The sequence below is a fragment of the Gadus chalcogrammus genome, chromosome 13 (genome assembly GCF_026213295.1).
Source record: "Gadus chalcogrammus isolate NIFS_2021 chromosome 13, NIFS_Gcha_1.0, whole genome shotgun sequence".
NCBI classification, from domain to species: domain Eukaryota; kingdom Metazoa; phylum Chordata; class Actinopteri; order Gadiformes; family Gadidae; genus Gadus; species Gadus chalcogrammus.
Window position 1 is genome coordinate 42356 of NC_079424.1, and position 70877 is coordinate 113232.

The window sequence follows — 70877 nt, forward strand, 5'->3', positions numbered from 1 at the left end:
GTGCCACCTATTGCTACTATAGATATACAAAGGAAAACGCGTCATTTTGTGTGTGTATTTGTTCATACTGTTATTAAACGGATAAACCTACTCAGCTTCCATGATTGCTTCATAATCGTTATTACTCTTAATCAGTGGGTTGTAGACCCCTGCTTTAGTTGAGTGTGGTGCGACACCCCATAAGCGCCACACGCGTACACGTACCGGTGGGACAGATTGTACGAGCTGGAGGGAATCATCACAGTATACCCACTACAATAAAATAGACTACACCACTGGTCACTCCATACCACTGACGGCGCGACTGCATGGAATAAAGCATCAGTCCAACATGTGTCAATAACATAATAGTTTTATGTGACACTGTAAACACATAATCAAAGGTCAATTAAATCCCAAGTGTGGAAAACCTTTTCATGACAAATAATTACGTGGGTGATTTAACTGATTATCCAAGGTGTTCTCGGTCAGTCTTATTACCGTAACCCTATAAATACAGCGGTGAGCCCGTGCGTAATAGACAATTCTCAAGGCTGCATTTCTTGCTTTACTTCTTCAATTACTTTTGTATATACAAACAGAATACTAACTCCAGCATTATTTTATTACAGATTTTATATTCTCTTTGTTTTTCAACATTCGAATAATAACACATACATCATTATAAAAATCTCGCCAACGGCGGTGGCCGGCCAAGCAGGGCCGACGCGCGCGTGGAGCGTTCGGGGTTAGGTGTCTTGCTCAAGGACCCTCGACGATCAGCTAGGTTCTGAGCGGAGTGCGAACTGGCTACCTTGCGATTACCAGTCGACCGCGCTACCACCTGAGCTAATTGCCGCCCCGAAATGGCACGCAAACTTTTCGTAATTTTATCATCGTACTCAACTTATTTTTGAGAATTTTTCCCGTGCTTGTCCTGTACCGACTTGGACAGCGTTAACAGACTGTTCCACTGTGCTGACAACAGTTTGTTAAGGCAGAAGAGCACTTCACCATCACGAAAGGAGGAGTCGTAAATTGTGCCAGTGTGGTTTACCAGATCGGCTGATTACGTCACACTATATCATTGGCTGTACGCTTGAATGGTAGTACATTGTCATTGGCTGTAGGCTACGTCGGAGAGTTGTGATTGGCTGTTTTTACGCTATAGCTCTGGCTGTATCGGAGAGTTTTTTTCCGGTGTTTCGGTGGTCGGCAGCAGCTATGGAGAGCTTTTACGAAGAATTATGTATTTCCTACAAAATAGTGTTTACCACACCTTGACCAACACCTAGCCCCAAACCAGAGAGCAGAAAGGCAGTGATTCGGAAGGCATCAATAAAATACACAATAAAAGGTAAGTCACACAGTTTGAATTAACTTCACTTAACTTTAACTTTCAACAGTACTTCAAAATAAATGTCGTTAGATGTAAGATAGAATAAAAGTGTTATCATACTACTGGGTATTAAAAGCCATCCTAAATAAGTCGCTTTTAGCCTAGATTTCCAGGTCACAAATAATAAATTAAAGTCCTGGCTGTGGCAGGTAGGCTATTTAACTTTCAACAGTACTTCAAAATAAACTGTAATGTAAATGGTATTTGTAAGCACATTTAACAAACAACAACAGTTGACCAAAGCGCTAAAAAAAAAAAAATACCAATAAAAACAATAAATAATAAAACATTCATACCATTTGAAAAGACGATAATAACAGTAACAAGAGTAATAATAATGACAGTAATAACTGGGTAATATTGGACAGACGTTGCCACAATGCAATAAATCAATGTACAATCAGGATCAAAAGATTAAAAGATGTATAAAGATGAGGTAAAGAAGGTTATAGCCTACTGAATTAAAGGCAATAGAGAAGAGATGAGTTTTAAGATTGATTTTAAAATAGCTACAGAGGGGGACAATTTAATATGCAGTGGCACGCTGTTCCATAGTTAAGGGGCAACAGAATACCTTGTATGTCTGTTACAAACGTAACTTCTTGACACTATATCTGCACATCTTGCTTGTTGCAGATGTCCCTCTTGCCTGTGCCTCCAGCCACCTGCACGTATGAGAGGAGCAGACACCCGTTTGTGCCCAGAGGACATTAATCCGTGACAACTGTCACATGTTGGACTTTCAAATGTACTTTTGAGAATAATTTGGAAAATCTCAAGAAACTGTTATTGCTGTAAATATATACATATTTATATGTCCTTAAGATGTTTGCGCTAATGTTTCTGTTCATGTTTCTGCATCCAAGGGTGACCTGTGCTTTGTTAGTTTCGAGTAAATTTGCATATTAAGTATTACCATTAGTTTGTTTCACTAGTCACTTTTGTTGTACATAGGTCACTTAAATTGTAATCTTTTTCCATCTTTGTATATAGTCCACTGTTAGTACCTGGAAGCAGTATGAGTCAGCTGCATTTTCTTTTGACTCGCTTTCTCATGTATTTAGTTAGTTTAGGAAGTTAGTTTTTGTAATTGTCTTCTTTGACATAGGGTTTAGGTAGCTTCCCTTTCAAATCGAGTTTTTTTTGTTTAATTATTTTCGGCCTTATTCACTCCGAAGAGAAGCTTCATTTTCAGTTATGTGTATCGTTTGTGTGCTAAGCAGCAATAAAACTGCTTGTTATTTTGACTATGCGTGTGGGGACTCCTATTTATGCTAGGCAAAAAATGAACATAAAACATGAGAAGAATTGTGATTTTGCTTTCGGGTATGTATGCACAAATACACACACATAAGTGAAAAATATCTTAAAAGTATGTATGTATGTATATATATATATAGTCTAACAGTCTAAGTAAATAAGAGAAAAATACAAACACACAGCTGAAAGAAATGGCATCTGTCTGTCTGTCTCTCTGTCTCTCTGTCTGTCGGTTGGTAGTGATTCATGTACTTTTTAAATAACCATAACTTGCTCAATTTCCAACCGATTTTCAACAGTTTGGGTTTGTCCTAAACGTCAGATGTAGGTATGACAGTACATACTGAGGAATAATTGTTAGGTTAGAAGAAAAATAGAATAATGTTCTAAATAGGTACAAGATTTCCCTTTACAAATATACATCAAGAAAGGCTGCATGTTGAAATCCCCACCTGTACAGAGATGTATTTATGTAATTATAACCATGTGTTTTCATATGAAATGAACATTAAACAGAACAGATAGGTGCAATAAATACACACATGCACAAGGTATTCATATTATTTATGTTAAATCATATAGGGCCTACTAAAACTCAGCAATCTATTGTGTTGGTAACTTCACCTCAAATCTATCTACAGTCAAGTATGCATTTAGGCAAATACGATAAAATATGAATATCATTTGTGCAACCTTTGTGGCTGTTCAAGAGACACTGAAGGCATGATGCCACCATAGGTTTGCAGAGAACTATACACATATGCACACTGAAGGCATGATGCCACCATAGGAGAGAACTAGATACAATATGCACACTGAAGGCCGCTGAACCCCAGTGTCTGTCTTCACGGGAAGGGGGTATGAGGGCCGCTGAAACCCTAGTGTCCATCTGCGTGTTGCCCATGTGCTCCCTGAGCACAAACACATCCTCTGACCCGATCCTCCTCCGTACAATGTACAAGACTTCTAGCAGTTTGATGGGCTGTGATGGTCTGAAGCTAGCTGATGCCTGGTGAATGAGCCACTTTGCTGCCCTGACGACCCTCACTGTGCCCTCTGATGGAATCACCAGGCCTACATTGTTTCTTAGACAGAGCAGGTGGGAGCTCTGGTCCTTGATGGCAGATGCAGCGTCTGTCCCAGGCGGCACGGCAGACATCTCAGGACAGCTTCTTCAGAGCCCGTCTCACCTCAAATCCTGAAATTTGGGTTAGTATAATATCATAACTTATAATAAATATGCGTGGGGAAATTAAGGAGACATTTCTTTTTCTGGACCGTCAAGAATTGTTCTCTCACAGAGTTGACTATTGGCATTAATCGTTATAGGCAAAATCGACTTATAGTCAGCCTTTACCTGAAATGTTACACAAGAGAGTTGTCCACAAGACCATCGTAGCGGACGGGAAGGTAGCTGTGGTCATGTACTAGGGCAGGAATGTCAGCAAAACGGGGATGGAAGATCTTCTCCTCCTGCTAGAGAGGACATATCTCCAGCTGACAGGCTTGTGAGGTGTCGATGACTGCTGATAGGGACTCTGTCTCATCCGTGCAGTCACATTGCCGGGTTAGGGTTAGGGATGGGAGAAATTCCATGTGTTTCTCTACGGGAAAGAGTTTGTGATGGTGACGGATCACAAGCCACTCAAAACCATCTACTCGCCAAAGTCCAAACCGCCAGCGAGAACTGAAAGTTGAGCTCTGTGGCTGCAACCCTATCGTTTCAAAGTGGTGTATAAGCCAGGCCCACAGAATGCAGCTGATTCGCTGTCAAGCCTCACAGTCAACCCGCCCGTAGAGAATGGCACCATGGAGGAGCATGTCTACGACGTGGCTCAACATGCAGTGCCCCATGCTTTCACACCACGACAAACGGAGAACTTGTCGGCAGAGGACCACACTCTTGCTACTGTACGGAGCAGCATCGAGACAGGTGACTGGAGTAAATGCAAGGCGGCTTACAAAACCGTCAAGACTGAGCTCTCCACTGTTGGGAAAATAGTGCTGAGAGGTACCCGGATGGTCGTTCCTCAGGCAGCACGACAACAGACGCTGATGTTAGCGCATGAAGGACATCAAGGAATAGTCAAAACAAAATCTGAGAACACAAGTGTGGCGGCCCGGAATTGATCGTGAAGCAGAGGAGTTGGTGAGGTCATGTCACGCATGTCAACTCAATAGCTTCACTTCACAGGATGTTCCTACAACAAGGTCCGAGCTCCCTGCTAAACCATGGCAGACGCTCGCAATGGCCATGTGTGGACCATTCCCATCAGGAGACCATCTACTGGTGGTGACTGATTACTACTCTAGATGGGTGAATGTCGATATCCTCAGAAGTCAGAATCAGTTAACATAATAAAATGTCTGAAACACCTATTTGCGACTCATGTAATCCCAGAATCTGTAGTGACTGACAACGGCACGCTGTTCGTGTAAAATAATTCAATACATATCTGCAGGAGAGTGGTATTGAACATCGCCGTGTCACGCCATATTGGCCTCAGGCGAACGGGGAAGTTGAGAGACAGAACAGGACACTATGTAAAGCCATACGTGCAGCTCATGCTGAAGGCAAGGACTGGCGCAGTGAGCTTGACGTTTTTCTTATGGCTTACCGCAGCACTCCACACTGTGTCACCGGCCGCAGTCCGGCCGAGCTACTTTTCAACCAGCGAACAACCAGTTGCAACCGACTTGACAGGATGCTGCTGTTCGCAGGACTGATGCTGTGAGGAAGGAGAAGGGACGTGTGGATGCAGACAGAATCAGAACAGCGAAGGACAGCACTGTGAAGCAGGGTGACAAAGTCCTGCTCCGTCAGCAGAACAAAACAAAACAAACTGTTTACAACCGTTCGAACAAGACCCCTACACTGTGGTGGACCGAAAAGGATGTTCAGTCATTCTTGAAAGGACGGCAAGCAGATAATGCGTCATGTGTCATTTGTGAAGCGGTGGGTTCAGCCTGAACCAGACACGGTCGTGCCAATCGGTGTGGCTGGAGAGAGGTTGGTCTCTCACAGCACAGCACCAGTTGAAACCCATGAACAGGACACTAGACCTCAGAGAACCAGGAGAATGCCAACTCAATTTGTTGACTATCGTTTAGGACAGACAGTGCCATAAAGGGGCAGAATAATCCCCAGCATTTGTCTTAATGGCAGGGTAGTCCACCCCTCGCCATTCAGGTCATGTTTTTTTACATAAAATGTTAAGGTTTTCTCTGAATTTAAGATTATATATATCTAGACATATTTCTGTGACAATCTAAATGTTTGATTACATTTCTAGCTGTGCCTGAATGTCTGTAACTATAGAGTTATGTTGAATATGGTTATTCCCAGGGATGGTGAATAAGTAGTTGGAAACGTTATTACAGTATTAATGCTGAAGGTGTTTGGTTAAATTAATTTTGATAAGAGTAATACATGTGGGTCTAAGTTACTTGATATACTACTTGATAGTGAATGTTATCATCAACAGGAATAGTTAACTGAGTTTCTGTATAAACAGTTTGTATTATTACAATTCATATTGATGTAAGTTATCATCTAAGAAGGGGAGGGATGTAGTGTATGGCATCCCACGTCAGATGCGTGTTGACTCCGTGCGAGTCATGCGCAGTTGTAGGTTACCGGAGGTGGAGTAATAAAGCGAGCATGTGAAACTGTCCCGGTGTTAATGTCGTTAATATTAATACGGTTTAAAAAAATACAGTAAGAAACACAACCGATTTCAGCGAGATAAGAGTATTAGCGTTTATGCAGATCACTGACTTACGTCCGCTACAACAATTCCACCAGAAATCTTTACTGTGGTAAGATGGCGGCCTATGGTGACGTTCTAGACGCCGCCGTAGAGCATCTAGTTAATATATACATGGTCTCGCCGCCCTCGTTTATCAATCTCCCTCTCGCGTTCAACCAGGTGTGTCGCATTATTCACTAACTTTCTCCACCCCATAGGAGACTCCGTTCATCACAACACTCGCCCACCCCATCTTAATAGACTATTCAATAGATACATCAACGTTAACATCAGCACAATACCCTGGACGCAACTGTTTAACACATTAGCATATAATATGTTAACATTATGATATATATTAACAATATACTGTTAGAAAGAGCTTAAGGTTAGGGATAGTGTTAGAAAGAGCTTAAGGTTAGGGTTAGGGTTAGGGTTAGGGTTAGGGAGAGATTAAGATTAGGGCTAGGGTTAGGGAGAGATTAAGGTTAGGGAGAGTTTTAGGGTTAGGGAGAGATTAAGGTCAGGGTTAGGGAGAGGGTAAGGGAGAGATTAAGGCTAGGGTTAGGGAGAGATTAAGGTTAGGGTTAGGGAGAGGGTTAGGGAGAGAGTAAGGTTAGGGTTAGGGTTAGGGAGAGATTAAGGGTTAGGGTTAGGGAGAGGGTTAGTGCTAGGGTTAGGGAGAGATTAAGGGTTAGGGAGAGGGAGAGGGTTAGGGTTAGGGTTAGGGCTAGGGTGAGGGCTAGGGCTAGGGTTAGGGTTAGGGAGAGGGTTAGGGTTAGGGTTAGGGTTAGGGCTAGGGTGAGGGCTAGGGCTAGGGTTAGGGAGAGATTAAGGTTAGGGTTAGGGAGAGGGTTAGGGCTAGGGTGAGGGAGAGATTAAGGTTAGGGTTAGAGAGAGGGCTAGGGGAAGGCAGAGGTAAAGGCTAGGGGGAGGGATAGGGTTAGGGTTAGTTAATATTAGCCTTGATTCAGTATGTGTGTGTGTGCGCGTGCGTGTGTGTGTGTCGTGTGGGGGGGAGGGGGGGGGGGTATGGGTAGTTATGGGTGGGTGGGTGTGGGTTGGGAAATGTGTTTATTAATATGCATCTTAGTAAGTGTGTCCCACAGACACATTCTGGCAAAGAGAAAGTTAGGGTTAGGGTTATTGGGGACAAATGGGAGGGAAGGGAGAGAGGGGAGAGTCGAGCTTCCTGACAGCCTGGTGAAGTAATCTGTTTCACAGTCTGGTGGAGCCGGCCCGGAGGCTGCTAACCGTCTCCCATACGGCAGGAGGCTGGAGGGGCTGGAGGGGTGGCTGGAGGGGTGGCTGGAGGGGCTGGAGAGGCTGGAGGGGCTGGAAGGGCTGGAGGGGCTGGAGGGGCTTGAGGGGGTGGAGGGGGGGCTGGGGTCACGCACAAGGCTGGTTGCTTTGTGGGTGGTGGGTAGGTAAGGCAGGTTCTGAGATGTAAGGCTTCTGTTGATAGTGTTATTGACCCCCCAAAGAAGCCTAGTCTCAAGTCTAGCTCTGGATGGAGCTAGACTTGAGAACGACAGAACAAGTGTAACGGGAGAACCATGAAGGCTGGTAAAATAAAGACACCTACTTAGAAATATCCAAAAGTTCTCATCTCATCGTCGTCCGCTTATCCGGGGTCGGGTCGCGGGGGGAGCAGCTCAAGCAGGGGGCTCCAGACTTCCCTTTCCCGGGCCACATTGACCAGCTCTGACGGGGGGATCCCGAGGCATTCCCAGGCCAGTGTTGAGATATAATCTCTCCACCTAGTCCTGGGTCTTCCCCGAGGTCTCCTCCCCACTGGACGTGCCTGAAACACCTCCCAAGGAAGGCGCCCAGTGGGCATCCTTACCAGATGCCCGAACCACCTCAGCTGACTCCTTTCTAAGTAAAGGAGCAGCGGCTCTAATCCGAGTTCCTCACGGATGGCTGAGCTTCTCACCCTATCCCTAAGGGAGACGCCAGCCACCCTTCTGAGAAAACTCATCTCGGCCGCTTGTACCCGCGATCTCGTCCTTTCGGTCATCACCCAGCCCTCATGACCATAGGTGAGGATAGGAACGAAGATCGACCGGTAGATCGAGAGCTTTGCCTTGCGGCTCAGCTCTCTTTTTGTTACAACGGTGTGGTAAAGCGAACGCAATACCGCCCCCGCTGCTCCGATTCTCCGGCCAATCTCACGATCCATAGTACCCTCACTCGCGAACAAGACCCCGAGGTACTTGAACTCCGACTGGCTAAGGACTCATTTCCTACCCGGAGTAAGCAATCCATCGGTTTCCTGCTAAGAGTCATGGCCTCAGATTTAGCGGTGCTGATCCTCATCCCAGCCGCTTCACACTCGGCTGCCAGCCGATCCAGTGAGTGCTGAAGGTCACAGGCCGATGACCCAATGAGGACCGCATCATCTGCAAAAAGCAGTGACGAGATCCTCAGACCACCGAACTGCAACCCCTCCCCACCACGACTACGCCTCGATATCCTGTCCATGTATATCACAAACAGGATTGGTGACAAGGCGCAGCCCTGGCGGAGACCAGCACCCACTGAGAACGAAACTGACTGGCTGCCGAGGACGCGAACACAGCTCTCGCTTTGGGAGTACAGAGATTGGATGGCCCTGAGGATAGACCCCCTTACCCCATACTCCCGCAGCACCTCCCACAGTTTCTCCCTGGGGACCCGGTCATACGCCTTCTCCAGATCCACAAAACACATGTAGACCGGATGGGCATACTCCCAGGCCCCCTCCAGGATCCTTGCGAGAGTGAAGAGCTGGTACGTAGTTCCACGTCCGGGGCGAAAACCGCATTGTTCCTCTTCAATCTGAGGTTCGACGATCGGCCGAACCCTCCTTTCCAGCACCTTGGAGTAGACTTTACCAGGGAGGCTGAGAAGTGTGATACCCCCGGTAATTGGCACACACTCTCTGGTCCCCCTTTTTGAACAGGGGAACCACCACCCCGGTTTGCCACTCCTGTGGCACTGTACCCGACTCCCACGCGATGTTGAATAGGCGTGTCAACCATGACAGCCCCTCAACACCCAGAGCCTTTAGCATTTCTGGCTGGATCTCATCAATCCCTGGGGCTTTGCCACTGCGGAGATGTTTGACTACCTCAGTGACCTCCACCAGGGAAATTGACGACGAAACGCCATCAACCTCGAGCTCTGCCTCCAACATAGAGGGCGTGTTATTCGATTCAGGAGTTCCTCAAAGTGTTCCTTCCAACGCCCGACGACCTCCTCAGTTGAGGTCAACAGAGTCCCATCCTTACTGTACACAGCTTGGATGGTTCCCCCGTTTCCCCCTCCTGAGGTGCCGGATAGTCTTCCAGAAACACTTTGGTGCCGACCGAAAGTCCTTCTCCATGGCCTCTCCGAACTTCTCCCACACCTGCTGCTTAGCCTCCGACACGGCAGCAGCTGCAGCCCTTCGGGCCTGTCGGTACTCTGCAACCGAGTCAGGAGTCCTCCAGGATATCATATCCCGGAAGGCCTCCTTCTTCAATCGGATGGCTTCCCTGACCACCGGTGTCCACCACAGTGTCCGAGGTTTACCGACCCTTGAGGAGCCTAAGACCCTGAGGCCACAGCTAGCCACCGCAGCTTCAGCAATGGAGGCTTGAACACCGCCCCACTCCGGCTCAATGCCCCCAACCTCCACAGGAATGCCACGAAAACTCAGCCGGAGGTGAGAGTTGAAGATACCTAGGACGGGGGCCTCCTCCAGACGTTCCCAGTTCACCCGCACTACTCGTTTGGGCTTACCAGGTCTATCCGGAAATTTCCCCCATTCCCTGATCCAACGACAGTTCCGCCCCTCTCTTTACCCGAGTGTCCAAAACATGCGGCCTCAGATCAGATGACCTGATCACAAAATCGATCATTGATCTTCGGCCTATGGTACTCTGGTACCAGGTACACTTATGATTCCACGGTTCCACGGTTCCACGTCCCCAGAGCCAGTAGTTTGCTTGGGGTGTCGAAATGAAGTTTGTCCTCGCGTTCATGTGAGGACAAAGCTCATTAAAATGGGCATACATCAAAAATATTTGTCATGCAATTAAAACAATAAAAATACATAGCTCTTCAGCCAGTTAATTCATTTAATGGAGAATAGAATAGCACTTTCATGATAGGTCGGTAGAGTCCGTATGCGCTTTGTCGTGAAAAAGGTTACACAAAATCTGCTTCACGTTCAGTGGTGTTGAGCTAAAAGTTGATCTAACAGATATTGAAGCGGTATTGTTGAGCTAACAGTTGATCTTACAGATATCGCTGTGTTTATACACTCATACGTTGCTATGTTTGTCTCTGCTCACCATTGTGTTGATTCCTTGAGAGAAAGGCAGGAGCTGGATCAGTTCTGGAACCAGGTTGAGATCCAGCAGCGCAGTGCAGAGCTCGCTGGAGTCAGCTGTGTGCGAGCGAGAGACAGATTATATTCACTATAAGGGTATATTCACTACTGTTAGGGTTAGGTTAACCCTTACCCTAACTGGTGTAATGAGGCGCCATCACATTGCGGTCCAACCTGTTAGGTTGTTGAGGACCCAGGCGCTCTCCCGGGCAACGGCCGGATGGGAAGGCAGGAAGTGGCGAAGAAGTAGAAGTAGCGAAGAAATGAAATAAATCAGTTTAATAGCCACATCCCGAATCCTAATTTGAGAGATTACTGATTTCATTTTGCCACATTGTAAATGGCTTCGATCAAATGGGAATAATGAACGGGAAACGATCAAAGAGTATGTTTTCTTCATATCCACCCCTTCCTCACCAGTTCCATGCCTTCTTCTTTGGTGCCTTTAGAAACAGCACCCCTAGGGCCCCTAATAGAGAACTGCACCTTGACAGGGTCCCGTCAGCTCTCAGGGCGGAGCTGCCCACGGTACAATGGGTTAAGAAAACAAAAGGCAGATTAAAGAAAGCCATATCATATAGATTACATAACTGGATCACTACTAGGAATATACAAATCCTAAAAGATAGCACTGGACACCATTGAGTGGAAAATACCCACAAGTCAACAGGGCAACAAGTAACATGATTATGGGAACGAAATTGAGAATGGTAGTGGGAATAAACATATGTGGTGCTTCTCTGACGCCCCTTTATTGATTTTTCCAATTAGCCCATGTTAATCAGTTAAACACTCCCTGCCCTGCCACTGACTATTTCAGCCACACCTGTGACCAATCCCCTTTCCTTTGTTCAGAGACGACGAACACTCTGAGAGCTGTGCCTTCGAACTCCTTGGGCCTCTTCGGATTGTCAAATGACCTTACCTTTATGCCTTTCCTTAACCTTTATGACAAACGTCATCGGATCAAGGAGATATGAAAAGGTGCTTCCTTTCAAATATAGGAAAAAAAACACAGTTTAAAATGAATTTGACTCGAGTGCGACGGCAGGTATTGCTGACCTCTAGCGTCTGTAGCGTGAAACTACAATTTTCCGAAGATGTACTACAACAAGCGCTCTTCTTGTATTGATTTCAATCAAGTTGTTGCCAACAGTTACAATCACCAAGGTCAGACTTGGCCAACGGGAACATTTTAGGACACTTGAATCCCAATTCACATGTGAAAAAAAAATTTCAACATCAACTTATGTTGATGTTGAAATGAACTGCCCCCGGTAGTTTTTCCTAAATATGAGGTTGGCATTTTATTTTCTTACGTATATTTTGTGCTTACTAACCAGCAATAAATTAATTAATTTCTGGAATTCGAATCCATTATTATAAATTTTATTTTCTTCTCTTCTTCTGCTTTACCTCGTCTCTCATCCGTCTTCGCGTAAAGTCGTTAAACTTCGTTGGTGGCCGGTTGCTTTAAATATTGCCGCCGTAAAGCTTTATGGGATACCAATATCTCCTTTCCTTTTGTGAAGGTTGCTCAGGTGTAAGCTATGATAAAGGAGGGTTAAAGATGCATTGAGGCTGTCACACCAAATTTGTACCGGGTGCCAAATTTGTACCGCCTACGTAGCCAGGCAACGGACAACAGATTACGTAAGGGGTTGTCCGTTGCCAGGCAGGTTTAGAAAAACAATCGCGCTCATGTTGCCAAAGACGAAATAACATAATACAGATAAGCAGCTTTCCTAAACATTTGAAGAATTCGAACCATAGAGCACTATAGAGCTCGTAAGTCCGCCCCTTCCGGGAGACCCGCAACATGGCCTTTAAGGTCCCAAACATTGATTTAAAATCCAATGCTTTAATACCACCCTTATCATATTCTTATCTAACTGTGGTTTTCCGATATAATGGGTGATATTTCTCCAAAGAAACTGGAATATAATTGAATTGTTTTTTTAACATTAGAGAAAGAGACATAAAGGGAGTTACATGATATGCCGCTGTGGATAAACCTTCTGTTTTAGAAAGAATAGCTCTACCAAAAATAGTGAGAGGTCTCTGCTTAGCCAGCGACTAAGAGATTGTTTCTCAATGAATTATCTCTTAAAAGGTTAGAAAAATTAACATCTTCCCTTCTGATGGCATTTTTAGACAAAACTATTCCTAGATATTTCACTTCGGGTTAACCTTGATTGAAGAAATGGTGGAATCTGTAGAAGAATGAATGGGAAGTAGCTCACATTTTTTAATGTTAAGGGATAATCCAGATGCTTTCGAGAACACTGAGACTGAATTAAGGAAAACATCTACCATCCATTTTTTTATTTTAAAGGATTGCTGTGTCCGCGATTTAACTAATTGTATATTCCTTATCGAATATTGAAATACCATGCAAAGTCGGGTTGTTTTTGCTGAGCATAACAAGCGATTGGGGCGTCTGAGGCATCTGGATCACACCATTATTCTTCTGTCAACATTCACCATGCGCTCTGATTGGTTGAATGTGATGCACGCTGCAAGGAGCGTCGGAACGTGCAAACCAAACAAAACCCGGAAAAGGGAAGTAGGCCACCCAACTGCCCAATGTGAGAGTGAAGTTAGTCAGGTAACTCCGTGAATGAAAAATACTTTACAATTCAAATAAATCTTTGCGCATCGTGTATTCATTTCTGATAGTCGTAGGGCTTGATTTTGCATTCCGCCAACGGTGTTTTTTCCCACATTGAATAAATAGTACGAGGCGTTATCAGCGCTGTAGTGGGTTTGGGTTAGTGGTTAAAAACACATCCACTGTTATGTTTGGGAGCTGGAGTTTCCTCCCGACCTCTCTCACTCCGATGAGGCGAAGACTGTCGATGCACAGCGATCTGTGATAGTTAGGGTTAGTAGTATAGTATATCTGTGATAGTATGATAACTTGAACGATCTTCCACTGCGTCTGGATTGTCATGTATGATGAAGAGGAGGGTTCATTTAAATCAAATGGTGTAAACCGTTTCTGGACAGGACTGAAGTTCCCCTGTTTGGCATACTGTCATTGTAAATGCTTTCTATCTGCTTCATGCCCTTGATTTCAAACGTATTGTTTTTGTTTTTTGTATTATTGTTATTGTTCTTCGGTGTATTTGCTTTGTTTATACTGTTTGGTAATCAATGATACAAACAGCGACGTTGTCTTGTTTTGCTGTCAGGGTCTGGATTTCCCCACCGCCTTCCTGTGGGTTTCTGTGAAATGACCTGACATCGATGCGCCTTGTTTCAGTGTCATTTGGCAATGGCGAGAATAGCTTGGTATCAAGAGAAGGTACATTTAGATTGATAGTGGAACGTATGGTTGTTGTTTTTCAATGCCAGATCATGATTGAAATGTTTTTCAATAATCTCTGCAATAGATCGGGGCGTACGATCAGCAAGTATGGGAGAAATCTCTGGAGAAGGCTGAGCTTAATGTAAGGAAACTCATCAAACGACTATATTTGCTAACTACACTAATGTTAATTTCCATAAAATAATTTGTCCTCCCATCCATCCTAACTATTCTTAATTTCCTAGGACATCGACAGCAAACCAATGAAGACTGGCCACATCAAGCCAGATCTTATCGATGTGGATCTGGTCAGAGGTGATTATGGCCTCACATCAGCATATCTGTATTTTACTCAAGACAGCGAGTTAGAATAGCTTCATAATCTAAAGCTAACAATGATAGATTGATGAAAGATATGTGTAATGAATACAAACAGATTATCACGAGGTAACCAAGGTATCATAAAGGATCAGTGTCATATATGAATGCCTTATGATTTGTACAAGCAAACTTGGAAGTATGGCGCAATGGGAGCAGGGTCGGTTCAGATGTTGATAGGGCTGAAACAAAGTGTGTGGAAAAGGTTCATAACAATGTAACGTGTTGAGGGGTGCAATAAGTTTCAGGCCTAAAATGGGTTCATGACATGGTTCCAAACTATTTTAGGACGTTGATGCATTGTACATTTATTTTTGCATTTGCGTTGCAGATTGTAAATGTACATGTTCCATGTAAAGTTTTAGTAGTTTTCACTTTTAGTTTACATTTGTATACCTTTTTTCTATTACGGTCCCGTACTTTCTGCTACCACACCCGCTCATCCTGTGAGGGATCCATAGAGTACCATTTTATTAGACGTGTTCATTCAGGCACATTGAAGCTCAACCCCAGTCAGACGTGTCTCTGTGTTTGGGCCCTGCCAGGATCTACGTTCAGCAAGGCCAAGCCAGAGAGCCCCTGGGCGTCTCTGACCCGCAAAGGACTCGTCCGGGTGCTCCTCTTCCCCTTCTTCTTCCGCTGGTGGACCCAGGTCACCTCCACACACGTCTCCTGGTGCATCCTGCTGCTCTACTTCATGCAAGGTAGGCTGGGCTCTCCCGGGGGTTAGGGTTAGGGTTAGTTACCCTGCTCATGCTGAACCTGGAGGTAGGCTGGGCTCTCCCGGGGGCATCCTGCTCATGCTGAACCTGGAACAATGTTTACTACCATTAAAGTTGAAGAACCGGTATCTGTTCCCTCCCTCTGATTGGTTGGTGTCCAACGGCTGCTGAGTTCTTCTGGTTCGTGTTGGGCTGTCTCTTGTTGAGGCCTACTGTAGTCAAGGGCATTGAAATCACAGCAGCGACAGCTTTAGGAAACAAGCAAGTCTTGGAATAATGTAAAAGTCCAATTGATGATCGTTGATCTGGAAAATATGTGAAGTAAGAAAAAAAGGAAATACATACTTAACCATCAGCCAAATGTGTGCTCTTTGTTAGAGACTTTAATCCAAAGTGTTTGATGGACAGTCTGGGGAATATGTTTTAAACATTGCTACCCCTTGTGGGAATCAAACCTCTAACTCATACAATAAAATACAATACAAACTTTATTTTAATAGCGCCTTCCGGGCAAAGTTGTAATACAACCAGCTTAACAGAACAGTTAAAAATACAGCTGTACAATGTTAATACAATAGTAAAGTGAAAATAACTGAAGATATAAGTAAAACGATAGTAAAAAAAAGATATATGATAGAGCATTACAATAATCAAGCCTGCTAGTAATAAAAGCATGCATTAGTCTCTCAGTATCTGCCTGAGAGAGAAACGGTTGCACTTTAGCAATATTTCTAAGGTGATAGAAAGGGGTTTTCGTTACATTACTGATGTGAGATTTAATATTAAAATCAGGGTCTAGAATCACACCAAGATTTTTTACTAGGGGCTTAGTCTAAAACAGTGCCAAAGAGGCCAACCTAGGGCTTTATTCTGTTTATAAGGATGTCATGATCAACTGTGTTGAAAGCAGCACTTAAGTCTAGTACTAATGTTGAGAGTTTCTTGTCATCCATGTTCATTGTTTGGTCATAAACAGCTTTAACTAGCGCTGTCTCAGTGCTGTGGTGAGGACGAAAGCCGGATTGAAACTCCTCAAATAAACAATTTTGATGTTAATAATCATTTAACTGTTTATATACTTCTAAAAACAGTAGGTATGAAATTGGCCTAAAATTGTTTAGAACTGAAGAATCAAGATTACTTTTCTTCGAGAGGTTTCACAATAGCAGTTATAGCGACATGGGGAAAATAACAGTCAGTAGTGAGTGATTTACAATTGCTAACTCTTCAACCTCTAGACAGCTAAACCCAGTTTTTAAGAAGGTGGTGGGGATAGGGTCAGGTGAGCAGCTCAATGTTAATTGATTGAACATTGAGAAGTGCCATATCAACTTTTTCTATTCATTATGTTTGAGTGCAGGGCGCGGAACATTCACTGGGATGGCGATCCATTGGCCCCTATTCTGACTAGATAAGGAAAAAATATTCGACAGTTTGACCCCATTGGCCTGACGTAATCTTTTCTTCCTGGTTGTTGTCAGTACAGGAAAGGGACACCAGGGGGTGCTAGTAGGTTGTTCTTACTCTGGAAGACTGTATTCCACTGGCAGTGGGCTGGGGGGAGAGGGAGGAAGTCATTCATGCTAGTGTCAATGCCTTGCTCAACCAGCTGGGCAGGACCACAGAACCTAGTCTTCATGTCTTGCCTCCCCCCTCCCGCCCACCCCACCATCAGTGGCGGCGGTGGTTCTGTACCTCCAGCTGCCCACGGCCGGGGCCAGCGATCTGTTGGAGCCCGTGTGTCTGATGCTGCTTCTGGGGACGGTGCACTGCCAGATCGTCTCCACAGAGTCCAACCGCACCCTCGCCAACAACAGCCCCGCCTCCACCGCCAGCCCCGCACGCCGGAGGAGGTGGGTCTCTACAGACACACACACACACACACACACACACACACACACACACACACACACACACACACACACACACAGGCCTCCCCATTTAGACAATTTATAGTTTTACCAATTCATAAGCATACCTAGAAAAGCAGCGCCGGTGCTGCGAGGTGAGGGGCACCCCCCCAGGCCCACAGGCCCCTCCTGGACCCTGGACCCCCACACTGCTGCCTATGAGCTTAATGAACCAGAGGTGTTTGTGGGCTGAAGGCCGTGGAAGAGCAGAGGAGCCAAGAAGGCGGAGGAGGGGGAGACTGGAGGAGAGGCGGAGCAGAAGGCTCGGCCGACGGAGGACTGCGGGCGGCCGCCCTACAGAGCCGAGGTAGGCGCTGTCAATCACACCCAGCCGTCAATCAGATTCACCGGGGTGGCTGTCTGTCCGTCCACACTGCACGATGATGATGTTTTAGTTCTCCTTCATTGATGACCACTAGAGGACAGAAAAGGTCCTCAGAGCTCCTGAGTATACCACTGACTTCTCTTCCTCTCCCATGCTCCTGTTTATTCTCAGTACAGTAGTTCCAATGATAACCATGTCATGATCATCGCCATGGAGACATACAATAACAAGGGGTTGGAATCACAGACGCTTAAAGGACTCGAGGCATGAGAGGAAGAGATTGTTGCTAGAAGCATTCAGCATTGAGACCAGGAGGGGTACCCCCTGGTCTCATTGAGACCAGGGGGTACCCCTCCACCTCAACCTGCTCATTGAGACCAGGAGAGGTACCCCCTGGTCTCAGTGAGCAGGTTGAGGTGGAGGGGTCCCCCCTGGTCTCACTGGGACCAGGGGGGTCCCCTCTGGTCTCACTGGGACCAGGAGGGGTCCCCCCTGGTCTCACTGGGACCAGGAGAGGTACCCCCTGGTCTCACTGAGCAGGTTGAGGTGGAGGGGTCCCCCCTGGTCTCAGTGAGCAGGTTGAGGTGGAGGGGTCCCCCCTGGTCTCACTGGGACCAGGGGGGTCCCCTCTGGTCTCACTGGGACCAGGAGGGATCCCCCATGGTCCCAGTGAGCAGGTTGAGGTTGAGGGGTACCCCCTGGTCTCACTTGGGTCCTCCTGCAGAGCAGCAAGAGGAAGTCGGGCTTCCGGGCGTCGGACGAGCTCTCTACGGACGAGGAGGAAGAGGCGAGGGACGCCCAGGCCCCAGCGGCGCCCAGCCTGCCGCCGTCCTCCAGCAGCCTGAGGAAGAGGGGCCCTCACAGGCTCCCCAAAGCCCCCCCCAGACCCCAGGTAGGTCCAGGTCATCCCCTGGTTCCACTTACTGTGCTGAACTACCGGCCCTACACCACACCAGGTAGTTCTACTGGTGGCAGCACAGAGCTCGACCTCAAGCTGCCAGGGCCAAAGTGAAGCCTTGCTTCATGCCTCGTCACGGAGATATTATCCAAGAGCGGAGGAAGCGTTCAGAAGGGGATTTTAATTTCAGTGGCCAGTCTCCACGTGTTAGTGGTAGGGTAAGGAAACTTTTAGGGACACATTTTTTCACCAGTTATTACTGGGTGAGTTTGTGTTGCACACTTAAACGCTTACAGACCCCAGCCTCTAACAACATGAATGATCGCAACAAATATGAAGCGAAAGACGGTGAAACGCCCCTGGTCACCCAGAGGTCAGCTGGTCTGCCGTCAGACACGAGATATTCATCAAGTTCTTCATTCTCATGATCCATACCAAGGATCAGGGACATGAATCCTCTCCAACACGCCAATGGTGGTGTCTTCTGTGAACACAGGAAGGAGCAGGAGCAGGAGGAGGAGGAGGAGGAGGAGGAGGAGGAGGAGTCGAGGTTACAGTGGCCAATGAGGGCAAGGCCAAATCCCGGGAACTGGACCGCCTGAGGCCGCCCCCCGGGGACTCCCGCCTCGCCTCCGACACGGATGACACCATGTGGGAGGAGCTTCTGCAGGGGCCTGACTCCGCCTCCAGCGGTAGCAGCGAGGGCGAGGGGCGCCACAACGTGGGCGTGGCGTTCCCGGCCTCCTCCGCCGCGCTGAGCAGCGACGAGGAGAACCTGCAGCAGGGCATCGCTGGGGTGAGTCTCTGGTTCCCCCGAGTCCTTTAACGCTGGGGTGAGTCTCTGGTTCCCCTGAGTCCTTTAACGCTGGGGTGAGTCTCTGGTTCCCCCGAGTCCTTTAACGCTGGTGGAGTCAGTCTCTGGGTCCCCCGAGTCCTTTAACGCTGGTGGAGTCAGTCTCTGGTTCCCCCGAGTCCTTTAACGCTGGTGGAGTCAGTCTCTGGTTCCCCCGAGTCCTTTAACGCTGGTGGAGTCAGTCTCTGGTTCCCCCGAGTCCTTTAACGCTGGTGGAGTCAGTCTCTGGTTCCCCCGAGTCCTTTAACGCTGGTGGAGTCAGTCTCTGGTTCCCCTGAGTCCTTTAACGCTGGTGGAGTCAGTCTCTGGTTCCCCCGAGTCCTTTAACGCTGGTGGAGTCAGTCTCTGGTTCCCCTGAGTCCTTTAACGCTGGTGGAGTCAGTCTCTGGTTCCCCCGAGTCCTTTAACGCTGGTGGAGTCAGTCTCTGGTTCCCCTGAGTCCTTTAACGGGTCCACGTGGTCCTTTAACGCTGGTGGAATTATCTCCTAAAGAGACTTGGCAAATGTAATAAAACCGTAGTAAATGAACCTATATAATGAAATACTAAAAGATGTAAAAAAAAATGACTCAATATAGATTAAACAATACTTGCATAATTTTTGTTTTAGTAAACATAGTTTAATGATGTTCAGTATTGAGTAAATCACTATGCCAGTCACCCTTATAGACTAACTATTATCTTCTTCTTATGCCATGATAAGAAGAAGATAATAGAGATCCTTTGTAGCTAGACCACGGACGAAAATACTCCCCACCTCCTGACTTTTACGATCCTGCATTTAATGTTCAAATGCTACACCTATATGTGGAGCTCTTTAATTGAGTGTGTGTGTGTGTGTGTGTGTGTGTGTGTGTGTGTGTGTGTGTGTGTGTGTGTGTGTGTGTGTGTGTGTGTGTGTGTGTGTGTGTGTGTGTGTGTGTGTGTGTGTGTGTGTGTGTGTGTGTGTGTGTGTTGTCCTGACCGCAGGGCCAGCTGTCCTGGCTGCAGCCCTGCCACCCGTCCCGTGACCGCGTCAGTGCCATATTCTGGGAGAAGGGCGAGTGCAAGAAAGCAGACATGTCAGTATTGGAGATCAGTGGGATCATCCTGACACGGGTACACCACCGCTGCCAGCGCACGCCGCCCGCACACGCTCCCAGCACCCCTACTCACCTCACCTCCACACAGTCAACACGCTCCCAGCACCCCTACTCACCTCACCTCCACACAGTCAACACGCTCCCAGCACCCCTACTTACCTCACCTCCACACAGTCAACACGCTCCCAGCACCCCTACTCACCTCACCTCCACACAGTCAACACGCTCCCAGCACCCCTACTTACCTCACCTCCACCCCTACTCACCTCACCTCCACACAGTCAACGATATTATAGCTCAACCGCAGCTGGGGCCACCATGGGCTACACACAGTGTACGACACCCTGGCAGAAATACTATTACTACTGTAGTATTGCTTCCTGTGTTGTGTCCTGTAGTGGGGCGACTGGCGAGTACTGAAAAAACGATACTCAAGAAAAAGTACAATTACTCCCATAACAAATTGGAGTACTTGTACTGTCACGGAGGGCACCAATTAACGGACCTCGAACTGAATTCACATCCTACCTTCTTTCCTTTCTATCGATTTTTCTTTCCTCTGTAGTGCTTCATCTGTGGACAGAATAAGTCCAAAACAATAAATAAGTGACGCGTTTAACATTAACAGTAGCCATTCACCTCTCTTCCATCTCTACATGGTGCCGTCTGCTGTCGGGCGGTTCCTCCCACCCGACACTCAGTCCCTGCATTCAGAGCAGACTAGTAGTAAGGAATGATAGGAATGGCAAATGAGGCCAAGTAGAAAGAAGATGATTTTATAAAAGATATACCAGTTTTAACATTAAGTTGCACAAAATGGTTGTGGAACAGCCTACCAGAAGAACAAAGGGCATCCCAATCTGTCAATATCTTAACTCTGTAGTCGTCCTATCCAGCTCCCTTCCTATCGAGGACTGGGTCATCGTTTGGTTCTAAATCTAACCCTGCGGTTCCCACTTTTTTACCTTTTCTTTCATTTTATTTCTGGCCCTTGTGTCATATCCCCTATAAAGCACCGAGCGCTACATTGATGACACCATTGATGCCCCCCCCAGGTGAAGGCAGTGGAGCAGGGCATGGGCTACCTGATGCTGGGGGGCCTGGTGACGGCCACGCTGGCCCTCCTGCCCTACGCCTTCCGGCTGAGCCAGCAGCTGGACCTGTCCAGTCTGACCCTGCTGACCCCCGCCCGGCTGTGGGGCGCGGCCGCGGGGCCGGCCGACGCCACCGCCTGCGCCTTCTTCCTCATCGTCACTGTGGAGAAGTTCTGCCTCGCCGGTCTCTTCTTCTTCATGACGTGCGTGGCGGAGCGGACGTACAGACAGGTGAATGGAGAGACCACACCAGGAACGGCCTTGTTCCAGTAGTTACTGGGTTGGGGACAGGTACTGGCCACAGCCCAGTGAGAGACCACACCATGAACGGACCAAAGCAACTACTGGAAGAATCATTTGGGGGGACTTAACGTCCTGTTCATGGCTTGACATGAAACTAGGCATCCCGAACCCTCGTGTATCGGAACAGCATCTTTAAACTCATGTAGCAGAAAGATTCGAAAACATCTTTGACACTCTTTCAGGGGAACTACAGTTCGCTATGCTTCAGGTCGTGACAGTGGGAAAGTTACACAGTGCGAGCACAATTAATAACTCTCTATCTATCTTTCTTTTCAATGGCAGAGGCTGCTTTTTGCCAAGCTGTTCAGCCACCTCACCTCTGCACGCAAGGCTAAGAAGTCTGAGATCCCCCACTTCAGACTGAAGAAGGTCCAGAACATCAAGATGTGGCTCTCTCTACGCTCCTTCCTCAAGGTTTGTCTCGATGAGTTTAGGGTTCGGGGTTAGGGTTAGGGTTAGGGTTTCACAGCCTTTCGGTCATGACCAGACTGGGGATCACCTGTTGTGCATATGGAATGAATTATAACAGGGAATCTACACTGGAACTGTGTAATGTGTATTCATACAGCTATGAATTAATCAAAGGGTTTCAAATATTTGGCTGTTATTGGCAGCTATTCCAGCTATATAAAATAAGATGGCAAATTTGGGTTCCAAGAATGTTTACACCTAAAGATGGGATTCACTGCTGTATGTCCTGTTTTTAAAGTGTTACTATGACATTTTGTTGCCAGTAGGGGGCAGCCAACCTCTTCTGCAGTATAGATCTCTGAAGAATAAGTCCCGCCTTCAAGGCTCCGGTTCCCTCGGTCAAATGTATACTGTCCATGGGAAATAACATGGCGCTTTTGAATGATAGTACATAACAAACTCTGATGACAAAACTGCTGTTTCATGTTTTGAACCACACCCTTTTCCCACCTAGTTTCAACTAGGTTTTTGGATTATCTGTGCCTTTTTAAAGTAGCATTAATAATCGTTTATTACTTTAATAGCACGGAAAATCCAAAAACCCAGTCGAAACTAGATGGAAAAAGTGTGTGGTTCAAAACATGACGCAGCTTTTACTTATACGCCACCTACAGAGTTTGTTATGTACGATCATTCATAAACGCCATGTTAATACCCATGGACATTTGACCGAAGGGACCGGAGCCTTGGAGGCGGGACGGTTTCTTCAGAGGTCTATAGTCCCCCCTCAGTTCCATTCAGAACTCTCGGTTTGTTTTATAATGCAGAGAAGAGGACCCCAGCGCTCAGTGGATGTCATTGTGTCCACCATCTTCCTCCTGGCTCTTTCCATTTGCTTCATCATCTGTGCCCAGGTCAGTGCTATCTAATCGTAGGGGATATGAACGTAATAATGGGACATAACCGGTTGTTCCAATAGTGGCCCTGCCAGGAGACTAGATGATATCTTGCAGTTATTTTGAATAAACACACACAGAGTAGGCTGCTCTTTCGATATCATGTCCCTCTGCCGATACTGCAGCTGCTGCACAATTACAAGACCTTCCTGGACTCTGTTCTGAACTGGGAGCTGATGGTGTGGGCCTTCGCTCTGCTCCTCTTCCTCTTACGCCTTGCCACGCTGGGCTCGGAGACCAACAGCAAGTACAGCAACGCCTCCGTGCTGCTCACCGAGCAGGTAGATGGACAACCCTAACCCTAACCTCACCCTAACCCTCACCCTAACCGGGCAGGTAGATGGACAACCCTAACCTTAACCCTAATCCTCACCCTAACCCTAACCCGAACCGAGCAGGTAGATGGACAACCCTAACGACTGAAATAACCATACTTGACCTTAAGTCTATTCTAGGGGTGTGAATCTTTGGCTTCAGACGATTCGATTCGATTAACGATTCAGTAGTTGGCGATTCGATTCAAGGACAATTATTATTATTATTTCGATTCGATTCTGTAAACCACGATTCGATTCAGTAACTTTGAACCAAGATTCTATATCCGTGAAATAAACATGCAATAATGTGACACCCTGTCATGGGTAGATGTGTTGGAGCGTCTGGAACTAGGTGGAAAATCACTCAGGAGCCGACGAGAATTTTGGAAAAAGATGGGATCTTTTATTTTCCCAATTTAAGGCCCATAAGGCAATAAAAATAAAACGAAAATCAACAAAAAGAAAAATACTTTCCACTAAACAAACTGAATGGGCTTGAGAGTCACAAAAACATCAATTCGAACTTAAGCATACTGGACCTTTATATTATTGCTAGATGTTGGCGTAGCCAAAATATACAAAAACTGCAATAAACATAATTACAAAAACTCTGGGTCACTTCCGGTTTACCCGGAAATTATGACGTTAATTTAAACCCTGTTGACGCGGAACACATTCCCTAATACAAAGTCTAGACGAGACGCTGGTAAGACGAACATTTACGCTGTGCAACAGAACAGGTGACGTTAATGGTAAATTGTATTAAACAGAACGTTGTAATGATGGTACTTGCAAGATTGTATTAAACTGCCGTAGCGCGCATGACAAATTACATGGTTGATAAATTATTTTAAAACAGTATGAAGGTAACGGAATACATAGTCAAACAAGACAAACACACACAGGCAACATTGATGGAAGCTATGCGCCCCGTCACACACCCCTTGTCAATTTTACCATTATTCTTTGCAAAACCAAAATGCTTCCACACTTTGGATTTCAAGTTTGCTGGTGCATTAACAATCTTTCTGCCGCTCTCTGCCATGTCTGAAATGCACCAGTAGAGGGTGAGGGAGAAAAAAAACTCTCGTGGGACTTCCTTGCAAGCTGACTAGCTGATGACAGAGTTACGGATTACCGAGCTGCACTTCACAAAATAAACGTGTAAACTAAGTCTTAAAACATTAATCATGATCGATTCATACGATTTAAAGCATTTATATCGATTATTGGTGAAGCCAAAGCGATTCATTCTATTTATTTATTTTAGCATATCGATTTAGTTGAATCGGTAGGACTGACAATCGATTGATCGATGCATCGCATGAATCGTTACACCCCTAGTCTATTCCCATCATAATCCGTTTTATTTTTTAAATCCCGTTCTCCTTCAGATTAATTTGTACCTGAGGATTGAGAAGAAGCCGGATAAGAAGGAGGAGCTGGTTCTGGTGAACAACGTGTTGAAGCTGGCCATGAAGCTGATGAAGGTCAGCATGCAGACACCAGAACTGCCCAACTTTCCTCAACCACAACCAAAGCTGTATTTAACTCATGTCAATCCATCAAGCAGGGATTTGCAGTTTTCATAAATATCTAAATAACCAAATACCATCAAGATGGTTGTTTCCTTATTGTCCTCCGAGGGGATAACTAGGGGATAACATTCATTTGAACAAATATTTAGACTTTCATCAAGCAGTGAATTTCAGTCCAACGCATGTTATTACAACGATTTCTAAACAATCGTGGTCCAACTAGGTTATTGTTTCCCAGTATTATTCAGCAACAGAAAACCACTTCATTAATCTATTATTATCCTACAATTGATGTCTTAATGTCCGCTGTTCTCCTGAACCCAGGAGCTGGACACCCCGTTCCGGCTGCTTGGTCTGACTGTAAACCCCCTGATCTACAACATCACCAAGGTGGTCATCCTGTCTGCCGTCTCGGCCGTAGTCAGCGACCGGCTGGGCTTCAACATCCGAGTGAGTCTTAAGAAGTCCTACTGAGCATGCCCAGTGTTTTAGGGGGCGCGGCCTGTGGTGAGTTACGAAGTCCTACTGAGCATGCCCAGTGTTTTAGGGGGCGGGGCCTGGGGTGAGTCTTACGAAGTCCTACTGAGCATGCCCAGTGTTTTAGGGGGCGCGGCCTGGGGTGAGTCTTACGAAGTCCTACTGAGCATGCCCAGTGTTTTAGGGGGCGCGGCCTGGGTTTTTATTTGTTTGTCAAGTGTTTTTTTTAAGTGGTTTTATTAAAATGATAGGTTGTAATATTTTTTGAATTCACACCTATGCCGTATCCTGTAATAAATGCACAGATCTCATTAGAATATATATGTTTTCATATACTTTATGCATGTGGTATAACCCATCATTGCCTCCCCTTCTCCTCGACTGCGGGCCCCAGCTGTGGAAGATCAAGTCTTAAGGTGGTCCGCCTGGTGCCGCCCGCCTCACCTGCGTCTGCTCAGAAACCAAACCTGTGCTGCTACTGACCGTCGGCGAGCCTCCCGCCAAACATTCCTACCGTGACGACCCCTCTCACCCCCCCTCTCACCCCATGGTCTGCTGTATGGGACGGCCATCACAGAGCCCCCCCCCCCTAACCCTAACCCTAACCCCCTCCCGGCCACTAGTGCCTGACATTCGGGACCTTAAATGTCCTCGCGTGTCGGAAAACATAGAGTGTGTGAAGTTGGGGGTGTGGCGCGTGGGCAGGGCGGTGGTAGGAGGGATTGTGTTGGTGTGATGTTTGTGTTGGGGGGCGTCTGTGGAATGGTAATCACGCAGTCCTTCTGTATATTATACCACGTGGCATTGATACTTCCATAAGTGTGTTTAACCCGAGTGTAATAATGCACATTAGAGAGAGTAGGCTAAGGGTCCATTAACTCTACCACCACTTTGTATTATCTGAAACTAGAATGAGGTAATTTAACTAATTCAAACCTAACTCTATTTTTTATTATTGTCAATGATTGGAATGTGTTGGTTTTATTTATTAGGTGTTCAACATTGTATATTAGGTGGAACGGTGGAAAGGTACTTCAAACTGTATTGTCTTTGTTTCGATAGCCGGTGTTTCATCATAGGCTATGCATGTGTTGAAAGTAAATGAAGGGTTAGCTTATGCTAACCCTATGCAGATGATTTCTGTCAAATTGATTTTATTGGGAATAAATAAGTGATTTACGTAGTTTCTGCGTATGTGTATTATTATTCATGCCTATATGAGAATTATAAGTGATGCAGAACTATAACATTTCCATCGTGTGTGTGTGTGTGTGTGTGTGTGTGTGTGTGTGTGTGTGTGTGTGTGTGTGTGTGTGTGTGTGTGTGTGTGTGTGTGTGTGTGTGTGTGTGTGTGTGTGTGTGTGTGTGTGTGTGTGTGTGTGTGTGTGTGTGTGTGTGTGTGGGGGAGAGAGGGGGGTGACTAACCTACCGGGGGATCTATTATCAACGTTACGGTAGGAAAACGTGACGTACAGCTCGGAGCTCTTGGAATGACACCAGCGCGCTGGTAGCAGCAAGTTGGGCGCTAGGACAGAGCCTGTGCACCGGCCGGTTTGGCGCCGTCACGTCGCTCTTCTTCATAACTCCGTTGCATGGGAGTCTACAGCTGAGGACTACTGATCCGGGTTTAGACACCACGGCATTTCGCCCTCACACCTGGAAGCATCTGCATTCAGGGCAGGTAACCCAACGGTTTATCAATGTGTTAGGAACATGTGTCAACATGAGATTTTGTGATAGTAGCGACTTGGGTAAATGATTCGAGAAAGACCATGCGCATTTGATTCAATATGATCAATGAAAGGCGTTGCAGGTTTTTGGTTCGCATCGTTTATATACAACACCGGTACTTGCGTGTATTGTGCATCTGTGTTTAGTTTAATCAACGATTAGCTGCTACCATCTGCAGATGCGCTGCTGTTTTGAGTTTCAATACCAATGCGAACAATATACCCATCGCCAGAAAGATGGCATTCAATATCGGGCGCTGATAACATTGACAAAAAGTGTGGATACTAATTTGATTATATCATAAAACAATATGTAGAATGTTTCAAACTATAGTGATATTTCAAAGGAGTACTTTGAAGTACAGGAGCCTCACCACCATGTCCAGTGTGCAGAGGGTCGGCAGCCCGGCCAACCTCGCCGAGGCGAAGAGGAGCGAGCTGCGGATGAAGGAGAAGAAGTGCTGTGAGTAAGGGTTAGGGTTAGCGGTTAGGGTTAGGGGTGGGGTCATCAGCGCCTCATTGGGGGTTGGCGATGAGAGGGAGAGAATGGGGGAGTCAGTCATCAATGTAGGCCCTCTGAACAAACATGGAAAGTGTGGTTCTTCCTGCCTTTTTTTATTATTATGTTTGTTTATTGATTTTTACATGTTTTAAATAAAGCAAAGCAGACATTTAAATTTTAGAAAGCAGTTCCGCATGCAATGCTTTCTAGATCAACGGGTTACCGTTTCTGAAGAGATATTTATCCCGTGCAGAGCTTGGAAGGTATCGTACGGAAGAGACTTAGGGCAACCCATAAGAAAATTAATTAGTGTCAGAACTATGCATATCTGAGAATAAAGTCAGAATACTGAGATTAAAGTCAGAAAGAATACTCAGAATACAATCAGAACTATAAAAAAATACTTATCTGTGGCCCTAATCCTCTATAATTTACCCTTGGAATGAACATAATTGTGTTGTAGGTAGTTGTAGTTGTAGGGGCAGGAAAACGGGAGGATTATTTATAGTGCAGATCAACTGGATCAACCACATTTGAAACAGGTTTTCGAGTTATGGAAGAAATGTTGTTAATTAACCTTAATTTATTCAGGAAGTCTCACTGAGGTTCATTTGCAGAAGAGACCATAGAAAATATCACAGCCACGGAATTACCCTTTAAACTTTTATTTATACCATGACAGCGTGTATTCATTCATTAAGTACTTCAATACTCATTCTAGGGTTGCTGTCTCTTGGACTAAAGCACTGTAAGGGTACCTAACACCAACCCTTACTTTAAAATATGTAGTTGTTATATCATTTATAATATAATTTATACGATCATTTTGGACTTTAGTGTACTACTAAACAAAAAAAACAGTAGATACTGGAAGTATGTTTTTTTATTTTTATGTAGAATCTATTTAACTTCTACTGAGCTATTTGACTGCCATGCAACTCTGTATGTGCCTGTAAACTGTGTGTGCGTGTGTGTGTGTGTTTGTGTGTATGTGATACTGTGCATGCATGTGCGTGTGTGTGTCCATGTGTGTGTGTGTGTGTGTGTGTGTGTGTGGTGTGTGTGTGTGTGTGTGTGTGTGTGTGTGTGTGTGTGTGTGTGTGTGTGTGTGTGTGTGTGTGTGTGTGTGTGTGTGTGTGTGTGTGTGTGTGTGTGTGTGCTGCAGCGTGGGCATCCTACATGACCAACTCTCCCACGGTGATCGTGATGATCGGCCTTCCTGCCAGAGGGAAGACCTACATGTCCAAGAAACTCACTCGCTACCTCAACTGGATCGGTGTCCCCACCAAAGGTCACCACACTGTGACAACACCTTCCACTCCTAATGACTATTGAAGCAACCAGTGTCCAATGCAGCACTCCTCACACGCGTAATGCAGAGACATGCACCTCAACACATTGCCTTTGGACTGTTTAGTCATTGAGACAAGGCTTTCCTTCAAAGCAGCTTACAGTGAGGTCAGATACAGATCATTAGGGTTAGGGGGTTAGGGTTAGGGTCAGGGTTAAGGTTAGGGGGTTAGGGGATTAGGGTCAGGGTTAGGGGGTTAGGGTCAGGGTTAGGGGGTTAGGGTCAGGGTTAGGGGTTAGGGTCAGGGTTAGGGTCAGGGTTAGGGGGTTAGGGTCAGGGTTAGGGGGTTAGGGTCAGGGTTAGGGGGTTAGGGTCAGGGTTAGGGTCAGGGTTAGGGGGTTAGGGTCAGGGTTAGGGGGTTAGGGTCAGGGTTAGGGGGTTAGGGTCAGGGTTAGGGGGTCAGGGTTAGGGGGTTAGGGTCAGGGTGAGGGGGTTAGGGTTAGGGGGTTAGGGTTAGGGGGTTAGGGTTAGGGGGTTAGGGTCAGGGTTAGGGGGTTAGGGTCAGGGTTAGGGGGTTAGGGTCAGGGTTAGGGGGTTAGGGTCAGGGTTAGGGGGTTAGGGTCAGGGTTAGCTGGTTGAACCTGCTGAACACATCTCACATGGTCGGGTGCAATACAGGAAGTGTGCTGACTTCCTGTCTCCCTCAGTGTTTAACCTGGGCGTGTACCGGAGGGAGGCGGTCAGGGCATACAAGTCCTACGACTTCTTCCGCCATGACAACCAGGAAGCCATGAAAATCAGGAAGTAAGTTCTTTGGTTGTCTAGGCCAGGTGTGTGTGTGTGTGTGTCAGTTAAGGGAATCTCATATCTCCTTATTCTGCCCCCCTACTTCATCCCAATGTCGGGTGCCATTATATATGTCTTTATGCCCCGAGACCCCATTAATAAACTGACCCTGGTGTGTGCGTGTGTTTTTTGTATGTTTTGGTGCATGTGTGATCCAATTCACAAGGTATGACATCAAACTTCAGCTAAGGGATCTGGCCTAAGGAATTGCTTTCACCATCATCAGATCATATTCACCTCGCTCTCTGTGGATAAAGGCCTTGTGGTTAGGGTTAGCCCTAGCCCTAGCCCTAAATCTAACCCTGTGCAGCATAGTTTTATCAAAATGTCATCAATAACTCTGCTGTTTGTGGAGCAATACTTACAACACTCACAGTCTCTGTTGTGATCACAACCACGGCTGAAGACTGGTCGCTATAGGATTAAGGGCTTGGATAGCATACAGGCCTACTGCAAAAAATAACACATTCACACACACAGACGACACAGAAAATAATGTCACGTAATATAATCAGGGATCTGACAAATGTGACATAAACTCAGACCTGATAAAAGAAGATTACAGATGATTAAGAAAAACAGGGCACCATGTTCTTTAGCGTGAAAGAGCACTAACATATATAATCTTATATAATAACATCCAATATAATCATAATAATAACATAAATAATAAGGTGGTCTTGACACTGACAGGCAGGTCTGTTCCTCTGAAACATCTATCAGGTTCCGTAATAAATTGGTCTTTTAATAAGTACGCTCACCTTTTCCTGGCACAGGGCTGACCTAGATATTAACAACCTGCCACTGTCACTCTGATGCTATTACAAGCGATACTTATTCTTTCAGTCCTGCTTCGATCAGTAACACTGGACAGCCAAAGTGTTGCTTTTCAGTTGCCTTTGTGACCCAAGAGGTAGAGTTAAGGGTTAGGGTTAACCCTAACCCTAACACTAACCCTCATCTATCTTAAGCGATCTAATGTTATCTAATAATTATTAGGTCATTCATACTCACAATACAGTATTGCATACAGTGATACATATCAGACCCTGACGCAGTTATTTAGATGTTAGCTAACCCTCTATGTAGAGGTACGGATAGGGACAAGGAATTGGCTGTGAGTTGGGTCATGGTTTGATTTTTAGGGGTCCAAGCCAACAGGTTGGATCCCTATTGTTTTTGTAAGGATTATTATTCCTATACTTGCCCCCCTAAAAGTGATACCACAGCCCAAACCGTAAATGGTGCCGACACGCGAATTGCATGACTAGATCCAGATCTGTTCGGACTAAGCAGACGACAAAATCCAGACCTGCCGGCCACTAGGTGGCGCTATACCAAGGAATACGCGTTTGGGGCTTTAACTCCCACACCGAACCTCCCACATTCAAAACCTTATACACACAGATGCACTGGAGTCTGCTGCATCTTTTGGCCTAGGCCACGCCCATTTGCGTCACTGAATATTTTTCGCTAAATCGCGAAAACCGCAAAACTGTTTTTTCCCTACTCCTCCCACATTTCTTGACCAATCGACACCAAACTTTGCACACGACATCTTCAGACGCACACGCAAAGAATGCATGTAACACTTTTTTGATCAGACCTTCGACGACGAAACGGTAGCGTTTTGAATATTGGTTTATTAGCTAAATTAGACGTGGAATATCAAAAATCCAAAGAAATCCAAAATTAGACATCGGATCGAGTCCACATTTTACACACATGTTGGTGCTAACCTTAATGTCGTTCGATAAAAAAATCGGAAAATTTCGCCATTAGGGGGCGCAATAAACGAGGAAATTGTATATCTTCTACAAAATTTCGCCGCGAAAACGCTTCACTGACTTCTCGCTACCCCTACCACAGTCAAATCCTTTGTATCCACAGGTTCAGGGTAGCGTTTTGAACACATGCTTCGCTTTGTGCCGGCGAAACGCACATTTCTTGTCGCGTTGTGCCGGCGAAATGCACACTTCTTGGACCCCTGCATAACTGCTTGCAGTTCTAGTCTTCTAATTGTTTTGGATTCTTGTCTAGGGTAGGTTCATGGTTCATAATAGAGCTACAGGTCAGGTGTAACGGCATATAACGGTTTATAGGTATGGATGGAGCTGTAGGTAGGTATTATTTTAATTAACTAGGTGAGATAGGAGTATGGGTATGGCTTCAGATATCTGTAAAGCTAAGTCAGGTTTTTCGATGTAAAGAATCTGTTGTATGTCCGTGTGTGTGTGTGTGTGTGTGTGCGTGTGTCTGTGCGTGTGTCTGTGTGTGTGTCTCTGTGTGTGTGTGTGTGTGTGTGTGTGTGTGCGTGTGTCTGTGTGTGATTGTGTGTGTGTGTGTGTGTGTGCGTGTGTCTGTGTGTGTGTGTGTGTGTGTGTGTGCGTGTGTCTGTGCGTGTGTCTGTGTGTGTGTCTCTGTGTGTGTGTGTGTGCGTGTGTGTGTGTGTGATTGTGTGTGTGTGTGTGTGTGCGTGTGTCTGTGTGTGTGTGTGCGTGTGTCTGTGTGCGTGTGTCTGTGTGCGTGCGTACGTCTGTGTGTGCGTGTGTCTGTGTGTGTGTCTGTGTGTGTGTGTGTGTGTGTGTGCGTGTGTCTGTGTGTGTGTGTGTGTGTGTGTGCGTGTGTCTGTGTGTGTGTGTGTGTGTGTGTGTGCGTGCGTGTGTCTGTGCGTGTGTCTGTGTGTGTGTCTCTGTGTGTGTGTGTGTGTGTGTGTGTGCGTGTGTGTGTGTGTGTGTGCGTGCGTGTGTCTGTGTGCGTGTGTGTGTGCGTGCGTGTGTCTGTGTGTGATTGTGTGTGTGTGTGTGTGCGTGTGTCTGTGTGTGTGTGTGTGTGCGTGTGTCTGTGTGTGATTGTGTGTGTGTCTGTGTGTGATTGTGTGTGTGTGTGTGTGTGTGCGTGTGTCTGTGTGTGATTGTGTGTGTGTGTGAGTGCGTGTGTCTGTGTGTGTGTGTGTGTGTGTGCGTGTGTCTGTGTGTGATTGTGTGTGTGTGTGTGTGTGTGCGTGCGTGTGTCTGTGTGTGATTGTGTGTGTGTGTGTGTGTGTGTGTGCGTGTCTCTGTGTGTGTGTGTGTGTGTGTGTGTGTGTGTGTCTGTGTGTGATTGTGTGTGTGTGTGTGTGTGTGTGTGTGTGTGTGTGTGTGTGTGGTGTGTGTGTGTGTGCGTGTGTCTGTGTGTGTGTGTGTGTGTGCGTGTGTCTGTGTGTGATTGTGTGTGTGTGTGTGTGCGTGCGTGTGTCTGTGTGTGATTGTGTGCGTGCGTGTGTCTGTGTGCGTGTGTGTGTGTGTGTGCGTGCGTGTGTCTGTGTGCGTGCGTGTGTCTGTGCGTGCGTGTGTCTGTAGACAGTGTGCCCTGGTCGCCCTGCAGGATGTGAGGGCGTATCTGACAGACGAAGGAGGACAGATCGCTGTGAGTCTTCATCCTCTTCTGTATTCCTGTGTCTCATCTTCATCTCCTTTTCATCCTCCTTTTTTTTGGAAAACACTTCAAAGGGATTTCTTTAATCCCAAACTGTCAATGAATTACATAAAGTGACTCTGAGCTGCAGCAGACTAGACCCCCTTTTAGTTGTTTCTATGACTTTCATATTCAATGTTTTACATTTGAACCAGGTGTTCGACGCAACAAATACGACGAGGGAGAGACGAGACCTCATTCTCGCTTTTGTCCAAGAAAATGCATTTAAGGTAACCTACATGTATTACGACAACAAACCGCAATATGACTCAACACACTAAATGCAGAACAAGCAGACAGCTGAACAGCAATACCGTGCCTGTACAAATATATGCACAAATATTTGCGCTTTGAGTCAGTACTGCATTGTAAATGGCCTTCTCTGCAACAGGTGTTTTTTGTGGAGTCAGAGTGTGACGACCCAGAAGTCATTGCTGCCAACATTCTGGTATGTTCTAAGGTCACTTCGAGGAATCCTAGCCTATAACCAACCAAGGCCCCACAAGGTCAACCTCATAACCTATTATTACTCACAATGGGCCCTTTTCCCCTAGTGGCCATCTTTTTTGAAACACTAACAGGGTGAGGGCAGCTGAAAGCTGAATTCTAGTACCAAGATGGAACTAAGATAGCCGCTGGTTGAATAAGGCTGATGTCCGTTGGTTATTAATTTTTTATGATTTGTTGAAACGTGTGTGAAATACCTCACAGGAGGTAAAGGTTTCAAGCCCTGACTACCCGGAGAGACACAGAGAGCGAGTGATGGACGACTTTCTGAAGAGAATCGAGTGTTACAAGGTCACCTACCAACCGCTAGACCCTGACCAATATGACAAGTAAGACGTCATGTCTCCAGCTCCCTGGCATCACAGTTGGGTAATTAGCAACAGTCCTGCCCTGAATAATCTCCTTACTTAAACAATCATGAAACCACACTCAAGTGCAGTTTAGAAACGGCTTCCAATGTAAACAAAGCAAACCAAACAGGAACATTAGTTAACCAATTATATCTTGCAAATCTTAAATTCTTAGTGATCTGAACAACAACCAGGTGCAATTCCACCCAAATTCTGATTTCTTGTGTGCCTCTTCTCCCCTTCCTCTGCCCACCCAGGGACCTGTCCTTCATCAAGGTGATGAACGTGGGCGTGAGGTTCCTGGTGAACCGGGTCCAGGACTACATCCAGAGCAAGATCGTGTACTACCTCATGAACATCCACGTGCACTCCCACTCCATCTACCTGTGTCGCCATGGCGAGAGCAACCACAACGTAGAGGGCCGCATTGGGGGGGACTCCGAGCTGTCCCACCGCGGTAGACTGGTAGGCCTGACCAGACCCAATACCTACTGTCTGTTATACTGACCAGACCCAATACCTACTGTCTGCTATACTGACCAGACCCAATACCTACTGTCTGCTATACTGACCAGACCCAATACCTACTGTCTGCTATACTGACCAGACCCAATACCTACTGTCTGCTATACTGACCAGAACCAATACCTACTGTCTGTTATACTAACCAGACCCAATACCTACTGTCTGCTATACTGACCAGAACCAATACCTACTGTCTGCTATACTGACCAGACCCAATACCTACTGTCTGCTATACTGACCAGACCCAATACCTACTGTCTGTTATACTGACCAGACCCAATACTGTCTGCTATACTGACCAGACCCAATACCTACTGTCTGCTATACTGACCAGACCCAATACCTACTGCCTGTTATACTGACCAGACCCAATACCTACTGTCTGCTATACTGACCAGACCCAATACCTACTGTCTGCTATACTGACCAGACCCAATACCTATTGTCTGTTATACTGACCAGACCCAATACCTACTGTCTGTTATACTGACCAGACCCAATACCTACTGTCTGCTATACTGACCAGACCCAATACCTACTGTCTGTTATACTAACCAGACCCAATACCTACTGTCTGTTATACTGACCAGATCCAATACTGTCGGCTACCCTAACCGGACCCAATACCTACTGTCTGCTATACTGACCAGACCCAATACCTACTGTCTGTCATACTGACCAGACCCAATACCTACTGTCTGCTATACTGACCAGACCCAATACCTACTGTCTGCTATACTGACCAGACCCAATACCTACTGTCTGTCATACTGACCAGACCCAATACCTACTGTCTGTCATACTGACCAGACCCAATACCTACTGTCTGTCATACTGACCAGACCCAATACCTACTGTCTGTTATACTGACCAGACCCAATACCTACTGTCTGCTATACTACACCTACATCTACACCTTTACCCTAATTAGAAAGGCAAGGACCTATGAATATGCAAATATAGATAGAGGGGGGAAATCACCTTGTTTTATATTCCTTATTTATACCTTTGTTTCATAAACAATGCTTATGAATTCTCTGTACAGAAAGTACATTTTTGAGTGAAAAGGTTTTTTAATTTTTATTTTTTCATAACAAAACAAACAATCAAACAGGGAAGCTGTTCTTGTCCCCATGTACTCTCTAACCCTAACCCTAATATGAAGGTATTATTGTAGCAAAATTCTTTAGCAAGCGTACACTAAAGCCACAAATGTGCAACTGTAAATTTGAAGTCGTAAATATTTTTTCTGCCATTGTAAAGACAAAATAGGGGCTACGAGTTGACAAGTCCTTTGTCGCACAAATCCTATCCTGTACATCACATCTTCATAGAGTCATGCACTTGACACTTTTGCTACAATCATTGCAGCGCAGTTGGTGCAAAACACATTCGCGCACCCATGTTTCATTATCTGAGAACCTGTACAAAATGTGTGCATTCATAAACTCAAATGTGAACTAATGCATCCGAAGTTGCACATCTGTGAAATATTTCCTAACAAATAAAATGATATAGATCGATATGTTAATTTAGCATTTTAATGAGCTAGCACAAGTCCATCGATACAACTGCTCCAATCTGCTGCTACGAGTCTCAGCTGTTGTTTTTCTTGCAGATACTTTTGCAACACGTCTAGCTGGTACAAGTGTAGCAAAAGGGATTTGTATTTGAGAAGAGGGCATCCTACATGACGGAGTTGGGTTTCTTACATTATGTTAAATTAAATGACTTAGTTCAACTGAATTCCCTCCCTCTCTCCCTACCTCTTTCTCCCTCTCTCTCTCTCCCTCCCTCTCTCTCTCTCTCTCTCCCTCCCTGCTCCCTCCCTCTCTCTCTCTCTCGCCCTCTCTCCCTCCCTCCCCCTCTCTCTCTCTCGCTCCTTCTCCCTCCCTCTCCCTTCCTCTTTCTCTCTCTCTCACCCTCTCTCCCTCCCTCCCTCCCTCCCTCCCTCCCTCCCTCCATCTCTCTCTCTCTCTCTCTCTCTCACTCTCTCTCTCTCTCTCTCTCTCTCTCTCTCTCTTCCTCCCTCTCTCTCTCTCTCTCTCTCCCACCCTCCCTCTCTCCCTCCCCCTCTCTCTCTCTCTCTCTCTCTCTCTCTCTCTCTCCCTCCCTCCCTCCCTCCCACTCTCTCGCTCGCGCTCTCTCTCTCTCTCTCTCTCTCTCTCTCTCTCTCTCTCTCTCTCTCTCTCTCTCTCCCCCCCTCCCTCCCTCCCTCCCAGTTCTCCCAGGCTCTGCGGAGCTTCATCGAGCAGCACCAGCTGTGGGACCTGAAGGTGTGGACCAGCCAGTTGAGGAGGACCATCCAGACGGCCGAGGAGCTCGCTGTGCCCTACGAGCAGTGGAAGATCCTCAACGAGATCGATGCTGTGGGTACCCCACCTCACAGGGGGCTTTACAAAGCAAAAGTCCTGTGGTTGATATGTATATCCATATATATATATAGGGCTGGGCAACGATTAAAAGTTTTAATCGCGTTAATCGCAAGAGTTCCTCTTACATTGTTTTACGCTAAATCCAATAATGAATTCAAAAGCAGTGTAATGCACACTTTTATTGTAAATGTACTGCCATATGAACACAAGTGCCGTAACATTTGTTGTGCAAACATTTTAAGTTCCGTACCCTTCTCCATGTTTGTTTATCCGCCAATTATATTCCGACTGTTTCTCGTTCCAGTGAGCGCCGCAGCAGCTAGAAACATGCTAGGCACGCTCACGATGCTAGGCTCGCTCACGATGCTAGGCTCGCTCACGATGCTAGGCTCGCTCACGATGGACTTTTACAAAATAAAAGCCAGTGAGCAACAGATTTTACAATAAGAAAATAAATAACAAAAACTGCGTTGCTTAACTGAGATTAAATAATTGTTGGCGATAATTCATTAATTAAAGCGTTATAATCGCGTTAACTTCTCCAGCTCTAATATATATATATATATATAGGGCTGGATAAAACAAGTCCTAATATATTTGTATGTAACCTATGTATGTGTATATATACACATACATACAAACAAGTATAATATGGAACATCGGAAAGGTTTACTCAAAATACTGGGGGGGGCTTTGATTTTGATTTTCTTCCACTGTCTTAGTTTGTTTTATCTTGGCACACTTATCCTTCCTACCCTTAATTAACTACGTTATTCGGTTTGCTTTTGTCATTTGTTGTTCCCTAATTTTTAGTGGTGCATAATTCAAAGTGTTCTTATTTATTTTAACCCAAGATAAGAGCGTGTTCTTCATGTTCCTCCGGCCTCCACAGGGGGTGTGTGAGGAGATGAGCTACGAGATGATCCAGGCCTCCTTCCCGGAGGAGTTTGCTCTACGGGACCACGACAAATACCACTACCGTTACCCCGGGGGAGAGGTAACCGTGACAACCGGACTCATCAAGTACACTACATTTGAACTGCTTGTTTACAATTCCAACAAAGTACCAAATATCAGTGGGCGTGTGTAGCCCTCCAACTAACCAATAATTAATATTGATATCGTTGATACATTTGGGGGGCGTTCTAAAAACTCAACGGCCGACTGACCCCTGGCTAACCCTCCCAGGTTTAGCCCTGCTCTAGTACTGGTCTAGAACTGCTCTAGGCTAAACCTCCCAGGCTAACCCTCCCAGGTTTAGCCCTGCTCTAGGCTTACCCTCCCAGGTTTAGCCCTGCTCTAGGCTGACCCTCCCAGGTTTAGCCCTGCTCTAGGTGACCCTGCCAGGTTTAGCCCTGCTGTAGGCTAACCCTCCCAGGTTTAGCCCTGCTCTAGGCTAACCCTCCCATGTTTATTCCTGCTCTAGGCTGACCCTCCCAGGTTTAGCCCTGCTCTAGGTGACCCTCCCAGGTTTAGCCCTGCTCTAGGTGACCCTCCCAGGTTTAGCCCTGCTCTAGGCTGACCCTCCCAGGTTTAGCCCTGCTCTAGGCTGACCCTCCCAGGTTTAGCCCTGCTCTAGGCTGACCCTCCCAGGTTTAGCCCTAGCTCTAGAACTGCTCTGCCAGGTTTAGCCCTGCTCTAGGCTGACCCTCCCAGGTTTAGCCCTGCTCTAGGCTGACCCTGCCAGGTTTAGCCCTGCTCTAGGCTGACCCTCCCAGGTTTAGCCCTGCTCTAGGTGACCCTCCCAGGTTTAGCCCTGCTCTAGGCTAACCCTCCCAGGTTTAGCCCTGCTCTAGGCTGACCCTCCCAGGTTTAGCCCTAGCTCTAGAACTGCTCTAGTGTCCTGTTCTATTTGGAGCGGCATCGTATCAGAGAAACGGAATGCAGAGGAAACATGTGGTTTCACTGGTGTTCATGTCTTTTTATGGGACTTATTTAATTTTACGGTTGCCTCTTTTTAATTGGTTTCACCCGAGCTACTCCCACAGAGTTACCTTCCCACGGAGTTAATTAATCATTTACCTTCAATGAACTCCAGCCTGCTTTGATAACATCATTTAGATTTAATTTCCCATGACACTCATTTTTGTTAACGGCAGAAAGTGAACCATGAGATAGGAATTAGCAGTGTATTGATGTAGGTGGCGTGTGTGTGTGTGTTTGTGTGTGTGTGAGAGAGAGCTGATCCCTTTGAGTATTTTTGTGTCTGTATGTGTGTGTATCCGTGCACGTGTATGTGCATGCATGTATGGGTGTGTGTATGTGTGCTTTGTGTGCATGTGCATCTGTGCGTGTGCTTTGTGTGTGTTTGTGTGTGTCTGTGTCCATATGTTTGTGCATTTGTGTGTGTGTGTATGTGCGTGTGTGTGTGTGTGTGTGTGTGTGTGTGTGTGTGTGTGTGTGTGTGTGTCTGTGTATGTGCGTGCATGCCTGTGTGTGCGTGTGTGTGTGTGTGTGTGCCTGTGTGTGTGTGTGTGTGTGTGTGTGTGTGTGTGTGTGTGTGTGTGTGTGTGTGTGTGTGTGTGTGTGTGTGTGTGTGTGCCTGTGTGTGTGTGTGTATGGGTGCGTGTGTGTGTGTGTGTGTGCCTGTGTGTGCGTGCGTGCCTGTGTGTGTGTGTGTGCGTGCGTGCGTGCCTGTGTGTGTGTGTGCCTGTGTGTGCGTGCGTGCCTGTGTGTGTGTGTGTGTGTGTGCCTGTGTGTGTGTGTGTGTGTGTGCCTGTGTGTGCTTGCGTGCCTGTGTGTGTGTGTGTGTGTGTGTGTGTGTGCCTGTGTGTGCGTGCGTGCCTGTGTGTGTGCCTGTGCGTGCCTGTGTGTGCCTGTGTGTGCGTGCGTGCCTGTGTGTGTGCGTATGCGTGCGTGTGTGCCTGTGTGTGCGTGCGTGCGTGCCTGTGTGTGTGCGTGTGCGTGCCTGTGTGTGCCTGTGTGTGCGTGCGTGCCTGTGTGTGTGCGTGTGTGCACCCCTCCAGTCCTACCAGGACCTGGTCCAGAGGTTGGAGCCGGTGATCATGGAGCTGGAGCGCCAGGGCAACGTGCTGGTGGTCTGCCACCAGGCCGTCATGAGGTGTCTGCTGGCCTACTTCCTGGACAAGAGTGCAGGTAGGGTTAACCCTAACCCTAACCCTAACCCTATCCCTAGCCCTAAATCCAAACCGCTGCTCATCAAGTCTCTCTTAGGAGAGACTTGAGGCTCAACCGCTATCACTGGTCACTGAACTGTAGGTGCACACATATTCATAACTCTGGCCGTTGATGCCATGCTCGCCCTATAGAGACGCTATGTGGATGTGTCTGACTCTGTCTTGTATTTGCTCTTAAATGGATAAAGTGCATGATTGATTGTAATCTCTGAATGATGCTTACTTCACTTGGAAGTCTCATGGGCACACCTGATCAAATGTAGGATGAATACTCAGTATTAAGATAAAGGCAGGCTACCTATAGCAGTGCATACACACAACCACACACACCAACGTGTGGAAGACTGCATATTGATGGTTTGTTTTCATCTCTTAGAGGACCTTCCCTACATGAAATGTCCTCTCCACACCGTCCTAAAGCTCACCCCCGTTGCATACGGTAGGCAACGTTTTGCAAGGTCTAATAATTGACCATATTAAACAGTGATTATTTTATTAGCATTATTATTATTTCTTCTTTGTTATTGCTTTCCAGGTTGCAAAGTGGAAATGTTTTCCCTTAATGTGGAGGCAGTGAACACGCACCGGGACAGACCTCTTGTGAGTCCACCCAAGCCGTCTCGTTGTTCTATACTAGTGTCCGCCCCGTCCCATACTAGTGCGGATGCATCTTGCCTGCTAGGAGGATAATGGATTAATGCTTACCCTTGGGGCAGACATCGTCTTGTTCATCCCATCTTCTTTGGCTTCCTTTGAGCCCCCTGCATAGCGCCTTGCGTTGCGTTAATGTCTGTGGAGTGAACTCTGCTCCCTAACCCTTCCCTGCTTGCATCGTAGATTTAGACGCTTCCTATTTGACTTTCTATTTCACAAGAGGACATGTGGGCCCCCCCAGACCTCCTGGAGGATAGGGCCTCTGATGTGTCCTATCGTATCTCCCCTCTCCTTACTGGCTTTGAAGGAGCTGAATCCGGCTTAAGTGCCATCGTGGTCTCCTTTCAGATCCATCGTGGTCTCCCTTCAGATCTAATCTAAAGTGTGGTGCAGTGTACAGGTGTGAGGCCTTGTGACTGGGTACAGATCGAAGGAGCATAATAAAGTAGAAACATGAAAAACAAATGGTTGCTCATGCTTCTGTATCATCTTTGATCCCTGCGCTTCTGCTGTTCACTCATGCTATACGCTTACGTGAATAATAATCCTGAGAAAAAGGCTCTAATTCAACACATACATCTGTGTTCGTGTGTGTGTGTGTGTGTGTGTGTGTGTGTGTGTGTGTGTGTGTGTGTGTGTGTGTGTGTGTGTGTGTGTGTGTGTGTGTGTGTGTGTGTGTGTGTGTGTGTGTGTGTGTGTGTGTGTTTTAGGTACATTTGCTTAATTTGAACAGCATATGTTTGTCTATCTTGTCCATTGTTTACAAGAGTTATTCCTATTCCTATTTTTTATTCAAAGTTTAGAACCACAAACTAGATACGTCTCGTAGATCTGTGTTCACGGCCACATAGTGCAGGGCTTGCTTGGGTCGTGTCCTGGGGAGATGTGTCCATTGTTGTTTATTCTTATGTTGACCTGATAACGCGTGCAGTGTGTCCCGGTCTCCCCGCAGGCCAACGATCCCAGGGACACCGTTCCCATCCTGAGACGCAATAGTTACACGCCCCTGGCCAGTCACGACCAGGTCAAACGGCCCCGGCTGTACAGCGCCGGGAACAGGCCCTGGCTGCCCTCCGCCCCCACCCCCTCTGCTCTCATGCCGGAGGGACAGCAGAGCCAAGTTAGTGTCAGAGTCACCCCCAACCTCCCACACCCCCCACCTTCACCACACCAGACCAGTCCGCTGTGCAGCCCCAGGCCTTCGCTCGTCTCCGCGGGTTCACGTCTGCTCTGGGTCGACGCCGTCTGTCTTTCTGGTGCATGGTGCCCTTGCTTCACAGCTCTGCTCGGCCTAGCATGATAGCACGCCTACCGTTAGCATTAGCAGGTCTAATGCTAGCTTTAGCTTCACATCTACTGGGCACACTCATACACACACTATATATTACCCATTTGTATATGGGAAAAGAAGAATGGAAACTATTACAATTCCAGATATCTTGCATAAATTGCAAGATGCAACATCGGACACGAACAGTCACACAGACACATATGTATAAACATATATATGTATAGATATAAATGTTATAAAAAATAAAGAATCATTACCAATTTGGTGTTGAGAGGTGTGCCGTTTCCATTTGTGTGTTTCGGGAGAAACAGTGGCATCGTCTTGTGAGTCCAGTGCTTCAGTCCTTCTCCATATCTCTATCTATCCCTCTGTCTCTCTCTCTCTCTGCCTCGTCCCCTTCTCCTGTCTGTCTCTTCACAGCCTTGGATAGGTGTCAAGTGTCTGTGAGTACGGTAGTGTCATTTCCTCCCCCAAAGGTTGAATTACATCATAATCATGAACTATATCAATGCAATTAACACTTATTCTAGTTTCCAACCGTTTTTGGAGTTCAGTGAAAGCAGTGATTTATGTTGTTAGGGTTAGGGTTAGGGTTAACCCTGTATGGGCCTCTGACCCTCACCCTAACCCAAAATCGAGCATTGTTTGATTGGAGTAAAACAGCTTTTAAAACCTTTTATTCAACATTTAAAACACAAATGTAAGTAATAAATGTTGAGCGAAGTTAGCATACTAAGCTGTGTGAGTGCTGTTTATCGCTGTCCTTTAACCACATGCCACTACACTGACACAAAGTCTGCATGACAAACACAGACAGGATGTCCTCCATACAAACAAAGTAGAACAGGGAGAGTTGCTGAGCTGATACATGTTGGTTTTTCCTGTTTCTGAAGGACTGCCTGTGTGAAGGAATCGACTCGGACAGCCCAGAAGAGGCTAGTGACAGTGTCGAGTTCTGAGTGACCATGGCACCCAAGACTCCCAAGCAAACGATGCATCACATCAACGTAACCTGCTGCCTTGTCTATGCTCGCGCACAATTTATTCACACGCCGTAACAAACAAAATCTTCAGAACACATTCATTGCAAAATGTATTTCTGCCTATCCGATTTTTTATTTGTGTTTTCGATTAGGTATGTTGATCAATTAATTCTAAAAAACTTTAGAATTAATCGAATCGAAAAAATATAAACGTATCCTCATATTAATTGCCTTTGATATGATTTCAAAATAATATCTTGGCTCAAAACTGAGCATGTGTAATAAATGAGGTTCGACGGTTACATTAAAGTCCCTGCATCCCGGGACCGGGGAATCCAACCAAAGCCAACGGCTGTAAGCTTCTCCTGCATGCGTGCCAATACAAGGTCATTGAACCAGTGAGATGTAGCAGAGCTAGCACATAGTAGTGTCTCATTCTGCCTTACGGCTATACGCTGCATGCTACCATAGCATCCTCTTAGCACAATTATGTACAATTACTTAACCCAGTTCACCAACTGTTATTTCAAGATGTGTGATTGTATAAATATAAAAAGAAGTTAATGTGGATGCATTTATTTGATGTGTGGTTATCTGATGTGGCCGAGGTTGGACACATCAATGATAACTGGTTTTGAGGTAAATCTTGGTCAATCACAAAGTTGATATTTATGATATTTTTGACGGTATGAGGTATTTTTGAAATGGGGGAAAATGGAAAACAAAGGATTTAAACCACGTTCTCAGAGTTTGTAAAGGTTTAAGAGCGATGTGATAGGTCTATGGCATTGTAATATACAATATAGTAAATAAAATGAATAAAGTCCTGCTCTAAGTCGACCCTGTTGCCTTCCTAGCAGCCTTTTAAGATTCATCTCACTCTTATCTTTTTTCCTTGAGTTACCAATCAATTATGAATAAAATACAATTTGTATCCTATGTGATATAAAAGCAATGATACAAATTAATAATAATAGCTGATGTTATATTGATCATACTTATTGTTTACTGACTTATGATTGTCAGTTTATTGATTGGCATAAAACTTAACCTGTAAGTGTTATCACATGAGATAACAGAAGGAATCATTTAAACTATTATTTTATATTTAAACCTTAATTAACACATATAAGGCCCCATAACTTCCACCAGGAAAGCTGGATTGCAAAATGCAAATGCAACGGTAACGTCTCGACACAATCAAGGCGTATTTTACACACGCTTCTTCCTCTCTTCTTTGACGCCAGTGGACGCTCTGGCGCCCTGACGTCACGGCCAGACGTCGACACGATGTGTGACGTTGCCGTGACGTTTCGCAAGGCTGTCACTGGACGAGTATTGTTTGAGGGCTGCAGCTAACGACAGGTAAGCCGACCCTAGTCCGCTCGTTATCCCGTAGAAAAGTTAAAGAAAATAACTTTGGACCCACTATACTTCCCCGCGTCTCCCGTCAGGCCGAGGCGGTCCTATTTCAGGTTGTGGGGAAGTTTAGCCCTCGGAGGATTAGTAGGCTAACGCTAGCTGTTAGTTAGGGTTAGGGTTAGGCTGTCTGCACACCGACTCTTCAGCAGTATGTCTTCATGAATCCAGTACTGGTCTTTACGATCACTTTATGAATACGTGAATATGTTGGGGTTCAAAGATGTGGATAATACCCTGTGTTTCTGGGGCTTGTGAGCAGGCTAGTGGCTAGTGACTCCACGGCAGGACAAAGAGCCACCGGTGTTGTGCCGAAAATGGCATCCCCGTCAGAAATCGCACCCCCTCATTGAGTTCGTTGGAGTTCATTGAGATAAAAAAAAATGGGGGGGGGGGTTAGTTTATAGCAGTATTCAGATCATATCATCACAAGATGAGCAAATTTTCACAGAAAGCGATGTGAGAGGTCTTCTTCTGACAAAAATATATTTTTTAGTTTATAGCAGTTTTCAGATCATATATTTATTATATATTTATAGTTATAGGGAGACATGTCTGTGCTTTCTAGTGTCACATCATCATTTGCATGTATGAATTGTAAACTATTACGTATTTTTGTGCCCTCGTAGTTCAAGTGGGTCGCCTAACATGTAACATCGCTTTCAGGGACAAGTTTCTAATCTTGTGATGATATGATGTAAACACTTCTATAAACTATAAACCCTCTTTCCATCAAAAGAATAACTCAGAGCTCAATGATCTCAATGAAGGGGGGCGATTTCTGAAAGGAATGCCATTTTAGGCACAACACCGGTGCGCCTCTTCGCCGCCTCCTCTATGTGCTTTATCAGCACTCCGTTTGTTTCTCCGTCCGGCAGCCGGCCGTCCGTCTGTCCAGGCGGGGCCAAAGTATACTTCTCCGAGTTGACGACTAACTATGTAAATAAACTTCCAAAGCTTTTCAAATCTTATTTGGTGTTTTATTGGTCCTTAATGGGCAAAGTAAATAATAATATAGTATACTCCTTAAAGGGACACTTCACCAATTTGCATTACGCTTTGTATCGTTAGAAACCCATTCATATTTTTGAATGGTCTTCATCATTCAATAATTTTCACCTGTGACGGGGGAAAATCTACCTCTAATGGTGTGTTCCTGAATCCTAGGACGCCAGCCTTCCGAGTTGCACTTTTGACGTAATTTCCGGTCTCAGAGCATTTATAGCGTTCCCGTTCGTCTTTGTGATTGTGTTATGAAATTGGCTAGTCGTTGTTTATTGTTAACTAAGTTAGCCTCTTTAGCAAACCAGCCCAAGAACGAACAACACAACCTTACATTGTATTGCATTCACAGCAAGACAGTGCAATGCATACTAGGGATGGGCATTCGATTAAGTTGTCTTAGTCGATCGTCTGGAGAATTAACGATCAATTAGTTGATTTATCGTTAATATTTTACATTAAAATTAAAAAATAATAATATTCAAAATGAGATAAATACAAATGCAGCGTGTTTTCCTTATTAGGATCTTTATTATTAGATGAACAACTCAGTTAAACCAGATCCCTTCAATAGTTATGCGCTACTCTGCTCTAAGCAACGGAGCATGCAGCTCGAAGCCTAGTTTCTTCCCAAAATAATAACAATAACAGTGATGATGATAGGTTTTCAATGTAGTGAGTCCCCGGGACCCACAGGTGGCGAGTTGGGTGGGTCCCTGAGAAATTCAATGGGTCCCTACTCTCCAGTTTAAAAAATGTGTTTCTTTTTTATTATTATTATATTTCTTAAATTAATAGTGTTAAACTCAATACATGAAATTGTCATCTGAAAAGCGCAGCCATTTGTATGTGGTGAGCCACTGCTTCAGAAAAGTTCGCTTTTTTTGGGAGGAACATGTAGAAGGTTGAGGCACTTCTTCTGGCACTTCTTCTCTCTAGGCTGATCAGAGTCAGGGAGGAGTGCAGAGGTAGTGGGGACAGAAAATGCAGCTGCAATAGTTTGCTGACCTGCAATAGGTTTAATCTTTTTCTTTGGTGGTATTTTTGCATTCTCTCTTCTCTGCCTGTTTCTCGAGAAAAACGGGATCTCGTTGGAAGCGCGATGTATGCGCAGGCGCCGTTTGGGCATAACAATATGGCGGCTGCCGTTCAATGTAGTTTTCATCACCACCACCGGATTATGTTTCATTTATTTCATTACAGCACGTCCCCTAAACGTTACAACATAATCGACACGAATGAGCACAGCATCGAGCAGTGGAAACTTGGGTTTATTTACTATGAAGTTCGTATTTTTAATTGTTGAAATGAAATCAGCGGTGACGAGCTAGTTGTTTTGGTAGCGGCTAAATTAGCATGTCGCGATACTATGTACAGGGGATCATGTCTGCGCCGAGTAGATGCGCAGAGGGTTGAAACAGCGCTTGTTCGGTCTGCTCACAAGAAGGTTTCTTTGGCCAGTTACTGTGATTAAACACGAGTTGTTTAATGTTCACAATGTATCGTTTTTCATGGGGAAAATGAGATGGATGGATAGTGAGTTTAGTGCGTCCTTTCAGATTTTAATGCGTCAGGGACGCAGGACGCGTACCTAGCAACATCACTGAATAATAATATCTAAAAAACAATCATGTTATAACTTAACCAACCAGTCTACGGATTTTTGTTCAGAAAGTTGAGCATGTTGACATGCTCTGGGGTCAGACGCGACCGCAGCCTGGTGACCGTCAGTCCAGCCGCCGAAAACACCCGCTCTGAGGGGATCGACGTTGCTGTGATGCACAAATACCTCTGTGCTTACTTGGCAAGGCGGGGGAACAACTTTCCACAATCCAGGGGCTCAGAAAGTTCTTTATTTCTGCTTCGATGCTAACCTCGCCTTGAGTGGTAGGGCTATAGTGCTCCCCAAGAAGTCATTTTTTAAATCATAATGGTCCCACACCAGACTTCGCCGTGGCCTCGTCCGCTTCATGATTACATCGCCGTGTTCCAATATCCATACTATCCGTACTTACTAGTCTAAATTTGAGTACGTAGGGCGTCCCGATTGAGATCGGGCGAAAATAAGTGTACTGAAAACGGTCAAATCGCGAAGTGTGTGGCGATGTACACTTTTCATACTCAACGGCAGCCATCTTAGCTAAGTAGTGGAAGAGGGCGGAGCCAGGCTGAGCCAAAGTCGGCGCATTTTCCACATTGCCTGCATTAATAGTCATTTTTTAGTTTTTATAGTTTTTATAGCTTTTTATAGCTGCTAGGCGTAAAGAGTTCACCGTTCAAAGCGGGATGTTTATTGCGGGGGAGGAGCCGCAAATTTAAATATTGCCCTCGTGTGGTAAAATGTTTAATTGCACACTGCATTAGTATAATCGATGAAAAATGTACGTAATCGACGAAATTCTTAGTAATTAATCTTAATTGTCGATTAATCATGCCCATCCCTAATGCATACATTGGTGACCGGAATAAAGTAGCAATGTAATCAAGTGTGTAAGAGCATTTAAAATTGACATTACAGGGCTCTAAACTAACATTTTTCACCGGTTGCACTGGTAACCCTTTTTTTCTTGGGTGCACCAGCACAAAAGTTAGGTGCACCCAAATTGTCGACCATATCGCATTCAACACTGCAGTTTTACAGGTTCACGTTTTTTAAATAGCTGTCCATGTAGGCAATATTGACTTGTAAATGATGAACTAAGAATCTGGTCAACCTAATGTTCTTTATTTGAATATTTGCACAAGAAAGGTAATTTCACTGAAACATTTTGGTGCTGTAAGTGCTTCACTGAGCTGCAATTTAAACTTAAAACATCTGAAGATAAATGAAATAAAAAGAAAATCTAAATTAGAAGTGCAAGTGTTTTAAACTGAAACTTCAAACTGAACATCTCATGGCTCCAGGTCTTATGGACTATCCTCAATTGCAGTCACATGCCCCTCTGATGGCCAACTCATGTAGTTTGGCCTTCTTGATCTTTGGCAATAGCCCGGGCTATTATTTGTTTTCTATCACTGAACTTTCGAACAAAACTCTTGCTCAGCAACGATGGGAAATAGCCTACTATCAAATGCATTATTTAAACCAGTATGAATATTACCGTAGGCCTATATGTTTACCAGGCAATTGAATAACGACTGCACAGACACACAGGCACGCACGCACGCACGCACGCACGAACACGCAGAGTGGTAATCGGGAGAGTTGGGAGAATTCCCGGTGGCCCGTTAACGTTTCGGGCGGCGCCGGGTCAACGTCGCAACCAATTCTGTTTTGTCTAGAGGGGAGTAACTGAGCGCCCCCTCCCGAAGTGGAACAGCCCAGGTCGGCCTTGAACTGCGATTGGTCAGAAAGACGTAACAGCTAATGACAACATTGAACTCTCATGCAGGCTCGAACAGAGTGACACACAAACACACACACACACATAGTTTTTCACCCACTCCGTATCCAGCTTATTCCATGCTTAAAGCACCCAGGCTACTATGCGGCGAGCTGGGGCTCTCATGTTCTCCCCTGCGGTGTATACCTTGTCCGCATCCCCTGCCATCCAGTTGTCATACGATTCATGCAGACTGGTTTTGAACGGCTGATTCCATGGATGTAGCCTACTTTGCGTGTGCCGTGTTTTCCCGCCGATGTGGCGAAGCTGTATGCTGTTGAGAGCTTAAATAAATGCACGATATAAGTTGACTGAACAATTATTGAAGTTTAATATTTTGTTCAGCAAATTTGACAACTGACAGATGCAATATTGTATCCAGTGAAAATCGCAAAATTCTGACGAGCATTCTTAAATGAAGTAGAATAAACAGGAATATCTGGACCACGGCCAATCAGAGGGGGGTCCCGCTCTTCATTATCTCTGATTGGTTTGGACCATGATATGGGCCTTTCAGAGTCGCAGAGTTTTTTTCTTTTTGAACGGCTGGTTGCACCGTTGCGACCTCAGATTCTTTTTAGTCGCACAATTGAGAAATTAGGTCGCATATGCGACCAAATTGGTCGCACTTTAGAGCCCTGCATTAAAATGACCAACATGGTACAAATATAACGAAAATAAATCTTTTCACGGGTGCAGCCATTTTTGTTGACATCACTGCTCTCGGCCTACTCTCAGAATTCCAAGAGTTGAAGACAAAAAGGAGGCGAGAGAAATGCAGCAAGAAAGCTGGGAGATTTCCAACTTCCGACTCAGAATGCAGGCGTCCGAGGATTCAGGAACACACCATCATTTTCAAAGCCGCCTAGGGGGTGGGACCCCCTGACGCTACAGACCTATTACAGATCAGTACAGAGGAGATAGAGGTAGAGTACACCGGCTACAGTATGGAGTTTGACGTTACCCTGTGACCGGTAGATCACACGAGTGCTAAAAAAGCAATGACCCAAAAAATGGGTCAGCTTAGCTCAGGATGTTATGTTACGTTCTCAGGGAGTGAACGCTGATTGGCTGTTATTTTACGTTCTCAGGGAGTGAACGCTGATTGGCTGTTATTAGGGATGGGCACGAGTAGTAAATTCCAAACTCGAGTGATCGAAGGAATTCCTCGAGGATCAATCGAGTACTCGTTTAATCAAATCTATTTTTAGAATGCAACGCATCTGCAGCAGGAATAGGCCTAATGATGAACGGCAATATTACCAACCAAACATGTAATGCTTATTCTCCATCAAAACAGTCAGAGTTATCAGAGTATTCATTATTTATTTTTGCAAACGTTCAAAACACATTTTCCTTTCAAAAATAAATATGCGTCTCACAATTTAAATCACGTCGAACCAAGGCCTGTAACGGTTTAAAAAAAAAAAGAAAAAAAAAAAGTAGCCTATCCATTGCAAATAATTTAAAGCTGCAAATAAAACGGTAGCAAATGGACTATGGAAATACTAAGCATTGTGATCTTCTCTACACGGCCGGGATTACAGCTGCGTCTTCAGGGCTGTACGCTTACTTTTTAAAATGGTAGCACTGGTGCTAGCAAGCAAAAAAATTCAGTAGCACAAAAATAATTTTGGTAGCACACATACTATAGTCAAAAATAAAGTAAAAATATTCTGATACAACTGAACAGATTAGGACGTGTATATACAAAAGTAACACAATATGAACAAATTCAACAACAGTAAAGTGACAATGAACATATTAAATAGTAAAGTGACTATGAGAGCCTCTTTTAAAACATCAGCAGCCAGAAGTGGTGAACACATTCAACAAAATTAAGTAATTATTACAAATTTAACAAACACTTATTTATTAACCTCTGATGTCCTTTCCCCGTTGGCCGAGACGGAGTCATGGGTGGAGTCGGCTTCGTCGGAAGGTGCCGGTTCCGTGCTTGTGGTCGCCGAGTCAATCTCTTCCATACGTGGATTTTTTTCAAAGTTTCCATCTTTATTTGATGAAGAAGAACTTCCGAATACAGAGAAATACCTTTTTATTTTTCTGTTTTGCTTAAAAAGTGAATTTCCCGCGACCGTTACAAAGCCCCTCCTCAACGTGCGAATGTTCGGGAAATGTAGTTTTTTAGTAGTTGAGCGGAACTGGCGAGCCTATAATTCAAAATACATTTCCCTGCATGCATCGCTCCCATCATGCTCCCACACACTCGCGCTTAGTGGTGCCATTGAAAGCCGTACAGAAAGACGTATTTTTTTTCGGCACGGGTCCTTCTCACCCTTTCGCACCGGTGCGAGTGGACTTGTATTTATCTTTGCACGTTATATATTTTAATAGCAAATGCGATCAAAACTGTCGCACTGTACAGCCCTGGTCTTGCGGCGGTGAAAATAGCCGACACAGTTGGTTGCTGCGGGTCTGCTTTCCCGAACCCACCGTTGTTTCAGGAGCATATGTTGCCGCGTAGTACTTACAATCCACCTTATGATCTCCTAATTCTTTAAAGTATTTCAATTCTTCGCTGCGCTTTGCTTTAACCATCTCTTAACTTTTTGAATTCTGGCGTGCCTGAACACTGCACGGCACGCGCTAGGGATGGGCCGATAGTCGATTCGATAGCGATATTTCTTTTTAAATAATAATTTTAAAAAAAACGTGTGTGTGTGTGTGTGTGTGTGTGTGTGTGTGTGTGTGTGTGTGTGTGTGTGTGTGTGTGTGTGTGTGTGTGTGTGTGTGTGTGTGTGTGTGTGTGTGTGTGTGTGTGTGTGTGTGTGTGTGTGTGTTGATCAGAATGGACATCAACAACGACCCACTAACGGCCTATCTTCTGTTTTTGTTGCACATTGTTTGTGTCATATTCAGCTTTCAAGTTTCTAGAATCTATACCAGTAACTCCACTAACTTCTAGTAGTAGACCAAATGTAAATGTGTGATCGTGGAGCCCTAACCAGGCTTTAACTCTGGCTACTGATCCCAGGGTTAGGGTCAGGGTTAGCTACCTGACCCTAACCAGGCCTTAACTCTGGCTACTGATCCCAGGGTTAGGGTCAGGGTTAGCTAACCCTAACCCTGACCCTAACCAGGCTTTAACTCTGGCTACTGATCCCAGGGTTAGGGTCAGGGTTAGCTAACCCTGACCCTAACCAGGCTTTAACTCTGGCTACTGATCCCAGGGTTACGGTCAGGGTTAGCTAACCCTAACCCTGACCCTAACCAGGCCTTAACTCTGGCTACTGATCCCAGGGTTACGGTCAGGGTTAGCTAACCCTAACCCTGACCCTAACCAGGCCTTAACTCTGGCTACTGATCCCAGGCAGGATGTTGCGTCTTCGGTGCAAGACTAAAAACGGGAGCCACCTCATGCAGGGGCTGAGCCAGCACTCGTGCGTGCAGGAGCTGAAGAGCAAGGTGGAGGAGCTGACGGGCATCCCCTGTGACGTGCAGAAGATCCTGGTGGGGTACCCCCCCTCCAGCTTGGACCTGCGGAACGGCCACGCGCACCTCAAGGACTACCCCATCAAATCAGGTGACCTGAACGCACTGTGGCTAGGCTCAGGAACACAGTGGGTCGGTTGTTTTACTGATAACATAGGGTTAGGGTTAGGCTGAGGGCTAACCCTAACCTTAACCCAGTATGAACACAGTCGGGTCGGTTCTTATACTGATAACATATTGTCTCTGAATCTCATATCTTTGTTGAATGTCATTTTAAAAGTATATCCCCCCCGCAGGAGACACACTGATCGTAGAGGAGGAGAAGAACAAGATGAAGACTCAGGCCAGCTCCCTGCCCCCCCAGGCCAGCTCCCCGTCCCCCCAGGCCAGCTCTCCGGCCCCCAAGACCAGCTCCCCGCCCCCCAAGGCCGGCTCTCCGGCCCCCAAGGCCAGCTCCCCGCCCCCCAAGGCCAGCTCCCCGGCCCCCAAGGTGCCGCGGCTGGAGCCCAGCCCCGAGCCCCGCCCGGTGCTGGCCCGCCGCGTGGTCCCGGCCGACAACTCGTGCCTGTTCACCAGCGTGTCGTACGCGGTGGAGGGCGGCGTCTATGACCCGTCCTGCTCCGCCGAGCTGCGCCGTCTGATCGGCCGCACGGTGGCGGGCGACCCGGCGGCGTACTCAGGAGGCCGTGCTGGGCAAGACCAACGAAGAGTACTGCGCCTGGATCGGGCGAGACGACACCTGGGGCGGGGCCATCGAGGTGTCGATCCTGTCCCGCTTCTACCAGTGTGAGATCTGCGTGGTGGACACGCAGACGCTGCGCGTGGACCGCTTCGGCGAGGACGCCGGCTACCGCAAGCGCGTGCTGCTGATCTACGACGGCATCCACTACGACCCGCTGCAGAAGGAGACGCCCGGCTCGGACGCCCCTCCGCAGACGGTGTTCGCCGCAACGGACGACGTCATCCTGGCGCAGGCGCTGGAGCTGGCGGACGAGGCGCGGCGCCGGCGGCAGTTCACGGACGTAAACGGCTTTGCACTGCGCTGTTTGGTGTGCCAGACGGGCCTGGTGGGACAGAAGGAGGCCCGGGACCATGCCAAGGAGACCGGCCACACCAACTTTGGGGAGGTGTGAGAGCTACTCGCTCCCCCATTCCCCCCTGCCCTCACCCCCCTCCTTAACAACGTCAAAATCACACACCCGCTCCCCAATCTGGCAAAGCCGTGGTACTGGCTATTTGTCTATCGGTCTGCTCGGGCCATCCTCTACCTCACATAGTTCAGCGGAGTCCACGAGGAACCAGTAGACACTGTGGGTTCTGTCAACACGGTCAGTATTCAAGCTACGGTTGGTTCTCAAAGCCTGCTGCGGTGGAACATCCCAGCAAAGCTTTCATTGGGTTCTGCTGTCTCAAGAACCCAGCATGTCAAGCATTGAGCCGGGTGTGAATTAGGGATAGGCCAAAGTGAGTCCACAACCGCAGGAGTCAGTGACGCGTGGATATGAGTCCTGAGCTGGAGCGGGCTGTCATTGGTTAACATGCAGTCCTCGTCCGGCCCCGGTATGCCGGATCAGGCTCACGGACTTCATGGTGCTCTGCTGTCTGTCTACTGGTGACCTGAGAGGCTGAACGCACCAGAAAGAATGCTACTCATGTAGCTCACTAGCTAGCACATATTTATTTAGTCTGTATCGGATGTCAGGGTGCCTACCCACACTACTTTTGTGATAGTTTATCTACATTTAGAAGAGGAACAGAATTCAAGCTACAAAGAGAGGATCGTGTTTAGGTGGGGATTAAACTTCTCAGTTCTCAAGTGTTTTTAAAGTGTTACGTTAAGCTAGTCAAGTTACTACTCTGAGATGACGACATGGTTTATGTTCAGGTATATTTTCAAGGTGAATGAAATTTTTTAAAATGCCAATGTTTACATGTGTGCTAATATTTGTGTGAGGAGCAAGATTTAGCTTTTTTAGTTTTGAGTCCAACGTGGGACTTTTAACTGATGTGTAAGGAACAACTGGTGTTTTCTTATTTTATTGTGATGATTTTGTTTCTTAAGCCCCTGTTCTGATGCACACATTTTTACCGACTACCAAATAATGGTCAGAGGAACAGAGTGTAGGAATGCTGATATTTTATAAATATAATATTCACTCAGTCTTAGACGATGCCAACTGTTCCTACGCACAAAATGCTTTGTTCATGAGCACACATGAACTGTTTGTATAACAATATACTTTTTTTTTCCATAAATGATTCTCTCTCTCTCTCTCTCTCTCTCTCTCTCTCTCTCTCTCTCTCTCTCTCTCTCTCTCTCTCTCTCTCTCTCTCTCTCTCTCTCTCTCTCTCTCTCTCTTTCTTTTGTGTGTGTGTGTGTGTGTGTTGGTAAAACAGTTGCAGGTACTGTAGATGGAGCAACAAGTCTGATCTCATCTCAATGTTGGACCTATTGATCAAAGGGAGCCAAGAGCAGATCAATCGTTTGAGGTAGTTGATGTCAGGCTGCTGTTCAGTTCCAAGGACAAGGCCTTACTATGCCTTCTTATTGATCGATCCATTGATGATTTCAGTGGGATCGGTGTAGGAAGGCACCCATCACCTTTGTTTTAACCCTTTCAGATCCATTTGACCATCATTACATAGACGAGTAGCAATGTGTTCAGCTTATCCCCACTACTCCCACTACTGCCCCCTAGTGTCAGATTGTCCCCACTACTGGCCCCTAGTGTCAGATTGTCCCCACTACTGGCACTAGTGTCAGATTGTCCCCACTACTGGCCCCTAGTGTCAGATTGTCCCCACTACTGGCCCCTAGTGTCAGATTGTCCCCACTACTGGCCCCTAGTGTCAGATTGTCCCCACTACTGGCCCCTTAGTGTCAGATTGTCCCCACTACTGGCCCCTAGTGTCAGATTGTCCCCACTACTGGCACTAGTGTCAGATTGTCCCCTGGCACTAGGGTCAGATTGTCGGCATGGGATTTGGTTTTAAGATGTTGATTTATTTGGTTGATTTAAATGATTTATTTTGTGGCCATTTAATCATACTTTGATAAAGATGTATGCATTAATTCACCAGAAGATGTCTCGTGTTATGAATTTATAGCTCTTCAAATTGCCTGTTTCATTTTATTGGGATGGTTTAAAATCCATGGAGGTATGGGATGATGTAAGTTTTGACATTATACATTTTCCCCTTACGTTTCCAAGGAGTTGTTGACCCTTCCCCCCCCCTTGGTCTGAATAAAACAATAAAAGCCCATAAGACAGAATTTGTTGTTGGTCTCTACAAATTGATAATCACAGAGTATGTTCAGCTCACAGTCCTAACCCTTATTTTGTTGATTTGGGAAAAGGTTGAATATAACAATCACGGTCAATACAACAGGTCCGTTACTTGTAGGCTATCCAGTCGGTTGCAATCTGCAACCTCAGCGCTAGATGCCAGTCTATTAAATTATACACACTACACCTTTAATAGGATTGAAGGCCTGTTGCGTTTACAGTTGCGACTCGCAGGCATTGCGCGGTAGCATGCATCGACAGGTGTGCAGTGGGGCCGAGCTCTCTGAGTGGCCAACGACGTGCGTCGCGACGTAGGTCGCATTGGTCGCGACGAAGTCTATGGGTGTGTTCGAAACCGCGTACTTGCTTACTACTCGTACTAACTATGACGTCAAATTGAGTAAGCGAGAACTTAGTAAGCGAGTTTAGGTAAGCGAGTAGTATCCGAATGTCTTCTACTTCCGGAAAGATTTTGAGTAAGCATCGCTAGCTTACTAGACGTACTCAACTGCCCCAGAATGCACTGCGTCTATTCAAAAGAACAGTGGAAGCAATGGCGCTAAACGGGGAGCCGCAGCAGCAGTGCTTTTAATAATTGTTTAATAATTGTTTTAACATATCACCGCAAATCCTTAGGTTGAAGGTGTACTGTGACGTTAAACGTGACGTTTATATATTTATTTATAACATTTATTAACGGCGCCCGGCCGGTAGGTTATTGACACGTCATTTGATTCACGTCATCTGAGGTGGTTAAGTAAGGACGGTCTTCTGAACGTCGATTACTCAAATGGAGTACTCAATTATTATTTAAGGATTCGAGAAGTAAGCCAAATATTTAGTAGGTAGTAAGCAGTAAGCAAGTAGGCGGTTTCGAACACACCCTATATAATCAGTTGATTTGCATGTTATTAACGTTTTTTTTTGCGACAGTTGAAGTACCAGAAAGCCATGCTCTCTGGCGAAAGCTATACCTACAGCTCTTTATTGCTAATATTGTTTTAAAATTTTTCTATTGAAGTACAGTTTAAATGATGAAATCGTTGGTCTATCAGTATCAATAAAATATATTAGTTGTAATTTGGGGCGTATTCAAATAATGTATTTTATATATTATATATAGCCTATTTGTTTTGTTAAAAGTCATTAAGCCTAATAACGTATATTATGCACAAAGTTCTTCGTTATAGAGTGATAAACATAAATATAAGTGCAATATTATGAAGCCAATGCCACAGTGGTACCAGCAGTAGTCATGCTAGGTTAGTTATCATGAAGGCCAGTGTTTGATTCTCTCCACGGACGGTCATATTATTGCTCTTTAGTCAAACTTATTGACGCAATCGGCCTCTTTCATTTTAACATTTTTGTATGTTTTAGTATGATGGTATGATAATTATACGACGTAACGACGGGCTGCGACGCCTGGCTGGTATCGGCTGGCTGGCTGCGACGACAGGCCCGGCTGTCTGCCGCTGGCTGCGGCTGGCAGCTGGCTCTGGCAGGCTGACCGACTAGGTCGCGACCACAAAAGCGTCGCGACCCTTTTGGCGGCAAATAGGTCGCAACCAACCAGAAGTATGGCTGAATGAGCGACCTGTGGCAGCCAGCCATTGTCACCATGGCTACTACCATAACCAAAAGCCTATACGTTAACATCTCATTGAACAGAATAAATATACGTGCGTCAGTATAATAAAAAATAATAATATATACCTAGCTTAGATATTGATAGACCAATAGGCCTTTTTATAATATATATATAAATAAATAGGCCTATTGGTATATCCATCCATATTCAATTAATTTTGAATTAACTTTGTAATACAGTGATGTTTACAATATTTATATTGATTATATTGTATAGCCTATTGGTTTGATAAATGTCAAAGACCAATAAAATATCCTATGAAGAAAGTTATAGTGTAATATACTTTGATATAAGTGTAACAAAACAAATAAAAACTATTTCACAGACCCAATACTGTAAAAAAAAAAAGTAAGAATAAAATAATGTGTCACGAATCATGATAGTCAAGTATTCAAATGTATAAACCAAAGAACAAAATATGAAAATTGAAATTAAAGTTAAAAAAATTAAAGTGTCAATAATAATAGTAGGCTATAGTAATAGCATAAATGCACAATTTAAAGGGGGCCAGTGACTATACAAATCTATAGTTTATAAAAAAGTGTGTGTAAAGTGGCCCAATGATTAAGTATGTATGCTAACTCAGAATGTTTTGCAGCCAACAGACCAAAAACAAAAACTGTAATATACTCTGATGTACAGCATATGATAGAATCCAACCAGGGAGCACAATTCAGGAAGGTGGAATGAATAAATACGCACGTTTTGCCAAGGCCGAAGTTTGCCTAAAAGAGCAACAATCGATCTGACCATGGAGAGAATCAATGACACAACCCCTTGATTACTACCATAGCATCACTACCACTTACACCACTGTGGCTTTTACGTTAAATACTGCTACACTGACGACCAATAACAAACAGTGTCACCCCTCATGTTTCATTTGATAAAAACGACAGTGTTACCCCTTATGTTTTAATTGATAAATATCGACAGTGTTATCCATTATGTCTTTTTTCAACCAATAAAAAATTATGTTTTTTTTCATGACGACCAATAAAAAACAACAGTGTTACTCCTTATGTTTTTTTTTCATGACGACCAATAAAAAACGACAGTGTTACCCCTTGTGGTTTTTTTCATGACGACCAATAAAAAACAACAGTATTACCCCTTATGTTTTAAAAAAAAAAAAAACAGTGTTACCCCTTATGTTTTTTTTCATGAAGACCAATAAAAAACAACAGTGTTACCCCTTGTGTTTTTTTTCATGACGTCCAATAAATTTCGACAGTGTTACCCCTTATGTTTTTTTCCCATGATGACTGATGAAAAACAACAGTGATACCCCTTATATTTTATTTGAGAAGGACATTTTTTTTTTTTTTTTTTTTTTTCATTACGTCCATTAAAATACGACAGTGTTACCCCTTATATTATTTGACAAAGACAACAAAGTTACCCATTATGTTTTTTTTCATGACGACCAATAAAAAACAACAGTATTACCCCTTATGTTTTTATTCATGACGACCAATAAAAAAACAACAGTGTTACCCCTTATGTTTTTTTTCATGACGACCAATAAAAAACAACAGTGTTACCCCTTATGTTTTTTTTCATGACGACCAATAAAATACGACAGTGTTACCCCTTGTGTTTTTTTTCATGACGACCAATGAAAAACAACAGTGTTACCTATTATGTTTTTTTTCATGACGACCAATAAAAAACAACAATGTTACCCCTTATGTTTTTTTTCATGACGACCAATAAAAAACAACAGTTATGTTTTTTTTCAACACTTATGTTTTTTTTCATGACGACCAATAAAAAACAACAGTATTACCCCTTATGTTTTTTTTCATGACGTCCAAAGAAAAACAACAGTGTTACCCCCTATGTTTTATTTGATAAATATCGACAGTGTTACCCCTTATGTTTTTTTCCCATGATGACCAATAAAAAATGACAGTGTTACCCCTTAGGTTTTTTTTTATGACGACCAATAAAAAACAACAGTGATACCCCTTATAATTTATTTGAGAAGGATAATTTTTTTTTTTCATTTTTCTTTTTTTTTCATTACGACCAATAAAATACGACAGTGTTACCCCTTATATTTTATTTGACAAAGACAACAAAGTTACCCATTATGTTTTTTTTCATGACGACCAATAAAAAACAACAGTATTACCCCTTATGTTATTATTCATGACGACCAATAAAAAAACAAGTGTTACCCCTTATGTTTTTTTCATGACGACCAATAAAAAACGACAGTGTTACCCCCTATGTTTTGATTGATAAATATCGACATTGTTACCCATTATGGTTTTTTTCATGACGACCAATAAAAAATGACAGTGTTACCCCTTGTGGTTTTTTTCATGACGACCAATAAAGAACAACAGTGTTACCCCTTATGTTTTTTTTCATGGCGACTAAGAAAAAACTACAGTGTTACCCCTTGTGTTTTTTTTCATGACGACCAATAAAGAACAACAGTGATACCCCTTATATTTTTTTTCATGACGACCAATAAAAAACAAGTGTTACCCCTTATGCTTTTTGTGTTACAACAGTGTGGTTTTTTTCATGACGACCAATAAAAAACAACAGTATTACCCCTTATGTTTTTTTTCATGACGACCAATAAAAAACAAGTGTTACCCCTTATGCTTTTTTTCATGACGTCCAAAGAAAAACAACAGTGTTACCCCCTATGTTTTATTTGATAAATATCGACAGTGTAACCCCTTATGTTTTTTTTCATGACGACCAATAAAAAACAACAGTTATGTTTTTTTTCAACACTTATGTTTTTTTTCATGATGACCAACAAAAAACGACAGTGTTACCCCTTATATTTTATTTGACAAAGACAACAAAGTCACCCATTATGGTTTTTTTCATGACGACCAATAAAAAACAACAGTATTACCCCTTATGTTTTTTTCATGACGACCAATAAAAAACAACAGTGTTACCCCTTATGTTTTTTTTCATGACGTCCAAAGAAAAACAACAGTGTTACCCCCTATGTTTTATTTGATAAATATCGACAGTGTTACCCATTATGTTTTTTTTTATGACGACCAATAAAAAACAACAGTGTTACCCCTTATGTTTTTTTTCATGGCGACTAAGAAAAAACGACAGTATTACCCCTTATGTTTTTATTCATGACGACCAATAAAAAAACAACAGTGTGACCCCTTATGTTTTATTTTCATGACGACCAATAAAAAACAACTGTGTTACCCCTTATGTTTTTTTTCATGACGACCAACAAAAAACAACAGTGTTACCCCTTATGTTTTTTTTCATGACGACCAATAAAAAACGACAGTGTTACCCCTTATGTTTTTTTTCATGACGACCAATAAAAAACAACAATGTTACCCCTCATGTTTTTTTCATGACGACCAATAAAAAACAACAGTTATGGTTTTTTTCAACCCTTATGTTTTTTTTCATGACGACCAATAAAAAACAACAGTGTTACCCCTTATGTTTTTTGTGTTACAACAGTGTGGTTTTTTTCATGACGACCAATAAAAAACAACAGTGTTACCCCTTATGTTTTTTTTCATGACGTCCAAAGAAAAACAACAGTGTTACCCCCTATGTTTTATTTGATAAATATCGACAGTGTTACCCCTTATGTTTTTTTCCCATGATGACCAATAAAAAATGACAGTGTTACCCCCTATGTTTTAATTGATAAATATCGACAGTGTTACCCATTATGTTTTTTTTCATGGCGACCAATAAAAAATGACAGTGTTACCCCTTAGGTTTTTTTTTATGACGACCAATAAAAAACAACAGTGTTACCCCTTATGTTTTTTTTCATGGCGACTAAGAAAAAACGACAGTGTTACCCCTTGTGGTTTGTTTCAGGACGACCAATAAAGAACAACAGTGATACCCCTTATATTTTTTTTCATGACGACCAATAAAAAACAACATTGTTACCCCTTGTGTTTTTTTTCATGACGACCAATAAAAAACAACAGTATTACCCCTTATGTTTTTTTAAAAAAACAACAGTGTTACCCCTTGTGTTTTTTTTCATGACGACCAATAAATATCAACAGTGTTACCCCTTATGTTTTTTTCCCATGATGACTGATGAAAAACAACAGTGATACCCCTTATATTTTATTTGAGAAGGACATTTTTTTTTTTTTACTTTTTTTTTCATTACGACCATTAAAATACAACAGTGTTACCCCTTATATCATTTGACAAAGACAACAAAGTTACCCATTATGGTTTTTTTCATGACGACCAATAAAAAACAACAGTATTACCCCTTATGTTTTTTTTTCATGATGACCAATAAAAAACAACAGTGTTACCCCTTATGTTTTTTTTCATGACGACCAATAAAAAACAGTTATGGTTTTTTTCAACCCTTATGTTTTTTTTCAAGACGACCAAAGAATAACAACAGTGTTACCCCCTATGTTTTATTTGATAAATATCGACAGTGTTACTCTTATGTTCTTTCCATGTTGACCAATAAAAAACTACCGTGTCTACGTTTTTGCAGAGATCCGAACCTGAGCTGTTTAGAGTGTCAACCTCCGAAATTATCAATGCACCATCAAGACACCCGATAAAGTCAACACAATGGTTATACTTGACTTTATAATTCACATGAAATTGAGATAAGAGTCTTCAAACAGACGACATCAACCAGACTTGAACCCCGGTCTCCTGGGGGTAAGATCACAGCTCTCTCCACTTCCCACTGAGATTAGTAATTTAAAAATGTCTGTGGTTATATGTGACATGATAGCGTTACGTTTAAAATTAAAGATATTGTGTTTTGACAAATTCATCTACATATTGCACTTATATTAACTTATATCACTCTATAACGAAGAACTTTGTGCATAACATACCTTATTAGGCTTATGACATTTAACAAAACAAATAGGCTATATATAATATATAAAACACATTATTTGAATACGCCCCAAATTACAACTAATATATCACTCTATAACGAAGAACTTTGTGTATAATATACCTTATTAGGCTTACTGTCATTTAACAAAACAAATAGGTTATATAATATCTAAAATACATTATTTGAATCCGCCCCAAATTACCACTAATATATTTTATTGACACTGATAGACAAACGATTTCATAATTTTAAACTGTAGGCCTACTTCAATATAAAAATATAATAATAATATTTGCAATAAAGAGCTGTAGGAAGCTTTCGCCAGAGAGCATGGCTTTCTGGTACTTCAACTGTCTCAAAAAACCTGTTAAGTTACCTTAACATGCAAATTAGCTGATAAACGACCGCCCATAGATTTTGAGCGACCAAGCCAGCCAGCGACCACAGCTACTGAAAGCAGCCAGACGAGCGACCTACGTCGCGACCAATGCGACCTACGACGCGACGCACGTCGTTGGCCACTCAGAGAGCTCGGCCTTCCTCCAGGTGCGTGCCGATCCTGTCCGTAGTTGCTTTACAATAAAGGCCGATACATACCTCCGGATACGGGCTGTTTCCCAATGTCAAGGAAGCATGCTCAACGGCCGCCCTTTTAAGGACGCTACGTCATCGAACGCCGACAAGCACTGTTCCAATGTTGAGGACACTCGAAATACGCCCCCTTTTCGGGTCCTTCGTTTTTGAGAATTCCGAGATTTTTCAAGGATGCATCGCTGCATCCTAGACGAGCCAAAACTACCCACAATCCTCTGCGTTCACTGGGCGGGTTCTTGAAAATGGCAGAGCAGTACACGTTCAGATGAAGTGAAGTTATATTAGTTTTCAGAAATATTTTGTGCCGTATTGCTTTTTATAGATTCATCATGTTAATGCAAATAATCAAGCCTAAAGACCTGTGCCACTTTTCAAACGTTTTTGCAACTTAATGATACGTTGCTATATTTTGCATGGACGTAGCTGGTGTTAAACACCACTGTCACCAATGTCAATTTACTCGCTCACAAGATTACATTATTTATGTATACCTATTTATGTTTGTGTTGAATCGTTTTTTTTAGGGTCAGCCCAGCAAACGGAGGCTTTTGTGCGCCTAAGGGTGGCGCACAAACATTTGTTTACCGGTGGAAGGGATAGTGCCACTATCCAATGTTGTAAAATTAATGCACAACCGATCATTTGCAATGTTTGTAATTTTTAATGAACGTATATAATTGTATTTTATATGATATACTTATGTGTTCAAAGCACTGGTAGATTGTAGGCATATATGAATGAATGAATCAGATCAGTTAAATAATATATCCAAATAAATACACGTTTATCATCTCTTTCTTTGTCTTTTTCCCCCTGCATAATAGTAATCAACCGTACTGTAAATGTGATGCATGAATTAAGTTCTCAGACAATTTCACTTAGTTTTATAAAAATTGAATGGATTTTCCTTTTAATAAAGACAATTCGATTTTCGCTTTTGTGACTTCCCCAAAGAGGCTCCATGCGAAGGAGACATGACCGCATTCATAACAGACAAAAGTCAAATAAATATCGATCAGCTTGATTGCTGCCATGTTTTATTCATAAGCGCACATGTGTTTACAAGCGGACACGCAGTATTAAAAAGCGGAAGCGCTTCCACACTACCAAGTCGTTCCCAAAGTCAGACGTTACAAACGCTAGGAAGCACTCGAGCTAGCACTCTAGTCTCATCTCCATAGGACGCGACTAGTAAGGACGCGTCCTAGCAAGGCTGCAGCCTTCACTTTGGGAAACAGCCACGGACAGTTTCGTCCGGTCCCGGAGGTGTTTCGTCTTATCTATCTATCCATCTATCCATCCATCCATCCATCTATATATATATATATATATTTTATTTGTATATACTTATATTATACTATATACCTGACATTTTTTATTTATTGTTTATTGTTATTGTTCCCACGAAACACCTCCGGGACCGGACGAAACTGTCCGTATCCGGAGGTATGTATCGGCCTTTACACTCAGTGCGGACGGGGTCTGTGGGTCTGCTCCTCTTTTTAGACGTGTGTATAATACGTTGCAGCAGAGCAGGCATAGATTAGAAACCTTCCCACCCGGATTTATATTCTGCAGAGATCTTATTCTCCGGAGGGAGGTGAGGTCTCATCGTCTTATGCACAACCTGCGTCTCTGATTGGCTGGGACCGAGGGCACAAAGTCCGCTCCACAGGTATCAAGCGCTCAGCGTTTGACTGGCAGCTGACCGGGATACGCGGGCGATTTGGGGATTAGTCGGGGGAAGACGACAACATTCCTTTCTTAAGGTAGGCTACTACACGCATCCAGAACTTGTTAATGCAATAATTTCACTGATTTTTTTGCTGTAACTTGCATCATTATTTAAAATACTACGATTTATTCGATCTGCATATTTGTAGGCATGTTTTGTATCGATCAGCTGACTCGTGCATAATCGTATTCGCAAACACGGGCTATAAGGCCTAATGATTAGGCTTACTTGATGCTAAGGCCTATGACACCGTTTTTTGTTTGATATTCTCAATGTTTTAAGGCAGCGTTTCATTTATTGTGTTGACATGTTTTATAAAACAATTAAGCCAAATTGTTATTAGCATCTCCACCATATTATTGCACAACGTGTCCCACTCCCCAGTAGCTCTACCTCTCATGATTTTCAAGTTGTATTGCTATTGAATCCAAAACATTTCAGGTAACGACACAGGGTTCACAGACAGGTGTAGTGGACATCGTCTGACCTAAAGTAGGCTACCTCCAGATTGTTTAAATGCTTAAAGGTAATTATGTTTGGGCCTATATTGAACTCTCTCTCCGTTATAGCAAGCCACGTGGAATTATGGAAATACTTCTGATTAAATAGCTTGTAATGAAAACAAAACTATGGACTTCTCACCTAAAAATCGGAACTTAACAAAAAATTCTGATAAAATAGGCCTACAAATACTCAGTCAAGTTGCACATTTTGAATCAATAGCCATAAGCATGGATGCTTCTAGGCTATTGTGTTGTGGATGTATTTGGTGCATTTAGAGAATAACACAATTAACATTGCAATGCTCCAATTAACGTTAGTCGAAGTGCTGCTCCACGAAGATAACGTGAATTCAGTAACGCTTCGGAGCACGCACAACAAGACCACATTATACTGCAGATAAGAGGAATATTGAATATCTCCTATCTGTGTGAAATGGATCCGACCAAGGCGCTGTGGGAGAGGCGTGGGTTGTAATCCGAGTACAACACAACACGTTAGGTCTCTCAGAGACACACTCGGATACCTCACTCTGACTGCGACAAACAAAACCAGGACCTATTATGGAGTTTTAATCTAGAGGTATGCGTGTGTTTTAATCCACTCGCATAGGCCTGAAGCCATTTCAAATCTGTAAAGGGGTAGTTATCTATTGACTGTTGAGGATACATATTTAATTCAAGTACTTGTACCTATAATATAAACAAACCTTGTTATCCACAAGCTAGCGGTTGATCCTGGTTAGTCTTTCCACTTCTTTGTTGAAGTAGAAAAAAATCTACTTCAACAAGGGTGTCAATCTCTCCTAACCTATAGGTAACCTCCTCATACTTATAAATTATGGGTAATCTGCAAGTAATGTATGGGTAACCTGCCCTAACCTATGGGTAACCTTACCTAACTTAAGGGTATCCTTCCCTAACCTATGGGTAACCTGTCCTAACCTATGGGTAACCTGTCCTAACCTAGGGTTAACCTGTCCTAACCTATGGGTAACCTGTCCTAACCTATGGGTAACCTGTCCTAACCTAGGGTTAACCTGTCCTAACCTATGGGTAACCTGTCCTAACCTAGGGTTAACCTGTCCTAACCTATGGGTAACCTTCCCTAACCTATGGGTAACCTGTCCTAACCTAGGGTTAACCTGTCCTAACCTATGGGTAACCTGTCCTAACCTATGGGTAACCTGTCCTAACCTATGGGTAACCTGTCCTAACCTATGGGTAACCTGTCCTAACCTAGGGTTAACCTGTCCTAACCTATGGGTAACCTGTCCTAACCTAGGGTTAACCTGTCCTAACCTATGGGTAACCTGTCCTAACCTATGGGTAACCTGTCCTAACCTAGGGTTAACCTGCTTTAGGCGTCCTTCCGGGGGTGAGATGCCTAAGAGCGACACGTGGCCGGGCGGCGCCCTGGACCCAGCGGCCGGCATGGACAGCGCCGGGAGCTGGGACAGTGTGGTCAGTGTCACCTCTGGATGTGTGAGTCAAGTCCCCACGTTCTCTGAAATCATGACCAGAGCAGGAGGCCAGTGGTACTTCCAATATGGCACTCAAACTGACTGGGGGGGGACTTTGTGACTCAGCGTGTTGTGTATTAACCCTCTCAGACGCAGAAAATAAATCACCCGCTGCACACACTGTAGCGTTATGCAAAAGGCCTAAGTAGCTTAACCCTCTCTCAGACGCGACCATCAACATCAACCACTGCCCAGGCAGAGCTAACCTCATCCAAACACAACTCGCCCTTTGTGATGACGTAGTGACAACACACCCAGACGACGACACTACCCTGCTCCAGTGGAACGGAAAGCCAACGCATGGGTCTCATCTGATTAACACACTCTGAGCCCCGCAGAGCGACGACAGCATGGACTTCCTGTCTGCCGAGGAGCGGGCCTGTCTCATGTTCCTGGAGGAGACCATCGACTCCCTGGACACCGAGGAGGACAGCGGACTGTCCAACGATGAACCGGACCAGCCGCTCCCAGGGAACCTCCACACCAAGATGGCCAAGCTGTCCGCCTCCATGGACCACAGCAGACTGAGCGGTGAGCTCTAGACCCGGGGGCTACGGACGCTATCAGTGGCTCTGGGATCGTGTGTCAGTCAAGGCCTCCTTCCTTCACACTAGAATAATAGGGTTAGGGTTAACCCTAACCCTAGGGTTAACCCTAACCCTAAACCTAGGTTTAACCCTAACCCTAGAATAGTAGTTTTGCGCTCTGATACAATTAAAAATTATAATGACCCCAGATGAAAGGCTGGTGGAATACAAATGCAGTGGGTCAAAAACAAACCAAAAATGCCACGTAACCCAGCATACACATGACACAAAAAATCGAACTTAGTATAAAGTGTTGTGCATATTGGAAAGGATGCATGTGCCACAGTAAGTAAGAGCGTAGTGCACAAACTAAGTATGCATCCATGTTTGATGAGGTGCAGAGAAGATACCATAAAATAATGAGTCAGAGACCAATGTAGTCGGAAGTGCAACAGTTTACCTGGGAACACAAATCAATAAAACATTCCAATATTACGCAGTCAATGCAGTCAGTTACACACATGTAAATGTATTTGAAGAACACATGTTTGTTACACCACATGTTAATTACACACAGACACACTAGCAGTAGCTTCAGGGATGTTTGGCTAGTTCTCCTTCAAGATCATTCCTTGAATACACATGAATCAAATTCAATAGACCTGGAACAACAGAATCAAACAAAGGTGTTGATTCACTTAACGTTAAAACAAAGGTCAGTGAACCAGGACCAAGTCATTCGATGGGATAGCGACTAATCACGCTCATACAAGAGAGTATTGATCTGCAATTGATCTGATCTGTCAGACAGTCAAGGTACAGATGGAATACATCTGCATGCAGAAACTGGGAGGTTTTTCAATCAATACACGCAATATTACAATATCAGATCCAGAATCTAAAAGTATAGGTTTTGGTTTAAGAATATTTTTTTTGTCCACTGTGGTTATCAATTGCATTGCAGTTATTAACCACAGATTGTTTCTTATCAAGTCAATGATTAATGTCAATGCCATGAAGAACAAAGTGCACAGCTTCAAAGCAAATTGAGAAAAGTATGTCTTGGTTAATTACTGGTGGTGTATCCGTTTCATTCATTTTTATATTGTATTTAAAATATTCTTTGAATTTTACTTTTTACTAACCATTGTCTTCAGATGCTTCGTTCCCTCTCACTGGTGTTTGGTTGTGAATGATCACACAGGGGTATGTCATTAGTCAGTCATTGGCTGACTAAAACTACTACTAAAAAGGCAATATCCAGAATGAATACCCAAAAGATCACATCTATAATATTGAGGCTATATTAGTTAGATTTAACACTAAGGGAACCAGTGATTAACCAAGAGAATGTTACTGATAGATGATATATGTGTGGTGGATATATGGTGATTCATACAATTTGAGGGTATTTACCTTACATGAGACAAATATGCAGCACATAGAAAAGTTTAATATTGTGATGAGTAGGCATGGCAGCAATAATACCAGAAGGCCATTATGTTTCAGCTTAAAGGCACATTGTATATTTTCACGTCACATCGCAGCTATAGGAAGAGAATCCGTGTATGGTTGGTTCTTTGAATATTCCGATTTAAAACAAAATCAGAAAAACCAAATAACAGAGTCGTTCTTTGGTTTTTCTGATTTGGTTTTGAAACGGAAAAAGGGCAAAAGGAATAAACAAATAAACGGCATTTCATTTGTGTTTGTTTGTTGGTTTTTTAAACCCGAAACAGAAAAACAAAAATAGATACATTTGTAGGCTACACCAGAAGGCAGAACGCAGCGAGCGAAGAAAAAAGAGCCTACCACCTAAACCAGCAATAGACTGTCCAATTATATTTAGCCTTAGTTATGGCCGCACTTGAACCATATGGGGATTTTATTCGTGAACTATTTGACAATGGAAAGACACACGACGAGATCAGTACCGCTCTAAAGCAATCTGGTGCACCCAAGTGCTCCGTTATGACGGTGAGGATGTTGTGTGTGGAGCACAACCTTCGAAGAAGAAATCTAGTTTCTTTCTTCTTCTATGTAGCCTATTGTACAATATGTAGGCTACTTGTCTAGGCTATTTTAATGTTTTATGACCAGCTAGGTTTCTTAGTAAACAGCCACCTGGAATATCATGGCGATCTTCTCCACGGTCATATATTGAAAGAACGAACCATACACGGATTGAAGAGGAATCAATGTATTGGTAGAAATAGTGTTTTGGTCATTGTTAAGTTATTAATCGTGAAATGATTTGTCATTATGGGGATACATTCTTGGGTTTGAAGCTAGTGTTTTTGAGACATGGCAAAACTAAGTTTTCATTAGCCAAGATTACGGTATCCCATTCATTTAAGATTTTAGGGAGTCCGGCCAACAAAAAATCCCATGCGTTCTGATGTAAAGCCCAATATAACGGATTCTGCATTCTCATTCCTGATTCTGTGTGTCTCCCAGGTGCTCGGCAACAAGACTTGATACATTTTATGAACATTCCTGAGGACCACAAACCCGTCCACAGCTTCCTGGTTCCCACTCCACTGCTGGTGGCCAGTAGCACGACCCACGCCCTGCCAGATTCTAAAACACCAGAGTTTAAGAAGAGCTCTCCAGCAAGGTCCCAGATCAATGCTTTACCCAGCCACCCACCACCATGGCACTCTCCTCCTCATGCTCCCTCCGAGATCAACGTTGTGGTGATCCCTCCCCCCATTAAACCAAAGAGCTTCTTGAGTCGGATCGGGGAAACGCCGCCGCCGCGCGGACCCCTCTCCTACGACGCCCTCGTTTATCTCCGGAGGAGCGCCTCGGCCAAGAAGTCTCCGCTACGTCCCCCGGTCGACCACACGCTAGGCGAGGCGCAGCCCCCTTTCTCCACGGCAAACCAGAACCACAAGGACCTCGCCAGAGCTCCTTCCACTGCTTCTGCTCACAAGGTACTCGATAGACCTCGCACCGGTCCGCCCGTCGTTGCCCCGAAGCCTTCCAAAGCCCCTCCGAGTGAGTTCCCGCCAGCCTCCAATGGAACCCCATCCCCCACATCCCCGTCGGCCGACTCTATCGCTGGCAAACGCTTCCCCGATCCGCAGAAGGTCAGGAAGGAAGCCCTGCAGAAGCTTGGCCTGCTCAAAGAAGAGCGAGAACCAAAGACCGGTCCGACGACATCACTGTCCCACACTCACTCCCAGCCTGCTCTTGACCCGGTATCCAAGAGGGGGGTGAGGGCTCCGGTCTCCAGTAACCCGTCGGTTCCCCACTGTCAGGTCCCCAAGGAGACGCAGGGCCGGTCTGTTCAGAGCAGCGCCAGTTTCCACCACTGCCCACCGAGGCGTGGGCAAAACTTTCTCTCTGACAGCTCTGACACCAACGTCCCCCGCCCACAGCAGCCGAGAGCAGGCGCTGCGGAGAACCACGGACCTTCTCTGTCACGCTCCGTTTCTATGGGTGTCCAGAGCAGCAGTGAAGATGGACACGGACACTTCCAGCATAAGGCGGTGCACATGAAAGTGTCAGAGCCCATAAGAAGAACCGCCCCCGCCAGAGCCCAACCCACACCCAGCAAGAGGTCAGCCGCGGTGGGCTTGGCCATGCTCCCCGGCATGGGGGCCGACCGGAAGGAAGCCCTGAGGAAGTTGGGGTTGCTGAAAGACTAGCAGGGATGGTGCTGCGGGGTCTGTCTGAAAGCATTTCTATCCCCATCACAGAGTAGAGTGTGTGGAGCCGGTTGAGATTAACTGAGGACTCAGGCACTGATTGGACTTTGGCACATGTCACTCAAGCTATAAACACAAGGAGATGATAAAGAAGAAGTGAAATGTTGATGATGCTGCAATTACTTTTAATTGCATGGACAAATTGGCCTGTCCGAACCCTTTGTTTACATGGTATTTGGTCAATTAGCGGGCACATTTTTTAAATGCAATTAACAACCGGGCGTCGTCATTCTCCTTCAGCAAAGATAAGGAACGGGTAGTG

At 44.7% G+C, this 70877-nt stretch overlaps 4 protein-coding genes across 12 annotated transcripts; all 4 read left to right on the forward strand.

The window, feature by feature from the left end:
• Positions 1-13273: 13273 nt before the first annotated feature.
• On the forward strand, positions 13274-26520 carry phtf1 (putative homeodomain transcription factor 1). 3 transcript variants are annotated; one of them, XM_056606324.1, is made up of 17 exons: positions 13274-13352; positions 13939-14051; positions 14140-14196; positions 14300-14369; positions 14978-15136; positions 16830-17007; positions 17260-17371; positions 18114-18281; positions 18784-19083; positions 20109-20237; positions 21277-21546; positions 21901-22032; positions 22857-22943; positions 23111-23266; positions 24697-24792; positions 25165-25290; positions 25712-26520. In XM_056606324.1, exons 2-17 carry the CDS (start codon positions 14022-14024, stop codon positions 25730-25732), a joined length of 2091 nt encoding a protein of 696 aa, XP_056462299.1. In that variant the 5' UTR covers positions 13274-13352; positions 13939-14021; the 3' UTR covers positions 25733-26520. The 3 variants fall into 3 exon arrangements, with proteins under 3 accessions (XP_056462299.1, XP_056462300.1, XP_056462301.1); XM_056606325.1 differs by having other exon boundaries at positions 13306-13786; XM_056606326.1 differs by having other exon boundaries at positions 13306-13628.
• A 279-nt stretch (positions 26521-26799) lies between these two features.
• pfkfb2b (6-phosphofructo-2-kinase/fructose-2,6-biphosphatase 2b) lies at positions 26800-43800 on the forward strand. Of its 7 annotated transcripts, none has more exons than XM_056606440.1 (17): positions 26800-26994; positions 27395-27510; positions 28715-28840; positions 29548-29644; positions 33028-33094; positions 33298-33372; positions 33534-33590; positions 33854-33978; positions 34257-34464; positions 36747-36893; positions 37792-37896; positions 39866-39995; positions 40413-40475; positions 40572-40636; positions 41622-41810; positions 42402-42424; positions 42875-43800. In XM_056606440.1, the coding sequence occupies exons 2-17, from the start codon at positions 27426-27428 to the stop codon at positions 42942-42944; spliced, it is 1632 nt and encodes a 543-aa protein (XP_056462415.1). In that variant the 5' UTR covers positions 26800-26994; positions 27395-27425; the 3' UTR covers positions 42945-43800. The 7 variants fall into 7 exon arrangements, with proteins under 7 accessions (XP_056462415.1, XP_056462413.1, XP_056462416.1 ...); XM_056606438.1 differs by having other exon boundaries at positions 26801-26998; XM_056606441.1 differs by having other exon boundaries at positions 26801-26998; positions 41643-41810.
• A 440-nt stretch (positions 43801-44240) lies between these two features.
• On the forward strand, positions 44241-55711 carry yod1 (YOD1 deubiquitinase). The gene is given in 4 exon segments (XM_056606174.1): positions 44241-44329; positions 52100-52312; positions 52518-52900; positions 52902-55711. Coding segments are annotated over 3 exon segments (1044 nt in total). The 5' UTR covers positions 44241-44329; positions 52100-52104; the 3' UTR covers positions 53355-55711.
• A 10524-nt stretch (positions 55712-66235) lies between these two features.
• zgc:158258 (uncharacterized protein LOC791186 homolog) lies at positions 66236-70555 on the forward strand. Its single transcript, XM_056606367.1, has 3 exons — positions 66236-66337; positions 66714-66906; positions 69360-70555. The coding sequence occupies exons 1-3, from the start codon at positions 66236-66238 to the stop codon at positions 70553-70555; spliced, it is 1491 nt and encodes a 496-aa protein (XP_056462342.1).
• Positions 70556-70877: the final 322 nt, after the last annotated feature.

What these genes read in the sequence shown, in the direction of transcription:
- phtf1 (XM_056606324.1), top strand. Translation starts at nt 14,022, where the DNA reads ATGGCGAGAATAGCTTGGTATCAAGAGAAG. An exon ending in TAGCTTGGTATCAAGAGAAG is followed by an intron (nt 14,052 to 14,139) that starts GTACATTTAGAT and finishes TCTCTGCAATAG; the next exon opens with ATCGGGGCGTACGATCAGCA. An exon ending in GCTGCTCTACTTCATGCAAG is followed by an intron (nt 15,137 to 16,829) that starts GTAGGCTGGGCT and finishes CCCCACCATCAG; the next exon opens with TGGCGGCGGTGGTTCTGTAC.
- pfkfb2b (XM_056606440.1), top strand. Translation starts at nt 27,426, where the DNA reads ATGTCCAGTGTGCAGAGGGTCGGCAGCCCGGCCAACCTCGCCGAGGCG. An exon ending in TCATTGCTGCCAACATTCTG is followed by an intron (nt 33,591 to 33,853) that starts GTATGTTCTAAG and finishes AATACCTCACAG; the next exon opens with GAGGTAAAGGTTTCAAGCCC. An exon ending in CTTCCTGGACAAGAGTGCAG is followed by an intron (nt 39,996 to 40,412) that starts GTAGGGTTAACC and finishes TTCATCTCTTAG; the next exon opens with AGGACCTTCCCTACATGAAA.
- zgc:158258 (XM_056606367.1), top strand. Translation starts at nt 66,236, where the DNA reads ATGCCTAAGAGCGACACGTGGCCGGGCGGCGCCCTGGACCCAGCGGCC. An exon ending in TCAGTGTCACCTCTGGATGT is followed by an intron (nt 66,338 to 66,713) that starts GTGAGTCAAGTC and finishes TGAGCCCCGCAG; the next exon opens with AGCGACGACAGCATGGACTT. An exon ending in GGACCACAGCAGACTGAGCG is followed by an intron (nt 66,907 to 69,359) that starts GTGAGCTCTAGA and finishes TGTGTCTCCCAG; the next exon opens with GTGCTCGGCAACAAGACTTG.